This window comes from Microcaecilia unicolor, chromosome 3, assembly GCF_901765095.1.
Source record: "Microcaecilia unicolor chromosome 3, aMicUni1.1, whole genome shotgun sequence".
NCBI lineage: Eukaryota > Metazoa > Chordata > Amphibia > Gymnophiona > Siphonopidae > Microcaecilia > Microcaecilia unicolor.
The window spans coordinates 198,844,620-198,916,708 of record NC_044033.1 but is presented as its reverse complement, the minus strand read 5'-3'; positions in this window follow the sequence as shown (position 1 = coordinate 198,916,708).

Genomic DNA, 72,089 nt, shown 5'->3' with positions numbered 1-72,089 from the left:
CTGGCTGCTGTGTTTTGAGCGGTTTGAAGCTTCTTAATGATTTGTTCTTTGCATCTGGCATAAATTGCATCTGGCATAAATGGCATTGCAGTAGTCTAGGTGACTGAGCACCATTGATTGTACTAGGCTACGGAATACTTCCCTTGGGAAGAAAGGTTTGATTCTTTTGAGTTTCCACATTGAGTAGAACATTTTCTTTGCTGTGTTTTTCGCATTGGTCTTCGAATGTGAGATTTCGGTCAATTGTGACTCCCAGAATTTTCAGGCTATCTGAGATTGGAAGGGTGTAGTCTGGGGTGTTTATGGTATTGGGTTTGTTTGTGTTGCATTGTGAGGACAGGATGAGACATTGTGTTTTTTCTGCGTTTAGCTTTAGTTGGAATGCATTCGCCCATGAGTTCATTATTTGGAGGCTGTGTGTGATTTCATTTGTGATTTCAGCTATGTCTTGTTTGAACGGGATGTATATCGTGACATCGTCTGCGTAGATGTACGGGTTGAGTCCTTGGTTGGATAATGATTTGGCTAGAGGTGTCATCATTAAGTTAAAAAGGGTTAGTGAGAGCGGTGATCCTTGTGGTACTCCGCATTCAGGTTTCCATGGTGTTGACGTTTTTGAGTTAGAAATCACTTGATAAGTTCTTGCTGTTAGGAAGCCTTTAAACCATCTTAGTACGTTTCCTCTGATCCCGAAGTAGTCTAGGATGTTCGAGAGTATTTGGTGGCTGACCATGTCGAACGTGCTGGACATATCGAATTGTAGGAGTAGCACATTGTTTCCAGTTGCAATTAGTTGTTTAAATTTGGATATGAGAGTGGTTAGCACTGTTTCAGTGCTATGGTTGGATCGAAATCCTGACTGTGAATCATGTAGTATTGTGAATTTGTTTAGGTAGTTGGTGAATTGTTTGGTTACCATACTTTCCATTAGTTTTACTATCAGGGGGATGGGTGCTACTGGTTGATAGTTGGTTGTGTCATTTAGTTTTTTCTTTAAGTCCTTGGGTATGGGTGTGAGTAATATATTTCCTTTGTCCTTGGGGAAAAGTCCATGTATATGGATGGGCTGGAGTGTAAATTTTAAGGGGCTTCGACGTTAGCTTCAGAACTTTTAGTACAAGAACAGTGCTGGACAGATACGGTCTGTGCCCTGAAAATGGCAAGGACAGATCAAACTTGGGTATAGAGTATCATATACCATGTAAAATGAGTTTATCTTGTTGGGTAGACTGGATGGATCGCTCAGGTCTTTATCTGTCGTCATTTACTATGTTACTATGTTACTCTTTGGGGTTCTACATGGAATGTTGCTACTAATTGGGATTCCAGAATCTTTAACTCTTTAGGATTACAGAATCTTCAGAACTTTTAGTACAAGAACAGTGCTGGGCAGACTTCTATGGTCTATGACCTGATCATGACTGAATAGATAGGGATGGGCTGGAGTGTAAGTTTTAAGGGGTTTCGATGTTAGCTTCAGAACTTAGTACAAGAACAGTACTGGGCAGACTTCTACGGTCTGTGCCCTGAGAATAGCAAGGACAAATCAAACTCGGGTATAAAGTATCACATACCATGTATAATGAGTTTATCTTTTTGGGCAGACTGGATGGACCTTAAAGGTCTTTATCTGCCGTCATTTACTAATTTACTATGTTACTCTTTGGGGTTCTACATGGAATGTTGCTACTAATTGGGATTCTGGAATCTTGTAACTCTTTAGCATTCCAGAATCTTCAGAACTTTTAGTATAAGAAGAGTGCTGGGCAGACTTCTACGATCTGTGCCCTGAGAATGGCAAAGACAAATCAAACTCGGGTATGAAGTATCACATACCAGGTAAAATGAGTTTATCTTGTTGGGCAGACTGGATGGACCATACAGGTCTTTATGTGCCGTCATTTACTATGTTAGGTCAATGGGGGCCAAACCCCCCAAATTTATAGGTAGGATTATCGATCGTCAGTGACCCAGTAACGCCCTGTCCTTCTACACCTTTCTCAAACTTGGATCATTCTTGTTATGCTATAGAGGATTTGTCACCTGCCAACTCTCTCAATTTCAGATTCAAGACGAGATACAAGACATCAAGAACTATAAAAAAAATTAAAAAAGAAAAAAAAAAAATCAGCCAAATATATCTTACTAAACATGAGCAAACAAAAACAAAGCTTTATGAAAAGAGTAATAACATCTCATTAAATGTAAGTCTACTGAAGATTATTGCTAGAAATAAAAAAGAATGAGAGAACAAAACCTTAAATCTCACATATTTAACTGTAGGGAAAGTCAAGAGCAGCTGATGACAACTCCTAGAATTTGATTCGGATTTTAACATTTTCACCAGTTGCGATAAACCCTCCGGGCAAGGCAGTGGCGTACCAAGGGGGGGGGGGGGGCGGTGGGGGCGGTCCGCCCCGGGTGCACGCCGCTGGGGGGGTGCTGAAGTGCGCGCCTATCTGCTCCCAGTTCGCTACGCTCGCTAAATTCTCTTGTTTGCTGCAGCTCCCTCCCTCTGCCCCGGAACAGGAAGTAACCTGTTCCGGGGCAGAAGGAGGGAGCTGCAGCGAACGAGAGAATTTAGCGAGTGTAGCGAACTGGGAGCAGAGAGGCGCACGCTGTGGCACCCCCCCCAGTGGCGTGCACCCGGGGGGGGGGGTGTCATTTCACGGGGGGGGGGCGCATCGGCGATCCACCCCGGGTGCCGTCGAGGGTAGGAACGCCACTGGGGCAAGGACCTTCTAAAATCTTGAATACTAGGCACAACCCCATAAAGTGGATCCAAGCTTGTAAAGGTAACCAATGTAACTCCTTCAATAAAGAAGATACATTGAGGGGCATAATCGAAAGGGGCGTCCAAGTTTTCCTGAGGATGTCCTCGCAGGACATCCCCACGAAGGGCGGGGAAACCCGTATTATCAAAACAAGATGGGCATCCATCTTTCATTTCGATAATACGGTCTGGGACGCCCAAATCGCGAAATTTAGGTCGACCTTAGAGATGGTCATCCCCGATTTTCGACGATAATGGAAACTGAGGACGCCCATCTCAAAAACGACCAAATCCAAGCCATTTGGTCGTGGGAGGAGCCAGCATTCGTAGTGCACTGGTACCCCTGACGTGCCAGGACACGAACCAGGCACCCTAGGGGGCACAGCAGTGGACTTCAGAAATTGCTCCCAGGTGCATAGCTCCCTTACCTTGGGTGCTGAGCCCCCCAACCCCCCCAAAACCCACTACCCACAACTGTACAACACTACCATAGCCCTAAGGGGTGAAGGGGGGCACTTACATGTGGGTACAGTGGGTTTGTGGTGGGTTTTGAAGGGCTCACATTTACCACCACAAGTGTAACAGGTGGAAAGGGGGTGGGCCTGGGTCTGCCTCCCTGAGCTGGGTATGACATTTCAGGCTGGCATAGAGGCTGGTAAAAAATATTTTAAAGGTTTTTTTTTTAGTGTGGGAGGGGGGTAGTGACCACTGGGGCCGTAAGGGGAGGTCATCCCCGATTCCCTCTGGTGGTCATCTGGTCAGTTTGGGCACCTTTTTGAAGCTTGGTCGTAAGAAAAAAATGGACCAAGTAAAGTCGGCCAAGTGCTCGTCAGGGACACCCATGTGTTAGGCACGCCCCAGTCCCGTCTTCGCTATGCTTCCAACACGCCCCTATGAACTTTGGTCGTCCCCGCGATGGAAAGCAGTTGAGGACGCCCAAAATCGGCTTTCAATTATGCTGATTTGGGCGACCCTGGGAGAAGGACACCCATCTCCTGATTTGTGTCAGAAGATGGGCGCCCTTCTCTTTCAAAAATAAGCCTGAAAATCACCTCAAGACTTACAAAAAATCAATCTAGCAGTTGAATGCTGAATTAGTTGGATTTTATGAATAAAAAAACCAAATTCCATAGGGGCCCTTTCACTAAGCTGGGGTAAAAAGTGGGCTGCACTGGTTGGGATGCGTGAAATTGGTGTGTGTTGGGCCATTTTTTACCGCAATGGGTAAAAACGCCTTTTTAAAAAATGGGGCAGGAAATGGCCGTGCGCTAAAATCATAAGTAGCCTGTGGTTATTTATTGCCTGAGCTCTTAACGCTACCTAGTTACTTGGCAGTAAGGGCTCATGCACTACTCATGCGGTAATCAGTCAGCGTGTGGCAATGCAGCTGTGCTGCTGATTACCGCCAGGAACGCCCCTCACGGTAGAAAGTAGCCCTCATGGTAGAAAGTAGAAAATTATTTTCTACCGTGGGAAACAGCGTGCACCAACTTTCGAATTACTGCTGTGTACCTGCGCTGCCCCAGCGCTAGTGTCGATTTACTGCACGCAACCCGCACATTAATCGTACCACAGCTTAGTAAAACAGTCCTGTAGTCAAGTAAGACTAGAATCAAAAGTTGCACAATAATTCTAAACTGATCGGGCGCACAAAAAAAAAAAGAACGCAACAGACGCAACTTGCTTCAACTTAAAATAAGCTCTCCGAACCAGACTTTCAGAGTTCAACTGAGTAAATGCACTTGATAATTTGTTTTAAAGATATATCTTTTTCAGTTTTATTTATTTATTATTTATTTATTACACTTGTATCCCACATTTTCCCACCTATTTGCAGGCTCAATGTAGCTTACATAGTACCGGAGAGGCGTTTGCAGACTCCGGTGTAAACAAATACATAGTGAAGTTGTGGTAAGATAATGTTCATGTGGTATAGCCACATAAGGGAATCGTAGCTGGAAGGGTTGTGTTATGTCTATTTTTTTTGTTGTTATTGTTGCAGAGATCAGGCATTTATGTTGGATTGGTGGGGTATGCCTTTTTAAACAGGTAAGCTTTTAGTGTTCTCCGGAAGTGTAGATGGTCGTACGTAATTTTCAAGGCTTTTGGTAGTGCGTAGGTTGATTTGTATTTGAGTCCTTTGCAGCTTGGAGCTCAGAGGAAGAAAGCAAACTATAATCTCATCAGTCATGACATAGTTTAACTCTTTCTTTACTTAAGGATTTGGAACTGTTGACTGTGCTGTTACAGTCAAACTAGAAGTATACATTTATCCCCAACTATACACAAGTGAACAGCAGGACTTAATTATATAAAGCAGCTTTAAGTTTCAGCTTCTTACATTTTTATAGTGAGCACTGAGATGCAGGTGCAATGACAGTACAGGCTTCCCACAAATACTGCCCTGTCAATGTGCCTTGGCCCTGTAACATAGGCAACCGAGACCCCTCGGGCCTAAAGGTTATCTGATGTTTACAATAATAACACGACACATGGTATTTTCTTAACATGGCATAACTCGGCCGCAGCTTTATTTTATATACAAAACATCTTAACCCTAGGTAAACCCAAGCCGATCCAGCCTCAGGCTCATTTTCCAACCCAGTCCGCCGTCATAGCAAGACTGACCAATCGTAACCAGAGCTCCCCGCCATACAGCAAGGGGGCTTGACCGTAAGCGTAGCTATCCCAGCTGCCTAGCTTATACCATCAGGCTTGGGTACCCCGCTAATGCTGCGACAAGATATATACGGGTACAATTCACAATAAACTGGGGAGGGGGGGCTGGGTGCATGCTGGTGCCCGGACGCCTGAAGAGGTCGTCCGGGCTCCTCCCAAGGGTTTTTAAACCCCACTTAGCCCTTCCCCCTTTAACAGTGGGGTGCCTTTGGTCGGCGGGAACATGCCCGCCACGCCTCGCCCGCACCCCGCTGGCACTTATGTGCAGGCCCGTCGGGGCACGGCGCCATGTTACTGGCGGCTCCGTGCACCCGTTGGGGCACTGCGCCTTGCTTTTCTGAAGGGTCTCCTCTGAGGATGAGACAGTAACCCAAGTCCTTGCACTGTGGCTTTTCCTGCCCCTATGCTTTGGGCTGTTTTCTAGTTTTCACATGTAGCGATTTCTGATGTACTGGGGGCTAACTCAGTGGCTCAGATGGTAACTACAGCTCACCAGCGTGCAGGGCATTCTCGGGTGGACCCCCCCCCTCCCCAGGCTAGCTGGGGCCAGAGATGCAGCACAGAGGCACAAATGGGCTGGTGTCGGACGCATCTACCCCAGTTTACAGACATGGCTTTTACTTCCGGGCTGTTTTTACGCAAACATTTCATTCCCTGCCCTTCAAAAAAAGAAAAAAAAAAAAAAAACATTTTCCACTAAATAGGGAAAAGCAGGAACTAAAATCCTTGACCGAAAAAAGTCCCACCTCTGTTTGTTTTCCAGAAATGCCCCAGCAGAGTGACTCAAGGCCCCTTGGTGCCTTCCAGCATCAAAATAGAAAAAAACATTCACTCAAGCAATCATTAGAATAAAGAGAGAGGAAGCTTGTCATTAAATGTCACTTATGACATGTTTTTTTTAAGGCTTTTTTCCCCAATAAATCAGGAAATGCCAAGGGAAGTTGAGAAAAACTGTGCTGGACAGGGGCACTGTCTTTTCTCTCTCTAAGCCACAGAAAAAGGCAACATCCTGCTCACCCCAATACCAAAAGACACCAAGAAAAAAACAAACGACATCACCAACTACCACCCAGTAGCATCTATCCCATTAGTAGTCAAACTAATGGAAGGACTGGTGACCAAACAACTCAATGACTACATAAACAAATTCACTATAGTACATGAGTCACAATCAGGATTTTGACCCCTACACAGCACCGAAACAGTACTACTTACTCGTAATATCATTTTGTATTTTAATTTATTTACTTTTTTGTATATCGGATTATATTATCATGGTGTTCTATGACTATCAGCCGAGCATGTAATTATGATAATGGAATGAAATTATTATTTTATTTTAATTTGTTTTTATACTTGTTCTAATTGTTATATGATTGTTTGTTTTGTAGCCCCTGATGCAGCCCAGTGGGGCGAAACACGGCCTGTGTCGGGCTTGCTAATTTTTATTGACTTGTATCCAGTGGTGTGCTGGTAAATTTTTAACAACAAGCTCTCTCCCCGGTCCACCTCGGCACCCCCCACCCCGGTCCACCTCAGCGCCCCCCCCCCAAATTGCAGAGGTGGCTATAGCCGGGGGGGGGGGGGGGCAATGCATTACTCTCTCCAGGAAAAAACTATTAAATGATCCCAGGTTCCAATCTAATTCATGTTTAATGTGGGATAAAATGCCATAAATAAGTAAAAAAATATAAACTTTTAATGTTGAGCACCTGATTCTCAAGGTGAACATATTCCAAACACTATAATGAAAATAAAATGAGTTTTTTTCTACCTTTGTTGTCTGGTGACTGTTTTTCTGCTCATGCTGGCCCAGTATCCGATTCTGCTGCTATCTGTCCTCTTAACTCCTTCCAGGGCTTCCTTTCCATTTATTTCTTTCCTCCTTTCTTCTTCATTTCTGGTCCTCAGCTTCTGCCTATTTTCTCCATCCATTTGCAGTTATTCTCCTCTCTTCCTTTTCCCTCTTCTCATCTCATTTCTCACTCTTCCCTCCCCTCCACCCATATCCAGCAACCCTCCTCTCCCCCCTGCCCTCCATCCACCCATGTCCAGCAACCCTCCGATTCCCTGCCCTCCATCCACCCACCCATGTCCAGCAACCATCCTCTCCCCTCCATCCACCCATGTCCAGCAACCCTCCTCTCCCCTCCATCTACCAATGTCCAGCGACCCTCCTCTCCCCCCTGCCATCCATCCACCCATGTCCAGCAACCCTCCGATTCCCTGCCCTCCATCCACCCACCCATGTCCAGCAACCATCCTCTCCCCTCCATCCACCCATGTCCAGCAACCCTCCTCTCCCCTCCATCTACCAATGCCCAGCGACCCTCCTCTCCCCCCTGCCCTCCATCCACCCATGTCCAGCAACCCTCCGATTCCCTGCCCTCCATCCACCCACCCATGTCCAGCAACCATCCTCTCCCCTCCATCCACCCATGTCCAGCAACCCTCCTCTCCCCTCCATCTACCAATGTCCAGCGACCCTCCTCTCCCCCCTGCCCTCCATCCACCCATGTCCAGCAACCCTCCGATTCCCTGCCCTCCATCCACCCACCCATGTCCAGCAACCATCCTCTCCCCTCCATCCACCCATGTCCAGCAACCCTCCTCTCCCCTCCATCTACCAATGTCCAGCGACCCTCCTCTCCCCCTGCCCTCCATCCACCCATGTCCAGCAACCCTCCAATTCCCTGCCCTCCATCCACCCACCCATGTCCAGCAACCATCCTCTCCCCTCCATCCACCCATGTCGAGCAATCCTCATCTCCCCCCTGCCCTCCTCTCCGCCATCTTCCAGCCCTCTCCGCTCCCCTGGTCGTCCATCTTCCGTCTGTCCTCTGCTCCCTGATAGTAGCCCTGCTGGTTTCCTTTCTGCGCTGCCGCCGCCGCCCTGCCTTTAAAAAATGTATTTTCCCTCAAGGCGGCCAGCGTTGAAGCGAAGGCAGCAGGCTCAGCTCAGATCCTGCTTTTGTTCCGTTCCTTCGCATCATGGCTCCGCCCTCGCCTGATGTATTTCCTGTTTGCGCAAGGGCGGAGCCATGATGCGAAGGAACGGAACAAAAGCAGGATCTGAGCTGAGCCTGCTGCCTTCGCTTCAACGCTGGCCGCCTCGAGGGAAAATACATTTTTTAAAGGCAGGGCGGCGGCGGCAGCGCAGAAAGGAAACCAGCAGGGCTACTATCGGGGAGCAGAGGGCAGACGGAAGATGGATTAGCGGGGCAGGGGAGCGGAGGCGAGCCAGCTCGCACGGGCCAACAACCGGCTCGCAAGATGCCAGAAAATTTAACAAATGGCTCTTGCGAACCGGTGCGAGCCGGCTCCAGCACACCACTGCTTGTATCTATTAAATATTGTTTTCCACATATATATCTGCTTCGTTTGGTTTCCATCTTGGAGTTTGCAGTTCGATTACCCTGTTGTTTTCTTGGACCGTCCTTATCCACCCAAGGCCTTAACCCATTTATCTACGTTGATGACATTACATTATACATCCCCTACAAACATGATCTATCCGCCGCTTTTGACACGGTCAATCATGACTTACTTCTTGCCACACTGTCCTCATTTGGGTTCCAGGGCACTGTCCTCTCCTGGTTCTCCTCCTATCTCTTCCACCGCACCTTCAGAGTTCACTCTCATGGATCTTCCTCCACCCCCATCCCGCTATCTGTTGGCGTTCCCCAGGGATCTGTCCTTGGACCCCTTCTCTTCTCAATCTACACTTCTTTCCTGGGCTCCCTGATCTCATCTCATGGTTTCCAGTATCATCTCTATGCTGATGACACCCAGCTATATCTCTCCACACCAGACATCACCGCTGAGACCCCGGCAAAGGTATCAGCCTGCTTATCCGACATTGCTGCCTGGATGTCCAACCACCACCTGAAACTGAACATGTCCAAGACCGAGCTCATTGTCTTTCCACCAAAACCCACTTCTCCTCTTCCTCCACTTTCTATCTCAGTTGATAACACCCTCTTCCTCCCCGTCTCATCTGCCCGCAACCTCGGAGTCATCTTTGACTCCTCCCTCTCCTTCTCTGCGCATATCCAGCAGATAGCCAAGACCTGTCACTTCTTCCTCTTTAACATCAGCAAAATTCACCCTTTCCTCTCTGAACACACCACCCGAACTCTCGTCCACGCTCTCATTACCTCTTGCCTTGACTACTGCAACTTACTCCTCACCGGCCTCCCACTTAGCCATCTATCCCCCTGTCAATCTGTTCAGAACTCTGCTGCACGTCTTATATTCCGCCAGAACCGATATACTCATATCACCCCTCTCCTCAGGTCACTTCACTGGCTTCCAATCAGAAACCGCATTCAATTCAAGCTTCTCCTTCTTACCTACAAATGCACTCAGTCTGCTGCCCTCACTACCTTTCTACCCTCATCTCCCCTTACGTTCTCACCCGAAACCTCCGTTCACAGGACAAATCCCTCCTCTCAGTACCCTTCTCCACCACCGCCAACTCCAGGCTCCGCTCATTCTGCCTCGCCTCACCCCATGCTTGGAACAACCTTCCTGAGCCCTTACACCAAGCCCCCTCCCTGCCCATCTTCAAGTCTTTGCTTAAAGCCCACCTCTTCAATGCTGCGTTCGGCACCTAACTCTTACCGTTCAGTAATCCAGACTGCCCCAATTTGACTGCCCCTTTCGGACTGACTGTTCACTTGTCTTTTAGATTGTAAGCTCCTTGAGCAGGGACTGTCCCTCTATGTTAAATTGTACAGCGCTGCGTAACCCTAGTAGCGCTTTAGAAATGTTAAGTAGTAGTAGTAGTATCTGGCAGAAATTAGCAATGAAATCAAGCTCAGCTTAAACATCATGAATTCATGGGCAAATGCATTCCAACTAAAACTCAATACAGAAAAAACACACTCATCGCATCCCAATACAATACATACAAACCCATGAACATTAACACCCCAGGTTACACCCTCCCTATCTCAGACACCCTGAAAATTCTCAGAGTAACAATCGACCAAAACCTATCACTAGAGACCCAAGCGAAATCCGTCATAAAGAAAATGTTTTTCTCAATGTGGAAACTCAAACACATGAAACCATTCTTCCCGAGGGAAATATTTCACAACCTGATACAGTCAATGGTACTAAGCCACACAGACTACTGCAATGGAATCTATGCGGGATGCAAAGAACAAATAAAGAAACTTCAGACCGCCCAAAACACAGCAGCTAGGCTCATATTTGGAAAAATGCATTTTGACAGCGCCAAACCACTCCGTGAAAAACTGCACTGGCTTCCAATCAAAGAATGAATCGCTTTCAAAATCTGCATGACAGTTCATAAGATTATTTACGGCGAGGCCCCGGGATACATGACAGACCTCATCGACCTGCCAACCAGAAACACCATAAAATCAACACGATCATACCTAAACCTCCACTACCCAAGCAGCAAAGGACTCAAATACAAATCCACTTATGCATCCAGCTTTTCCTACTTAAGCGCACAACTATGGAACGCACTGCCAAAAGTAGTAAAAACTCTGCTCAACCACTTAAAGTTCCGAAAAGCAGTAAACACAGACCTGTTCAGAAAAGCATACCCCACCGACCCAACATAAAAAACCTGGATACCTGCGACATAACGTAACCAAAGACCGTAATGGACATATCCTAACTCTTCCTCTCCCTCTCTAAGATCCCCCAGTGTATTTACCATACATGTACCTCATTCTACCACTATATAGGGGCTCATTTTCAAAGCACTTAGACTTACAAAGTTCCAAAGACTACTATGCAATTTTATAAGTCTAAGTGCTTTGAAAATATATAATATCACCTTGTATTTGCAAAAAGGTGGGATAATGTGGGATACAAATGTAACAAATAAATAAATAAAAAAATAAATAAACTGAACAGAAAGAGGACTGGAAGTGAGAAATGCTGAAATGCCAGGCACTGGATGCCACCTTCCTCACCTGGCAGCTTGAGCCTGTAACCCAGTGTAAGCTCGGGCATCAGGGTGCCACGTCTACCATGGGGTAGAGAGTCAGATGTCATTGAAAACAGCAGAGCAACTGGCTCCAGAACTGCGATCGAGATGACAAGAAGAAAGGAGAAACTGGTATCAGAGCTAGAACAGAGGAATAATGTATTTACAGAGAAACAGGCTGTGAGTGCTGGGTCAGCTTAACCATTAGGCAGTCACTTAGGGTGGGAGCTTCTTGAGGGGCACTGTGTAATACAACTATAATATCCAATGACATTTCTTTAGAGGATTATTGTGGGGTGCCCAAGGCTGTGGAGAGAGTGGGCTCCCTCTTGGGGGAGGGCTGATGAGTCAGGGGCCTGAAATGAAATTAAAAGGGGGCATAAGGCTCAAGATTCACCTAGGGTGCTCAATATTCTTGCAGCAGCCCTGTGTGAGGGTGGAGGCAGGGGGCGTCCAGTCTCTGCCCTACTTCATTCCTATTGCAATGTCATAGACCCCCCCCCCCCCCCAACTTTCAGAATTAAGGATCTTCTAAGCTCATCTCAGGATTACTTTAAGGGGTTGTCTCCCCCATCTCCACTGAGGCCAGTCCAAGCACCCCCCCCCATTCCATGTGGAAATATTTCCTGATAAGAGTCTGTCATCCCCCCTCTCCCCAGTCAGAGCCTCATCCCCTGATCTCTGGGAAATGCCTCTTGTGTGCTGTTTATATTTCCAGGCCAACAGTGTGTCCGAGTGTTGCCAAAGAAATACAAGAAGCAACGAAAGGAAAAAGCAGAAAAACAGAGAGATAAAATCCCAGAGACAATTCCCAGGTTCTGAAGCTGATCCAAATGATCTCTCATCAGGTCATGTTGGACTTTGATCCTGGGGAACTGAGTTCAATTCCCACTGCAGCTCCTTGTGACTCTGGGCAAGTCACTTAACCCTCCATTGCCCCTGGTACAAAATAAGTGCCTGAATATATGTAAACCGCTTTGAACGTAGTTGAAAAACCTCAGAAAGGTGGTATATCAAGTCCCATTTCCCTTTCCTTTCCCTTTCTGACCCGGAGGGCACAATCTCACAGAGTTTGCTTCTCTGGCTGCTGTTCCTCTTTCCCCATGATTACACACAGTTTTCCTGCTCAGTCTTTCAGTTTTTCTCTCTTTTTGGGGGTTGCACAGCTCAGGAGACAATGCATTTCTGGATTCTCTTTCTCAGCTCTGGCACCGCATTCAGAATCCTTCAGTACATAAGTATTGTCACACTTGGACAGACCAAAGGTTCATCAAGCCCAGCATCCTGTTTCCAACAGTGGCCAATGCAGGTCACAAATACTACTACTACTACTACTACTAACTAGCATTTCTAAAGCGCTACTAGGGTTACGCAGCGCTGTACAATTTAAACATAGAAGGACGGTCCCTGCTCAAAGAGCTTACAATCTAAAAGACAAGAGAACAATCTAAAGACAAGTGAACAATCTAGAGGACGAGTGAGCAGTTAATCTAATAGAGGGGATAGATTGGGGCATTCTGTCTATCTAGAGCGGTTAGGCGCCGAAGGCAGCATAGAAGAGGTGAGTTTTAAGCAGAGATTTGAAGATGGGTAGGGAGGGGGCATGGCGTATGGGTAAAGGAAGATTGTTCCAGGCATAGGGTGAAGCAAGGCAGAATGAGCGGAGCCTGGAGTTGGCAGTGGTGGAGAAGGGTACTGAGAGAAGGGCTTTGTCCTGTGAGCGGAGGTTACGGGCGGGAACATAGGGGGAGATGAGGGTGGAGAGGTAGTGAGGAGCCGCAGACTGAGTGCACTTGTAGGTGAGGAGGAGCTTGAATTGTATGCGATATCTGATTGGAAGCCAATGAAGTGATTTGAGGAGAGGGGTGATATGAGTATATCGGTTTTGGCGGAATATAAGACGTGCAGCAGCGTACTGAACTGATTGAAGGGGGAATAGATGGCTGAGTGGGAGGCCGGTGAGGAGTAAGTTGCAGTAATCAAGGCGAGAGGTAATGAGAGCGTGGACGAGAGTTCTGGTGGTGTGCTCAGAGAGGAAAGGGCGAATTTTGCTGATGTTGAAGAGGAAGAAGCGACAGGTCTTGGCAGTCTGTTGGATATGCGCAGAGAAGGAGAGGGAGGAGTCGAAGATGACTCCGAGGTTGCGGGCAGATGGGACGGGGAGGATGAGGGTGTTATCAACAGGGATAGAGAGTGGAGGAAGAGGAGAAGTGGGTTTGGGAGGAAAGACGAGGAGCTCGGTCTTGGACATGTTCAGCTTCAGGTGGCGGTTGGACATCCATGCCGCGATGTCGGATAAACAGGCCGATACCTTGGCCTGGGTCACCGCGGTGATGTCAGGTGTGGAGAGGTATAGCTGAGTGTCATCGGCATAAAGATGATACTGGAAACCATGAGACGAGATCAGCGAGCCCAGGGAAGAGGTGTAGATTGAGAAGAGAAGGGGTCCAAGGACAGATCCCTGGGGAACTCCAACAGATAGTGGGATGGGAGTGGAGGAAGATCCATGGGAGTGTACCCTGAAGGTGCGGTGGGAGAGATAAGAGGAGAACCAGGAGAGGACAGGGCCTTGGAATCCAAAAGAGGATAGCGTGGCAAGAAGTAAATCATGGTTGACAGTGTCAAACGCGGCGGAAAGATCGAGGAGGATGAGGATGGAGTAATGACCTCTGGATTTGGCCAGGAGCAGGTCATTGCAAACTTTAGAGAGTGCTGTTTCTGTTGAGTGCAGAGGGCGAAAACCGGATTGAAGTGGATCGAGGATGTCATGAGAGGAGAGAAAGTCAAGGCAGCGGCTGTGAACGGCGCGCTCAAGTAATTTGGAAAGGAAGGGTAAAAGAGAGATGGGGCGGTAGTTAGAGGGGCAGGTAGGGTCAAGTGAAGGTTTTTTTAGGAGAGGTGTGACAACAGCGTGTTTGAAGGTGTCAGGGACAGTTGCCGTGGAGAGAGAGAGGTTGAGGATGCGACAGATGGCGGGGGTGACAGTATGGGAGATAGTGTTGAGTAGGTTGGTGGGGATGGGATCAGAGGAACAGGTGGTGCATTTCAAGGAGGAAAGAAGGCGGGAAGTTTCATCCTCGGTGATCTCAGGAAAGGAGGAGAAAGAGACCTGGGTAGGTTGGTTGAGGGAGAGGGTTAAAGGGTGAAGGGGAGGTGGAGGTTTGGTCGTGAACTCAAGGTTGATCTTTTGCACTTTGTCGCGGAAGTAGTTGGCCAGTGATTGAGGAGAGAGAGAAGGGGGAGTAGGAGCGGGGGGCACTTTTAGGAGGGAGTTAAGGGTGGTGAAGAGACGACGAGGGTTGGAGCTGAGAGAATTGGTCAATTGGGTGTAGTAGTCCTGTTTTGCATGGAATAGGGAGGAGTGGAGGGAGGATAGCATGAATTTGTAGTGGAGGAAGTCTGAAAGGGTACGAGATTTCCTCCAGAGGCGCTCAGCGGATCGGGTGCAGGAGCGAAGGTAACGGATGCAAGGAGTCAGCCAGGGCTGGGGATTGGTGCGCTTTGTGGGACGGGAGATGGATGGCGCGAGGGTGTCCAAAGCAGAGGAGAGAGCGGTATTGTAAGCGGAGACCGCTGTGTCGACAGTTACGAGGGACGTGATGGAGGGGAGGAGATTAGAGATAGTAGATGATAGGGTGGAGGGGTCAATAGCCTGGAGGTTCCTGGAGGTGGTGGTTAAAGTTGGACGGGGTGGAGGGGGGGGGGGGGGGGTGAAGAAGTGTGAATGTGATCAGGTGATGGTCGGAGAGAGGAAGAGCTGAGACGTGGAAATTGGAGGGTGAGCCGGAGGAGGAGAGGACGAGGTCAAGACAATGTCCGTCACGGTGAGTAGGGGTGGTGGAGCATAGCTGGAGGTTGAAGGAGGATGTTAGGGTGAGGAACTTAGAAGTATGGGGGTCGGATAGGTCATCAGCATGTACGTTAAAGTCTCCGAGAATGAGGGACGGAGATGAGGGGTCAAGAAAGACAGAGAGCCAAGCATCAAAGTCGGTAAGGAAGGAAGGGAAGGATTTATCTGGGGGGCGGTAAATGACTGCCACTCTGAGTGGTAGCGGGTAGAATAGCCGGATGGAATGGACTTCGAAGGATGGGAAGCAGTGAGATTGCGGTAGGTGGAGGGGTTGGAAACTACAGGAGGGTGATAGTAGTAGCCCAACGCCTCCGCCACGGCCGATTGGGCGGGGCGTGTGGGAGAAGAGATAGCCTCCATGGCAGAGGGCTGCAACTGAGGCAGTGTCTTCCGGGGAGATCCAGGTTTCGGTGAGGGCGAGCAGTTGAAGGGAGCGAGAGATAAAGAGATCGTGGGTGAGAGGCAGTTTGTTGCAGACTGAGTGGGCATTCCACAAGGCGCATGAGAAGGGGAGGGAGGAGGGGGTAAGGAGGGGAATAGAGACGAGATTGGAAACATCCCGGGACCGTTCACAAGGATAGGATGGGGACAGGTGGGGGGGACCCGGATTAGGGTTAATGTCTCCTGCGGATAGCAGGAGGAGGAGCAAGAGAGTGCGGAGGAGGGTGGGGGAGGTTGGGCGACGAAGGCGACGAAGACGGGGTGTACTTAGGAGGAAAGGGGATGGGTTAATGGCAGGAAGGAAGTGCCGAAGGTTGAGAGCCAGGAAGGAGGAGGGGGACAAGAGGGATGGTGAGGTGAGGGATAGAGGTGAATAGGGTATTGTGGTTGCGGGCAGGGTGGGAGGGCAGCGGGTAGTTCTAATGGTAGACAGTGGGAGTGGGGGGGAAAGAAGATTAGGAAGGGACAGGGCAAGGAAGAGAACATGGACAGGGGCCATAGGTAGTGACTGAGGTGTAGCAGGTGACTATATAGTGACTGAGGTGTTGAGCAGTTAACAGTTAACAGTTAATGGGTGAGTATGTAATGACTGAAGTATTAAGCAGATAGATAGGGCTTGAAGCAAGGTTTTGGGTTGGCGATTAGGTAAGTCTATGGCTGAAAAGCTGGCAGGCAGGTAGGTAAGTCAATGGCTGAGCAGGCAGGTTGATTGGCTAGCAGGCAGGCAGGAACAGGTGAGTGGCTAGCAGACAGGTTGATTGGCTAGGGGCTGGATCAGGCGAGTTGAAACATGGTGGAGCAGATGGACTGGAACAAGCAGGCTGGAGCATATGGACTGTAGCGAGCAGGGGGATGCAGGGTCTGGCAGACTGGAACACGTTGGAGCAGCTGGACTGGAACATGCTAGAGCAGCTGGGACAGGCAGGCTGGAACACGCTGGAGCTGATGGACTGGAACAAGTAGGCTGGAGCAGATGGATTGGAGGGAGCAGGGAGAAGCTGGGTCAGGGGGACTGGAACAAGTTGGAGCAGACGGACTGGGAGAGGCTGGGGGAAGCTGGAATAGACGGACTGGAACAAGCTGGAGCCGATGGACTGGAGCAGCCAGGGAGAAGCAGGATCGGGCAGGCTGGAGTAGATGAACAGGCAAGAAGTAGCTGGATCAGATGAACTGGAACAAGCTGGAGCCGATGGAGCAAGCTGGAGCCGAAGGACTGGAGCAGCCAGGGAGAAGCAGGATCAGGCAGGCTGGAGAAGATGAATAAGTAGGAAGAGGCTGGATCAGTTGAACTGGAACAAGCTGTAGCCGATGGGCCAAGCCGGAGCCGATGGACTGGAGCAGTCAGGGAGAAGCAGGATCGGGCAGGCTGGAGTAGATGAGCAGGCAGGAAGTAGCTGGATCAGTTGAACTGGAACAAGCTGGAGCCGATGGGACAAGCTGGAGCCGATGGACTGGCAGCCAGGGAGAAGCAGGATCGGGCAGGCTGGAGTAGATGAACAGGCAGGAAGTAGCTGGATCAGATAAACTGGAATAAGCTGGAGCCGATGGAACGAGCTGGAGCCGATGGACTGGAGCAGCCAGGGAGAAGCAGGATCAGGCAGGCTGGAGAAGATGAATAAGTAGGAAGAGGCTGGATCAGTTGAACTGGAACAAGCTGGAGCCGATGGGACAAGCTGGAGCCGATGGACTGGAGCAGCCAAGGAGAAGCAGGATCTGGCAGGCTGGAGCAAGCTGGACTGGAGCAGCCAGGGAGAAGCAGGATCAGGCAAGCTGGAGCAAGCTGGGGTAGATGGACCGGGGCAAGCAGGAGGATGTTGGATCATGTAAACTGGATCAAGCTGTAGCAGGTGGACTGGAGCAGGCAGGGAGAGGCAGGATCTGGCAGGCTGGAGCAGGCTGGACTGGAGCAGCCAGGGAGAAGCAGGATCAGGCAGGCTGGAGCAAGCTGGGGTAGATGGACCGGGGCAGGCAAGCAGGGAGAAGCTGGGTCGTGCGGATCGGAGCAAGCTGGAGCAGCTGGACTGCTACACTCGCCGCCCTCAGAGCAACAGAGCAGATTGAGTGCTCGTGGAACTCAGCGCCGCAGGGACCGAAGGATTGTCACTCACTGCCAAGCGGATGGGGGCAGGCCGCGACCACGTGGCTGGTCGGGTAGTGTGGGGATCGGGCCACAGGGCCGGTCGCGCCGCGAGGTAGGTGGACGAGCGCTCCCTTGTTATATCCACCTGGGTCGGCTGCACCGGCCTGAGATGGTCCCGGGCAATTCCTGCCGGGGAGCGCGGTGGATGTGGGTGAGCACGCACAGATCCGGCAGACTCGGCGACCGGCGCTGCGAGGCCGCCTCACACCCTGAGCCCCTACACCGCAGCGGGAGCGATGGAGAGCCGATCCTCGGATCCGGGTTCGCAGCGCGGCTCCCGGGGTCAGCGAACACGGCCTTTGAGCGGCGTCAAGCCGAGCCGTATCTCCGGTTCTCTTTGGGGGATCGCACTGCAGTGGGAGCGCTGGAGGATCGAACCACGGACGGGTTCCCAGCGGAGCTCTCCACAGTGCGTCCTACTAGTCGGCCATCTTTCTCGCCCTGGCAAGATCCCGAAAAAGTACAAAACATTTTATGCTGCTTATCCCAGAAACAGTGGATTTTCCCCAAGTTCATTTAATAATGGTCTATGGACTTTTCCTTTAGGAAGCCATCCAAAGGAGTTCTATTAAACTCAGCTAAGCTAACCGCCTTTACCACATTCTCTGGCAACGAATTCCAGAGTTTAATTACACATTGAGTGAAGAAACATTTTCTCCAATTTCCAATTTGTTTAAAATTTTTTTTTTTTTTGCAATACTGTTTTTGTATTGAAGCTGCATTTTTGTGTAAAATACTTTTTTCTCTGTGTTTTTTTTAAATTTAAATATATTTATTGACAACATCAATGGTAAACAACTCAACATGCTCTATTTACCCAACATACAAGCAATAAGATAACATGCTGAAACCATATAACGTGTATATGTCCCTTCCCTCCCCCTACCATCAAACCCAATCCACCTCCCCCCCCACTACTTCTAAACCCAATAACTCAGTATGCCTGGGTTGCTCACATTCTACAAAACTTGGAAATGTATCCAGGGACTAGGCTAAGAGTATAAGCCCGACCCCTCCCTCTCCCTACTCCTCATCCATAAACATGTACTTTTTCCCATCCATACCATCCTTAACATGCATTGATAAGCAAACTTCGTCCCCTTGGGCTAAGAATTTGAATATATGGCATCCATATCCTGAGGAATGTCTTCCTACACTTAGGCGATGATTTCGAATCTCTAGCCTCCCAAGAAACTAAAAGGTGCACCTGATTACGCCAATGCCAGTAGGCGGGCGCCTCCGGAGAGGTCCAATATTGCAGTATACACTTTCGAGCCACCAGACTCAGCTTTCTACATAACAGAGTTGCAGGAGCGCTCAATGAAGCAAAAGCCCTTGGTTAGTCTAGCAAAAACTGTCCCTCTATTCCCTGAACTTTATGCCCTAACCTGATCAGAAACCCTCGAACCCGCTGCCAAAACGCTCGCACCTGTGGGCACTGCCACAATGCATGATAGAAGGTGCCTGGACCCCCCCCCCCCCCCCCCACATTTAGAACAGGTAGAACTAACCTGCCCTAACATATGAGCCCGTTGTGCTGTGGACATGTATCCCCGAAGGACTATCCAATTTGTTTTAAATTTACTACATTGTAGCTTCATCGCATGCCCCCTAGTCCTAGTATTTTTGGAAAGCATGAATAGACGCTTCACATCTACCCGTTCAACTCCACTCATTATTTTATAGACCTCTATCATATCTCCCCTCAGCCGCCTTTTCTCCAAGCTGAAGAGCCCTAGCCGCTTTAGCCTTTCCTCATAGGGAAGTTGTCCCATCTCCGTTATCATTTTCGTCGCCCTTCTCTGCACCTTTTCTAATTCCACTTTTTTGAGATACGGCGACCAGAATTGAATACAATATTCAAGTTGTGGTCGCACAATGGAGCGATACAAAGGCATTATAACATCCTCATTTTTGTTTTCCATTCCTTTCCTAATAATACCTAACATTCTATTTGCTTTCTTAGCCGCAGCAGCACACTGAGCAGAAGGTTTCAACGTATCATCAACGACGACACCTAGATCCCTTTCTTGGTCCGTGACTCCTAACGTGGAACCTTGCATGACGTAGCTATAATTTGGGTTCCTCTTTCCCACATGCATCACTTTGCACTTGCTCACATTAAACGTCATCAGCCATTTAGACGCCTAGTCTCCCAGTCTCTTAAGGTCCTCTTGCAGTGGCGTACCAAGGGGGGGTGGGGGCAATACGCCCCTGGTGCACGCCGCTCGGGGGTGCCGCGCACCTGTTGGCCAAGTCCGTTCGTTCCCTCCCTGCTGCTCCCTCTGCGTGGAACAGGTTACTTCCTGTTCTGGGGCAGAGGGAGCAGCAGGGAACGAGCGGACTCTGAGCCGACAGGCGCGCGGCACCCCCCCCCCAGCAGGTAAAAATGCACCCGGGGGGGATAATTTCACCGGGGGGGGGGGGGCCATGCTGCCCCCGGGGGGGGGGGGCATCGGCGATCTGCCCCGGGTGTCAACCAGCCTAGGAACGCCACTGTCCTCTTGTAATTTTTCACAATCCTCCCACGATTTAACGACTTTGAATAACTTTGTGTCATCAGCAAATTTAATTACCTCACTAGTTACTCCCATCTCTAGGTCATTTATAAATATGTTAGAAAGCAGCAGTCCCAGCACAGAGCCCTTGGGAACCCCACTAACTACCCTTCTCCATTGAGAATATTGACCATTTAACCCTACTCTCTGTTTTCTATCTTTTAACCAGGAAGTATTTTTTCACGGAGAGGGTAGTGGCTATGTGGATTGCCCTTTTGTGGGAGGTGGTGGAGATGAAAATGGTAATGGAATTCAAACATGCGTGGGATAAACACAAAGGAATCCTGTTTAGAAGGAATGGATCTATGGAATCTTAGCGGACATGGGTGGCAACACCGGCATTTGGAGAATAAAACGCGGACTTCTACAATCTGTGCCCTGAGAAAGGCAGGGACAAATCAAACTCGGATATACATATAAAGTATTACATACCATGTAAAATGAGTTATCTTGCTGGGCAGACAGGATGGACCGTTTATCTTTATCTGCCGTCATTTACTATGTTACTATTTTACTATTCAGCTTATAATCAAAACTTTTTGCCGGCGATCTTCCGACACAAATCGGGAGAGCGCTGGCGATTTTGCAAAAGCGGCTAAAAGCGCATAATCGAAAGCTGGCTTTTTAACAGCATCGCCGCTTTCCCGTTGCCTCGCCGGCGAAAGTTCAAGAGGGCGTGTCACTGGCAAAGTGAAAGCGGGGCATGGGCGTGGCTACCAGATGGCTGGCTTTCGGCGATAATGGAAAAAAAAAAAAGCGGCATTAAGCGGTATTTGGCTGGGTTTACTTGGTCCTTTTATTTTCACAACTAAGTCTCAAAAAGGTGTCCCAACTGACCAGATGACCATTGGACGGAATGGGGATGACCTCCCCTTACTCCCCCAGTGGTCACCAACCCCCTCCCATACTACAAAAGTTAAAATGAAAACCTTTTTTGCCAGCCTGTATGCCAGCCTCAAATCCCGTACCCACCTCCATGACAGCAGAATGTGTTGTATCGTCTGACAGCCTTTCCGTGGTTGCGATGTGGCTCTCGGGTGAGTATGACACCTTTTCTGTTAGGTGCCCTGCAGAGTCACATCAGCAATGCATTGTGGTGGGTGTAGGGTATTGGGCTATACTCCCATGGTGCTTTTCCCCCCTGCTAACTGGGTCAGAGTGTGCCCTGTTTTTTTCCGGTAGTCTATGAGGTAGTGGCCATTTTTGTAAGCCAGTTTTAGATCCCTTTCATGTGTTACCCACGTTAGAAAACGTTCTTACCTTGAATGTTGCTGAAAGAGGGCATTGTACAGCATTCTGCCAGCTCGGACCTACTGCTAATCTCAGTATCAGGGAGACTCTTTGCCAGTGGGGCACAACCTCTGATCTGCAGTTAACTGTGAGTAAAGGTGCTTATTCAAATAAACCACTTTTTAAAAGACTTTAGTCTTCAGGTGTCAACTGCTGTGCCAAGGTTATACAGCAGCAACAAGTCCTAGAGGCCTGAGTGTGTGCAGGTCCCTGGAGCACTTTTAGTGGGTGCACATTTGTGGGTAGGGGGTTTGGGGGGGGGCTCAGCACCCACAGTAAGGGAGCTATGCATGTGGGAGCTGTTTCTGAAGTCCACCACACTGACCCCTAGGGTGCCCAGTTGGTGTCCTGGCATGTAAGTGCACTACAAATGCTGGCTCCTCCCACGACCAAATGCCTTGGATGTTGCCGGGTTGGAGATGGCCGACATTTTTTTCCATTATCGCTGAAAAACAAAACCGGCCATCTCAAACCCAGCGACATCCAAGGCATTTGGCCTGTCTAAACCGTATTATCGAAAAAAAAGATGGCCGGCCATCTTTTTGATAAAACGGTTCCGGCCAGCTGTTGCGCCACCGCCAAAATAGATCGCCGGCGATCTATTTCACCGGCGATGTTCGATTATGCCCCTCCACATTACTAATAACTGGGGTTAACAGTAACATAACACGTGTTAACCATAGTCCACGTTGATAACTTCCTCTCTTAATTAAAGAAAAAAGAAATGTCTGTAGAAAGTGAAATTACTTCTCTATGTAATAAAAGTGAGCCAAGTATAGGACAAAGTCATTGTGACATCACCGATGAGGTTGGCTCTTATTGGTGGAATGAGGCATTATGAGTATGACATCACAGTATTAACTCTGGTTTGAAGAGACTGAAATTCTTCACACAGAGGGGGGAACATTATCAACATGGACTACCATTAAGATGTGTTATTTTATCATTAACTTGTGCTATTTTAGCACAGGTCTCATTTTATGCAGTGAGACTAGTTACTAATAACTGGTTACTAGTAAAATAACACGTCTTAACTGGATCCCACATTGATAATGTTGCCCCTTAATTAAAGAAAAAAGAAAAGCCTCTAGAAATCAGAATCACTGTTATATGTAATAAAAGTGAACCAAGTATAGAGCAATCAAGCCGTTGTGACATCACTTATGAGGTTGGCTCTTATTGGTGGAATTATGACATCACAATATCAGCTCTGTTTACTAGAGACTGAAACTCTTCACTCTAAGGGAGGAAGTTATCAACCTGGGCTACCGTTGGGTTAGTTTACTACTAACTGGTGCTATTTTAACAAAGGTTCCATTTTAATACAATGACACCTAGTTACTAATAACTAGGGTTAACAGTAAAATTACCCATCTTACAATCAAGCCATTGTGACATCACTGATGTGGTTGGCTCTTAGGCATTGGTGGAATGAGGCATTATGACATCACAATATCAGAAGTGAGCCAAGTATAGAGAAATCAAGTCATTGTGACATCACTGATGAGGTTGGCTCTTATTGGTGGAGTGAGGCACTATGACTTCACAATATCAGCTCTGGTTACCAGAGACAGAAACTCTTCACACTAAGGGGGGAAGTTATCAATATGGGCTCCCGTTAAGATGGGTTATTTTACCACTAACTCATGTTATTTTAGCACAGGTCCCATTTTATAAAATGAGACCCAGTTACTAATAATTGGGGTTAACACTAAAATAACACGTCTCAACAGTAGCAGAGCAGCAGGCTGCTAACTATATACTATACTATCAGAGTTTTGTATACTGCTAGTTTTCCAAAAGGATTCACAGCAGTTTACAGTACATAACAAAAGCTCCAATAATAAGAAGGAATTTATGATCTAAAACCAATAGAACAATACTTATAAAAAACAAAAATTCAATTTAAAAACAAAAATTCTTAAAAGTAGATCAGAGTTGTTGCTCGAACAAATACGATTTTAGCATTTTCCTAGAAGAAAGATAAGAAGGTGTGAACTTCAAATTAAGAGGCAATTTATTCCATACTCATAAAAAGGATAGGAAACCTCAAATATAGATTTAAACCGGATAATTTTTAGAGAAGAAAAGCCTAGTTTCAACGTTCTTAAGAATCCTAATTGGGACTTGTGCGCTTAGAACATTTGTTGTGTGATAATGGGGAGGTGTTGCCTTTTGAAGCTATTCAGAATAGGGTGGGAGTGGCCTGGGGTAATAGGTTTGCTTATGCGCAAGTTAAACATTATATTAAGTCCTTATATCAGGCTTCTTTGAGGGGACGCTGGGGAGACCGAATCCGAGGTTTTTTCAAAGAGCTGGTGGCAGAACGGCATTCGGTCTCTGATTTGAATGGGGCTTTGGTGCGGTGTATACACCAGAGACGGTATGATGGACTCAAACAAAAATGGGAACAAGATTTGGGATATGCATTAACATTGTGGAATGTGGAGGCCACTTTAAGAGGCCTTCGGCAGCTAGTAACAGATGAGCGGTTAAGAGAGTGTGGGTACAGAATAGTCCTTCGGGGATACATGTCCACGGCACAACGGGCTCATATGTTAGGGCAGGTTAGTTATATCTGTTCTAAATGTGTGTGTGTGTGTGTGTGTGTGTGTGGGGGGGGGGGGGGGGGGGGGGTCCAGGCACCTTCTTTCATGCATTGTGGCAGTGCCCACAGGTGCGAGTGTTTTGGCAGCGGGTTCGAGGGTTTCTGATCAGGTTAGGGCATAAAGTTCAGGGAACAGAGGGACAGTTTTTGCTAGACTAACCAAGGGCTTTTGCTTCGTTGAGCGCTCCTGCAACTCTGTTATGTAGAAAGCTGAGTCTGGTGGCTCGAAAGTGTATACTGCAATATTGGACCTCTCTGGAGGCGCCCGCCTACTGGCATTGGCGTAATCAGGTGCACCTTTTAGCTTCTTGGGAGGCTAGAGATTCGAAATCATCACCTAAGCGTAGGAAGACATTCCTCGGGATATGGATGCCATATATTCAAATTCTTAGCCCAAGGGGACGAAGTTTGCTTATCAATGCATGTTAAGGATGGTATGGATGGGAAAAAGTACATGTTTATGGATGAGGAGTAGGGAGAGGGAGGGGTCGGGCTTGTACTCTTAGTCTAGTCCCTGGATACATTTCCAAGTTTTGTAGAATGTGAGCAACCCAGGCATACTGAGTTATTGGGTTTAGAAGTAGTGGGGGGGGAGGTGGATTGGGTTGGATGGTAGGGGGAGGAAAGGGACATATACACGTTATATGGTTTCAGCATGTTATCTTATTGCTTGTATGTTGGATAAATAGAGCATGTTGAGTTGTTTTCCATTGATGTTGTCAATAAATATATTTAAATAAAAAAAAAAAAGTACAAAAGAATCCTAATTTTTTTGTCCATAGATGGAAACACCAGCAAATCACTCAAACCCTCGGAACTTAAACCAAATATTGATTTGAATATTAAGCAAAGGATTTTAAATTCAATACATTTACATATCGTCAACCAATGAAAATCTCGAAAAATAGGAGATACACTATCAAAACATCCAATACCACTTATGAGCCTAATAGCAGTATCCTGCATCAGCTGTAAATAATCTAACAACTTAATTGAAATCTGAAAATAAGGTGAATTGCAGTAATCTAATTGTGTTAACAAAACCGCTTGTGTTATAGTTTCTAAAATCTTCTTTCACTAACGGAGATCTTATTGCCCGTAACTGTTGGATCTTGAAGAAGAATTTTTTACTAAGGGTGTTAATCTGTTTGTCGAATGATATTGTGGAGTCTAGAATTAGTCCTAGCACTCTGGAATGGTCTTCAGTTTTTAAATCTTCCCCTGAAGACAGTGTAACTGCTGTACTCAGGATTTTAACTACAAGTATATTGCCAAACCAGAGCATTTTTGTTTTCTGGTTATTCAATTTTAAAAAATGGTTTGTAGCCCGATTATCTATTGAAGAGATGTAGTACTTAGTAGAGTTTAAAGTACTGTCAAAACTCTGTAAACTAGACCCAAAAGATCCAGGGTTCAGATGCAAGTTCTGCTACTAACACACCTCATGACTTCACACAAGTCAACCAACCCTCCAATGTCTTGGTTCAGATTTAGAATATAAATCCTGTTAGGTAGGGAAATACCTCCTGTACCTGAAGAAAATTCACCTTGAGCCTGGGATAGGAAAGAAGAAGATTGCAAACTAAAATCCAGTCCAATCACTGCAAGAGCCTACTCTGTTTTGGAAGCCCCTGGGTCCAGCCTCCAGAATTAGCCCCAGGTGAAGGTCTCACCTCCACATGCACATCCATGAAATTTGTTCTGCCTCTTTGCACCAGCCTCTCTATGTGTCAGGCATGTTGGGATTCATGAGTTGCAGACACAGTGATATTCCGAGACCACCAATTCTTCCTCAGCTTTCATCAGTCCCTTTCTATAATCTCTCTCCCCTCTCTCCTTTATTTCCTTTAGTGATCATTGCCTATCTTTTGGGGAGAGTTGAAATTCTTTCCTAGAGTGATCTCAAAGTTGCAGACCTTCACAGCTTTATTTCAGGTTCATCGTGTTCTATGGGGGGGGGGGGGGGGAGGAGAAATTTAGTAGTTAAAACACGAGACAGTGATTCAGGACATATGACAGAGCATGAGTTCAATACCACCATCTATCAGTGAGCCTCTGTGTGACCTCAGGGTGAGTCACTATCTCTCTCTGACTCAGTTCTAATCCCTGGCTCTGTCACTGACTCTTTGTATGTGTGCCATCAGGGTCAGTCACTTTATCTCCCTGTTTCAAGCCAGTGCTTTCACTGACTCTGTGTGTGTCTGATCTCAAGGTGAGTCATTGTATCTCCATGTGCCTCAATGCCAGTCTCCAACTCTGCCCTTGACTATATGTGTCTGACCTTGGGGAGGGGGAGCTCCCCTCCTCTCTGGTTCCTTCTCCTCTCTGGCTGTTGGGGCAGGGGGAGGTGGGGTATGTAGTTTCCCTCCTTTTTGACTGCTCTTTCCTCCTTCATTGGGTGCTGGGGTAGGTGGCTCCTCCCCTCTCTGTCTCCTTTCTGAGGTGGGTGCAAATGGATCCCTTTTTTCTGCCTCCACTCTCCTTCTTGAGTGGGGCAGGGATCGATTCCCACTGCAGCTCCTTGTGACTCTGGGCAAGCCACTTCACCCTCCATTGCCCCAGGTACAAATAAGCACCTGTATATACTATGTAAACCGCTTTGAATGTAGTTGCAAAAGCAGAGAAAGTGTATCAAGTCCCATTAACAAGATTCTAGGCACAATGTCAAAGAGTAGCAACATTCCATATAGAATCCCAAAGAATAGCAAGATTCCGGAATCCCAAAGAGGAAGGAGTGGAGGAGTAGCCTAGGGGTTAGTGTAGCAGACTTTGATCCTGGGAACTGCGTTCAATTCCCACTGCAGCTCCTTGTGACTCTGGGCAAATCCCTTAACCCTCCATTGCCCCAGGTACAAATAAGGACCTGTATATACTATGTAAAGCGCTTTGAATGTAGTTGCAAAAACCACAGAAAGGCGGTATATCAAGCCCCATTCCCTTTCCCTTCTCTTCCTCCTGAAATCTCCCATTTTTAGAACCGTGTTCTCTTTAGACAAGTGGGAAGCTTTAAGCGCACAGTGACGCCCAACCATTCTGGTTTTGGTTGTCTTTTCACTCATTTCCTTCTCCAGTTCTTTCTGATTTACTTAGTGCCTGGCTGTTGTCCCATGATTGTGCATCTGCCTCAAGAGTGTGGCAAGACCTCCCTTTCCAGGGAGCCTGGTGATTTCCTGTATGTGCCCTCCCCATCCCCCAGGCTTGCACCACCATGTGAAGATGGCTGACTAGCAGAGCCTGGCAGTGGGTCAATAACAGGAAACACAAATGACTATGATGTTAACATACTGCTTCTGCAGCATGGCAAAGACATCACAATTCTCTCTCCAGGTGACTACTGTGCCACAAAGTCCAGTCGCTGCATTGGTCCTATTGGTTTCTGCAGATGCATTAAAGAAATATACTTCAGTATCACACATTTGATATAGATCTTTGTGGGGAGGGAGAGTGGGGGCAGGAAATTGAAAGCACCTTTTCTTAGATGCTCTGCTGCTGTAAATTTAAGGGTAAGTCTTTTGGGGGGGAGGAACATGCAGCTCCCTGGCTCCTCCCTGCTTTGGAGAGGTTAAGCAGGGGGTTCCTTCTCTCCAGCTGTTGGGGAGAGTGCTGTTTCTGCTGCTCTGTTTGTCATCAGAAGCATTTGCCAGCACTATCCTGACCCTGAGGAACTATGGAGGCCATACACAAAGCTATAGAGAAACCATGCAAAATGAAATATATGAAGCTCCAAATTCCTTTTACAATGAAAGGCAATTTATTTGTAACATAGAAACACATAGAAACACCTGATGAAACAGAAGGGTTTTTAGTGGCCTCTCAGTGTCTTCAGCCCTTCCTGTCTCCTCCAGCTGAAGGTATCAGAAGTAAGCAAGCCCTGAGTGATTTCCAAGAAAAACACATTTATCAGGAGCCATCAGCCAAATCACTTCCCTTCCTTTCTCCTCCTCTTCCCCTTCACCAGTTCATAGTTGCGGATCCTGTTCAGGAAATCCCCTTTCACTTCTGCTGGAGATTCCGATAAATGAGATTCTCCTCTTAGGAACTGGCAGGAAACAATCAGGGACTGGGGTGGATGATTTCCAGGAACAAAAAGGGAGCCACCTTATACCCGAACACCCCTGCTGTTTGCCATAGGGCACTCAATTGTGCCCAGGTGCTGAGTAGAGGGTGATTCAGTCCTGCATTGGCAGAGGGATTTGTTATAAATGTTTTCACTGAGGAGAAGCTGCCAGAATTTCTGTTGCAATTGTTTGCTGAACTTAAGATTTCTTCCTCATGAATCATATTCAACGACACTTACAGTAAGAATCCTTCATAAAAGACTCACTATTACATTTGTATTAGAACTAATCAACATTGAACTCCTAATTTGGTTACTTTAATCATACTGTCATTATTTAACGCTATACTTTACCCTACATTTTGCATATCTGATATGTATTAATTATTTACTTCTAATTTTCTTGATATCTAATGTACCTTAATTGTAACAATACTCTGTTCGTCTCATACTATTAATGACGATTGTCATTGCGGCATATTGTAAGCCACATTGAGCCTGCAAAGAGGTGGGAAAATGTGGGATACAAATGCAGCAAATAAATAAAATACATAAATATCATTAATATGTTTTGATCCCTACTTATGATATTTTGTATTGCTGTTCTAACTTGTGGTGTTTTATATTTTTATATTTTTTATCAAGTTAACTTGCATTTTTTAATATTACAATACCACTTTGTACCTTCTTTGTTTAATGATTATAACTCCTTAGTTTAAGATAGTTAGTTTCCAAATTTGCATTAAGAACTTACATTCCACCAAGGAGAGCCTTCCATATGGGCATATCTCCAGATGGAGCATGCCCAAAGTGCGGGACGCAGGGCGCGACACTAGGGCACATGTTCTGGACTTGCTCGAAAATACAAAGATTTTGGACCAGAGTAATACAAATGACATCCAGTATGTGGGGCGCCACATGGAAGAAAGGGCCGCTGTTGCTGTTCGGAAGGCCAAGGATAGTTCAACCAACTACAGCAGGCTTCAAGGGATTTACTTGTAGAGCTGTACTGGCAGCGAAAAAACTTATTCTCACAGAGTGGATTACAAACAAAGAACCGACTCTGCAGAAGTGGCGTGAGTTGTTAATGGATTACATGAAATTCGAAAAGAGATTAGCAGATTATAGAGGAGAACGGAGATTCACAGACAAAGACTTTTATAGACTATGGACCCCATTTTGGCAATCAATACCCCCAGGGGGTAGAGGACATATTTTAAATATGTGAGAAATGGTCAATGTTACAATCAAGCAGAATAGTCTTTATTTAAAAGGGACGAGGGTGGGAGATGGGAGGAGGGGAGGGGGGATGGAGATGGGGATAGAGAGGGTGGAAGGGGGGGGGTAAGATTTAAAGAGTTAAATTTAAAGTTTGTGACAACACAGAATATTGTACTAAGGCTGGGAAGGGGTAAATTTCCCTAACCAGACCTGTGTATAACTTAGAGAATAGATTTGCATTGGAGAGAGAGAAGATTTTTGTTAAATGTTTTATTGTAACCATATGCAAAATAATAAACAAATTTTGAAATAAGATAGTTAGTTTCTCTGGATTATTATGGGATAAAGCAGGTTATAAGAAACTATATTTCATGAAATATGCAAAGCTATCTCATGCATGTTCATTGTGGTAATCCAGAACTGAAGACATCCACCCACCCACCCACCCACCCACGTGTCCCTTCAACCAACCCACCCCACCTCTTCAAAACCACCCAAACACAGAGGCCCAGATGTACTGAAGGGTTTTCCCCATCTTGTGTCTGTGTGTTTTATATTCTGTACACTTTTGTCAGGGAAGCACTATATTAACATTTTTAAAAATAAATAAATAAATATGGGGAAAATGTTCTGTACTTTGGATCCAAAGAATATAATCTAATTTAATGTAATCTAGTGCTTATTGACCGCCAATTCCTAAAAGGTCCAAGGCAGTGTACAAGATTGAAAAATACAAAATAATATGTGATACAGTTAACAAAATAAAATAATATCCATTAAACAGAATCTACGAGTAGATATTCATTCATTAAATAAAAAAAAGCCTTAAGATGTTTACAAAATAATAACTATGAATTTTCAGTTCTTAATTCCATCAGTAAAGAATTCCAGTAAGAAGCAGCCTGAAAGGAATATGATCGTTCATAATTTCTCTTTAAAACAACATTGAGCTGAAGGATAATGAAGAACGTTATTATTCTTGAATCTAAATGTTAACTTAGAGAGAGAATGAAAAAGTAAATCATATAGGTAATCAGAAGTCTGACCATGAAGTGATTCTAGCTTTCAACAGTAGCCAGTGAAAATCAATTAACAAAGGAGTGACTCTGTAATATTTGTTATTTCGAAAGATCATTTTAGCAGCAGCGTTCTGTAATAATTGAAGTCTATCAAATTGTTTCTGAGGAAGCCCAACATAGACCGAATTACAGTAATCCAACTGTGAAAGTATAAAAGATTGAACCAAAAGAACAAAATGTTTATTATGAAAATAAGAACAGATCAGCCTCAGTTGCCTCAATTTAAAAAATATAAGCTGTTAATTTGGGTTTAAATGAAAGGGTAGAATTTATCAAATTTATATCCCACCTATCCAAAACATCAAGGCAGGTTACAATTTATACTCATAAAGGTTAGGACAAACTCAAAACTAAAACATACAATATAATAAAATTAAATATAAAACCTACAGCAAAACTCAAAATAATCAAAATTCGGCATAAAATTAACATAGTTAATCAATAGAATGCATCACGAAACAAAAGAGTTTTTAACTGTTGGGGTTGGGATGGAGGGGATGGGAAGGGGAGGGGTGGGATGGGGGGGGGGGGGAAAGGGCGGTTTACAAGCTGTATGGTTCATGCATAGTATCTTATTGTTTGTAAGTTGGCAATATTGAGTATGTTGTGTGTTGTGTTGCTTAACTTTGAGTTATCAATAAAATTACTTTAAACTTAAAAAAAAATATTCTAAACATTAATAATGAAGTAATCTGACACATTTCCACATTCCACATAGTTGGTCCCATTACAAAGAACATACGAGCATGATCTTTGTCAAGGCGAACTAAAAGGCAATGACTCTGTGGTCTCACATCCCTCGTGTGGCGATAAACTTTCAAACTTTGACCAATGGTTATTGAAGCTTCACTATGTAAGGCTTTATAAAACAACATCAAGATTTTAAACTTTAAACAAAAAATAGGCAACCAATTAAGCTTTGCAAGTTGAGGAGTCACATGATCAACCTTGCTCATATCTCCAATAAAAAATTTCGAGCTACTTGCAATGCTGTCAGAGATTTTTGTGGAAGACCACAAAGGAGAGCATTGCAATAGTCCAAAGGATGTAGAACATAACTCTGCATAATAGATCAAAATTTTTCTACAACCCTTGAGTCTTGTGACTAATCGTATTTTAAAGAATACAGTTTTAATAATGGAAGATATGTGTTGTCGAAATGACAAGGAAGAATCCAGAGTAACTCCTAAACTTTCCATTGAGCTTAATATAGGAAGAGATACAGTCTTGAACTGAAAGTTCGATAGCGGGCATTTCTCTCCTAAACAAAGATTTGAGTTTTTCTAACATTCAAAGAAAGATGATTCGCATTCATCCAAGCTCATACAGCTCTAAGATAAAGTTTAATCAGTTTAATCCCTTCTTCAATTTTAGATGAAACAGGAAAATAAAATCGAAAATAATAACCAAAACTCGAGATGTTTGTGCTACAGGAAGAGAATTAGATTGCTTAAGTGGAACCAAAGAAGAAATAGAGTGTTAAGAGTTACTAAACCATAAAGGTTTTATTTTGTCAGCAGTAAGCTTCAGGATAGGTTTGGTAGCCCAAGATTTTATATTATTAATGCAAAAAGAAATAGCAGAATAGGTCAAGTCTAAACTGTCAGATACAGGAAGCCAAATGAAAATATCATCAGCATATGAAGTCAAATGGGCTCATGGTGCCAATATTATAGTACTTAAAGTACTCTTAATAATCTATATATATAAAAGGCACCTCCAACGTTCCATTGAAGCCTCAAGCCGAAAACTTGAGGCGTCCGAGATATCCGGTTTGGCCTGCAGGCTGCAGTCACTGTAGCTCCGCCCTCGCGTCTAAACGCGATGACTTAGAGGGCGGGGGCAGGCCTCCAGTCAGTGTACCTCTGTCCTCGCCTCAACACACGATGACGCAGAGAGTGCGCCGGGGAACACACAATGCACGACTTCCACAGTGACAGCTGCTGGGAGAGCGCTCCGAACTTTACTCACACAAACTCGCAACCGCCTCACTGACGGACGGAGGGAGGGAGAGGACAGATCTGGAACTCGGAAGGGAGCCACGGAGGGGGGGTCTGGAACTCGGCAGGGAGGGACGGAGGGAGGATGATGGGGGGGGGGGGGAAGTACCCTGCTAGCGCCCGTTTCATTTTTCCCCGAAACGGGCATTTCTTACTAGTATTAAATAAGGCAGGAGACGGAGGGATCCTTGTGGTACTCCATAAACATGGGTCCAAGACTTACTTTCCACCATGTTTCAATGCAAAGTAATTACAATTACTTAGAAAATCCTTAAACTACATATAAACTGTACATGAAATACCAAGATCTATAAGATTGATAAGTAAAATAGAATAATCTTCAAGGATACGTCACACCAAACCATGCACCCCTGAGCAACTGTAGGCTCCCCCACCCCCATTTTCATTTAAAAGCTGCTCTATTTCCTTTTTAAATTTTATTGCCAGCAGCCTGGTTCCATCCCGCTTAAGGTGGAGTCCATCCTTTTGGAATAGGCTCCCCCTTTCCCAGAATGTTATCTAGTTCCTAACAAATCTAAAACACTCATCCCTGCATCATCATCATCTTGCCTCTTGGGTCCTGCATGTGGAATGGGGAGCATTCAGAGACCTCCTTCCTCTAAGGCAGCACAGATGCTGCCAGACTGGAGGTGGGGCTTCTCTACAATATCCCTGTAGGTCTCATCTATGTACCTCTCTGTCTCCCTCAGCTCCTCCAAGTCTGCTACTCTAGCCTCAAGAGAATGGACTCATTTTCTGAGAGCTATGAGCTCTTTGCATTGAGCACACACATATAACCTCTTGTCAACTGGGGGATAATGATTCATGTGACACTCAGTACAAAAGACTGGACAGCACTCCTCTCGATGCTGGACTGCTGTCTGCATCTTAGTGTTATTAAGTTGTTTAATTAAAACTTGTTAATGTACTAGGGATATTAGTTTAATATAAATAACCTTAAGATTATATGGTATATTGTGTGATTTATTTACTGTTTGCTTCTCAGTGTAATGAAATGTAATTCAAACTCTCTAATAAAAACTCCTCTCTTGTTATCCTAATTAGAATAATTGACTATAAATAAAGAGATGTGCTAGCCCTGCTGTGCCTTCTAGAGGCTATCTGTTAATGCTGTAGGCTGTGGCAGAAAGTTCAAGTTTAAAACTACAGGGAATAGGGATTTACATTATGGAAACTAGTTTTTTTTTTTAATTCAAACTGTCTTTATCAATAAACCTACAATTCCTCTTTTATCTCTAATCGTTAAATCACCAAAGCACAGAGCAAAATAATGTTCACTCACCCAGAGAAATGTCCTCTTCTCTCAGAACGTCTCAGAATGGTTACCTGGGGTCTTTTCTCTCTATATAGTTTTGATTCAATAAAGGGTGTGTGCTCTTTGCAAAATGCTATCTTAGTGCGGATCTTCCCAGCATCTAATTTTGGATGCCATTTATAAATTTCCCCCTTGGCTTCTTCGATGTACCATCTGCAACAAATATCAAACCAATGACAAATGCTACAGTTTTCCCCCCCAAGATCTCCTGTCCCTGCTACCTCCACCCGCCTATGCCCCTTAAAGATCTGTGCCCCTGCCCCACCCATGTGCCTTCCGGATCCATGCCTCTGACTTGCCCATGTACCCCATAGGTCCACGCCCCTGACCAGCTCTTGCCCCTCATAGGTCCATGCCCCCTTGCATGTTCAATTTGCAGCATCTCAACTAAGGGCAGTTATATGCATAGCTACAAATTTATGCCAATTAACAACAATTAACTTCAATTATATGTCAATTATTGCCTAATTATTAAATTTAATGACACTATTCTATAACTGTGCCTAACAAGTTTATAGAATTAGGGGGACTGTGTCCACCCATCTGCCTCTCCTGCCCAGGTGCCTAGTTATAAACTCAGCAAATAAGGAGGGTAATTTTCACTGTGAAAATGATCAGAAAAAACACCTAAATCATGCAGATGTTGTTTTCAGACTAAAAATGTGCACATGCCTTTGTAATTTGCCCAGATGGTGCAGTATATCAAATGAGAAATAATCGTGGAAATTAATTGCACAGAGGGTGGATGAGATTTTCAAAATAGTTCTATATATAAACATTTTGCCTGCTTACAGGGCAGGTGAGCTTTTGAAAATAGCACTATGCATGAATGTGTTACTTGCACGGAGGGCGGGTGAGATTTTCAAAATAGCACTATGCATGAACAGGCTACTCGCATGGAGGATGGGCAAGATTTTCAAAACAGCACTATGCATGAATGTTTTACCTGCACAGAGAGCAGATGAGATTTTCAAAATAGCACCATGCATGAATGTGTTACTTGCATGGAGGGCAGGTGAGATTTTCAAAACAGCACAATGCATGAACGTTTTACTTGTATGAAGGACAGGCGAGATTATAAAAGCTCTTTTCTGTGGGTGCAGCATAATCACAGACCGCCCAAAGGAGCACACCAACCTATAGGTTAGACTGGATTAGCTCTACACACATTTAAAAATGGAATAAGGGAAAAAAAATTCCTTTGTTACCTAAATTTCACTCACTCGTCCCTACTATGAAGCAATTGACTTCCGTTTCTCTCTGGAATCCAGAGCTGAGCTGGGAAATTCCAGCGTGGTAGGGGGAAATGTTAGAAAGATTTCTTTAGTTCTTTGGCATGCTGTTGAAGGATTTTTGCAATGTTTAAACTAGACTAGGGACTTAGTGTACCCTACTGTGATCCTTAGGCAGCTCTCACTTTATGGGAAACTAGCAGACAAGGACAGCAGCTAAAGATCCCCCTCTTCCCCTTCCCATCCCATCTTTACCATTCCCCCATGCTGACCTCACCCCATCTCCAGCTTTATGCCTCGCTTTCTTGTGAATAAGGATCCTCTAGCCTTTTTCTGAAACTGTTGTCACCCCCTACTACGTTCCTTGCAATTCCTGCATCCACCACTCTCTCTGCCAAAAGCTATTTCTAACCTGATTTCTGAATCCCATCCCACCTCCCTTTCACAGAGCTGCCAAGTTATCCAGCCTCATCCCGATGCATTATGGGACCTAGCACAATCCTGCCAGTAGTCAAAGCAATTTAGCCGGCTGCTGACCAGTTAAATCGCTTGGTCAGAGCTAGCCACTAATTTTCAGGGTCATTTAACTGGCTTAGTGCCGCTGAAATTCATAGTTAGCGCCTAACTCAAAGCCAGCTATGTTGGGGGTGTTCCAGGGGTGGGACCTTATAGAAGTCTGTCCTATTTTTATCCGCTAGCCCATGGCCACTTAAGTGCTGAATTGCGATTTAAGCAGCTGTGTGTTAGCCGGCTCAAAAAATAACAATGTCCGGAAATAACTCCGTCAGTGGTGAGCAAAACACTAACCGCTACTGTCAACAGGCAGCATCAGGCACTACAAATCCCACACTGCTTTGGGATATAAGTTCAAAACCAGGACTGGCCAAAATGTCTCCCTCCTGGAGCAGGGAAACTTGGCAGCTCTGCCTTTCCTTAGGTAAAGTCTTCATGAATTTACCTGTCACCAAGGTCACACTAACGCTTCCTGCCCATAACCACTTGTATGAAGAAAGAGGTCGGTTTGTCTCCAGTTCTGCGGTACCAAAGCACATCTCCAAAGATTAATTTAATAAATCAGTCGCTGGACCGGCCAGAACCTCTCTGCACTTCCTTAATATCTGGAAAGGTATTGTTCAGTCTGAAAGTCTTGTCCATGTTCAGGTCTGGTAGTCCCATGAGAACCTCTGCTTTAAACAGGGAGGGGATGTCCTCCTGCCCTCTATTGCTGATCTTCTGCAAACTCTTTTTCAGGAAGGTTTCTTGAGTATTTCTCCTTGTCTTAATCACTCTTCACACATTACTGCCTTTCTTCTCTCAGTGAAAGAAGGAAGGGGAATGAGGTGGAAACACTGAAAGTCTTCTGGTAACCTGCACAGAGAGGCTCTGGTTATAACCCAGTAACAGTACTACAGGCTCATTGTTTTTTTTTTTTTTTTTTTGGGGGGGGGAAGGCTGGGGTAACCTGTGCTTATCCCAGGCTTTATCCCTGCATGAAGGGGCCTTGCTATAACCCTAACATTAATGATTGTGCATAGGGCAGATTTTGATGGCAGTGGTGGGAACAAGGGCAAGAGACTGGGGAAAAGATGAAAGAATGGGGAACTGGTGCTGGTGTAAGTTTGAGAATTTAGGAGGTTGGTGGTGGTGGGGGGATATCAGTGTGGGCTCCCATAAAGATGTATTGTATTACTGTTAACCCCAGTTATTAGTAACTAGGTCTCATGACATAAAATGGGATCTGTGCTAAAATAGCACCACTTAGGAGTAAAACAACCCATCTTAATGGCAGCCCACGTTAATAACTTCCCCCCCCCCCCCCTTAGTGTGAAGAGTTTCAGTCTTTTGTACCAAGAGACTTTCAGTCTCTGGTAACCAGAGCTGATATTGTGATGTCATAATGCCTCATTTCACCAATAAGAGCCAACCTCATCAGTGATGTCACAATGGCTTGATTGTCCTATACTTGGCTCATTTTTATTACATAGAGCAATGATTTCACTTTCTAGAGACATTTCTTCTTTCTTTAATTAAGGGGAGAAGTTATCAATGTGGGTTACCATTAAAATGCGTTATTTTACTGTTACTCCCAGTTAGTAGTAACTAGGACTCATTGCAATAAATGGGACCGGTGCTAAAATAGCATAAGTTAGTGATAAAATAACTCATCTTAATGGTAGCCCACGTTGATAATTACACTCCTTATCTAGCAAAGCAGTAGGGCACCAGAGAGGGGGAGACAGGTGGGAAGACTGGATATTCCAAGTAATTGTTACTCATTATGTGAAATATGTTGTTTAGCTTCCTGATCTGCAAAACCAGACAGCTCTATACTAAAGAATGTTTTCAAGTTTTGTTTTCTATCGTTGCCTGTACCAACCCTATGTGTAAAGGAAAACCGAATGACGTGCTCTCTTCCTGTCTCTAGTGATCACGGTGTGCTCCCACCTAGTTGAGACTGAGTAAACAATTCTTTCATAACCAGTGTGTAACTGGTTCTTAAGCCTGCTATAGATCGGAGCTGTGCTCCAACCGTCGCCTGCGCCATCCTCTCCTCCTCTTCCTTCTGGCTGTGTAGGGATTTGGGGAGCTCATGCCCCTCAATGCAATTAGAGAGAAGTGAGCTCAAAGTTTGACAAGGGCTTCAAGACGTGACATTGGTAATGTCTTTTTCTATTTAAAAATCAAAAAAATATACATGAAAAAAACCTCAATTATGTCTGAACATCTGTTAAATGGGAGTTTCAGGCTCTCTCTCAAACCCTTTACACTCCCTTCACAGACCTGATTTCACCAAAAATTCTGGCTGATTACCCTGACGAAAACTCAGTTCCTTGCACACTGTGTCATTCTCTTGTGTCTTCTGCCATCTGCTGCACACCCAGGATATCGCTACAGCAGCAACTGTGAGCCTGGATCTCTGAATCTGACCGACTACCCAGCCACCCCTTCTCCCCATCCACTGCAATATCACAGACCCTACTGGATGACTCCTCTGTGCTTATCCCAGGCTTCAACCCTCTCTCCTTCACAGCTAAAGACCCTATGTGCTTATCCCAGGTTTTACCCCTCACTCCATCACTGCTGAGTCCTTTTCACCACTTCTGAATTTCAATACTGATTTTGTCCTGCTATTCCACCCCCTTCCTGTAGGGTAGCTGTTGCAAACTGACTGTTGCAGCAGTGTCCTGTCTGGTTTGCACCTGGCCACAGACCTTATTTTAATAGTTATTTATTTATTGGGATTTCTTAACCACCTTTATGAAGAGATTCACCCAAGGCGGTGTACAGCAGGTACGGTTTTAACACAAAACTTACAATTTTGTTAACAGCATAACAATAATAAAATAACCAAGAATAAACATAAATACAAATCAATGAGATAAACATGAAAACAGTAAATTGAAACCTAATAATAGAACTTTCGTGAAACAGTATCAAAAAATACACATTCAACAGCAGTGGGATTCAAATACTAGAGATATAACACAATGTTAGCATAATACTAATGATACATCTAATAAGCAGCATTAGAACATCCAATTAACATAGATATGATGCTAATGATTTTCTACAATACAGCTTACCATATAGCTGAGGGACCAAGGGCAGATATATGATGGGAACAAGACTGTATCCATCTTGGCAGGAAGATCCCACCCTGAGGTTCTCAAACAAAACATCTCAACAGATCTGACTGAAAAAAATATTGTGTGAGTGAACCCAAACTTGCTTCTCATGCTTTTCTAGTGGCAAATGTTGCGCTCTGCATCCTCACAAAAGGGATGACTTTTAAATTTGAGGTCACTTTTTCTTTAGGACTTTGAGTGTGCCATGTGTTTTAAGGGTATATATAAGTGATATATCATCTTGGATAGTTTTGGGGTGTGGTGGGGTGGGGTCTGGTTTACATATGTAAGTATTGCCATACTGGAATAGACCAAAGGTCAATCAAGCCCAGCATCCTGTTTCCAACAGTGGTCAATTCAGGTCACAAATACCTGGCAAGATCCCAGAAAAGCTCAGACCGGGGCTCTGATTATCTTCAGGGGAGAGGAAGGGGGTATTGGAGGGGCTTCAGGGGTGGGAGCTGAGGCCGGGGTTCTGATTATCTTCAGGGGAGAGGAAGGGGGTATCAGAGGGGCTTCGGGGGTGGGAGCTGAGGCTGGGGTTCTGATTATCTTTGGGGGAGAGGAAGGGGGTATTGGAGGGGCTTCGGAGGGTGGGAACTGAGGCCGGGGCTCTGATTGTCTTCAGGAGAGAGGAAGGGAGGGTATCGGAGGGGCTTCGCGGGTGGGAGCTGAGTCCGGGGTTTTGACTGTCCAGGGGAGAGGAAGGTATTGGAGGGGCTTCGGAGGGTGGGAGCTTATCCCAGAAATAAGCAGGGGACTTTCCCAAGACCATTTAATAATGGTCTATGGACTTTTCCTTTAGGAAGCCGTCCAGATCCTTTTAAAATCCCGCTAAGCTAACTGCCTTTAACATATTCTCTGGCAACAAATTCCAGCGTTTAATTACACGTTGAGTGAAGAAAAATTTTCTCCGATTCGTATTAAATTCGTATCTTACTAGGCACTTCAACACTCCTTTCTCTTGTGGGCATAGGGAACAGATTTGGCCAGCAGAGGGCAGAAAGAATCTCAAAGTCAAGGGTCATAAGAAAAAATTACTTGGACTTTTATGGGGAGGGGGTACATGGTTACATGGCTATACAGAAAGTATATTTTTACCGTATTTTTGTATGAATTGGAGGGGAAAGGAGAAAATATGTTCTCTCCATTCCCCTTTCTTCCTTAGGGGCGTCTTTTACTAAGGCATGCTCACGTTTTTAGTGGGCTAGATCTGTTTTAAAAATGACTAAGTCACAAAAAAGTTCCCCATATGGCCACTGGATGGATTAAGACATGACTTTCTCTTACTCCCCCAGTGATCACTGATCCCCTACCACCCCTCTTCCCAAAGATGTGAAAGAAACAGTACATACCAGAGTCTATGACACCTTCAGATGTTATGGGCAGTCCTATTAGAGCAGCAAGCAGGTGCCTGGAGTAAGTGGTCAGTGCAGTGCACTGTAGAGAAGGGGACCCAAGCCCAAATCTCACTCTAACTGGTACACTTGTGGTGAAATGTGTGAGCGCTCCAAAACCCACCAAAAACCTACTGAATCCACATATAGGTGATACCTGTAGGTATAAGGGTTTTGGCATGGGCGTAGATTAGGGGGGGCGAGGGGGGGCATTGCCCCCCCAAACGAGTCGCACCGGCGAACTGGCGGGGCTTAATTGTGTCTTCCCCGCCGGCGCTGCCTTGGTCTCTGACTCCCTGCAGCATTTTTGTCCATCGCCGTCAGCGCTGCCATTCATTCTCACAGGCAGCCTTGTTCCCGCTCCCCTTTGCCGCGTCCTCCGGCTCTCTCTGATGCACTTCCTGTTTAACAGGAAGTGCATCAGAGAGAGCCGGTCGGAGGAGTGGACGCGGCAAAGGGGAGCGGGAACGAGGCTGCCTGTGAGAATGAATGGCAGCGCTGACGGCGACGGGTACAGGACGGGTGAAGACAAAAATGCTGCAGGGAGTCAGGGACTGAGGCAGCGCCGGCGGGGAAGAGTGAGGCAGCATGCTGGCTGGTGGCAGGGAGACAGGGAGAGACAGTCACAGGAGCACTGTTGAGGTGATGGGGTAATGCTAGGTAGAGGTGAGCGAGAGAGGTGGGGAATGTTGGTGGGGGGAGATGCATGGGGGAGAGAGAGGGAGAAATAATACTGGATGTGGAGGAGGAGGGAGGGACAGCAAGAGAAAAGGGGAAATGTTGGAACATGGAAGTGGGAGGGAGGGAGACAGAGAGAGATGCTGTATGGGGATGGGAGAGATGCTAAAAGGGGAAGGAAGAGAACGAAAGAGATAGATGTTGGGCCCAGGGTGCAAGGAAGGGAGATACTGAGAGTGATGTGGGCAGTGAGAGAGAAGACAGAGGGAAGAGAGGTTGTACATGGGGATGGATGAGAGGGAGGGATAGATATACACTAGAGGGGAAAGAGAAAAAGAGGGAGATTGTGGATCCAGGGACAGAAGGGAGTGAGGGAGAAATGCTGGACAATTGGAGGGAGGGAAGAGAGAGAGGAAGAAATGCTGGACCACAGGGAAGTGGGGGCTGGAAGATGCTGGGGTGTGGGTGTGTGTGTGGAAGGGACAGGGAGATATTAGGCTACAATGGGAGAAAGGGAGCAGGCGTGCTGGGCTAGAAGGTTGGAGGGAGGAAGATGCTGCAAATGGTGGAACTATTTGAGAGAGGCCAAAGGGGAGGTGGGAAGGAAACAAATGAGAGGATGATAGTGATGGGGGGGGGGGGGGGCAGAAATGTGGTAAGGGAGAGTTGATTAAAGATGAAAGGAAATGAAAGGTTGGAGGAAGGACTGAGAAGAGGAATGGGGCAGCTAGTGGGTGAGAGAAAGAAATGGAATTTGATAGCTGAAAACTAAGGAGGATGAGGACGAGGGTGAAATTTAAGTGATCAGAGAGGAAAGAGCTAAAAAAGAAATAATGTGTCAAAGGTAGGTGTAGTGAAGGAATGGAATAAGACAGGAGAGAAGAGAAAAGACAAATGGACAGCAAGCAGTTGAAGGAGAATTAGCAGAAAGACAGGAAAAGAGGAAACTGGAACCAGCATGATTGAACAGTAAAATGTCCAGACAACAAAGGTACAAAAAAGTATTTTATTTTGAATCTATTAAATGGAATATCAAATGGAAAGAAGACACTGCATAAAACAGAAGACACTGGGACCAAAGCGAATAGAAAAACTAAATGATCAGACAACAAAGGTAGAAAAAAGTATTTTATTCAGAATTTATTAATTGGAATATGTCAGCTTTCTGTGAAATTTTGCATGTAAGTTTCAATTTTTCTGGTATTGCTGCATGCTGAGTCTGACTTCTTGAGTTAACTTTCCAGTTCAGTATTTTGCCTTCATATTTTTTGCTTTCTAGTTCCTTGTGTCATGTCTGTTGTGTCATGTGTTTTTCACGAGGTAATGTATTGGTGTTTTAGAGCCTGGTGTAATTACAGTTCTGCCTTTTCACGCATAAGGTTGCAGCTCGTCCTGTCCTTGGAATTAGTGCTGTTATGGTTTAGTAAGGTTATGAGTGTGTTTTTGCACAAGTTTGTGTATAGTGTGTTGCAGTGGAGAGATTGTGTGTTGGCTTTACTGAGGTGGCACCAAAACATCAGAAAGGGTGTAGAGCCTAAATCATGACACACTACCTCTTGAAGGATCTACATATAGAGCTTATGCATTTCTAAGGTCAACACTGGCATAGTATGGGAAAAGGGGTGGGGAAATACTACTGGAGTGGAAGAAGGAAAGAAGGAAGGGAGAAAGAGCTGGCTTGATATCTCATACATATTCATTATAGTTATTCCCAAAAAAAGCCAGCTTTTTTTCCCTTCCTTCCTTCCTCCATATTAGCATATTCATTTGCATATGTATATATGCAAATGAATATGCTAATATGCTCCGCCCCATCCTTTGTCCCCCCAAATGAAACAGCCAAACTACGCCTATGGGTTTTGGTAGTGGTGTACAGTTGGATACAGTAGGTTTTTAGTGGGTTTTGGAGGGCTCCCCATACAATATAAAGGGGGTAACAGTGAGATGTAAACCTGGGACCTTTTATGTGAAGTCCACTGCAGCACCCCCTAGGGTGCCCCACTGCTTTGTTGGGATGTCTGTGTGGCCATTGTACTAAGAATACTAACCCCACAAACAAACCTATGACTTGTTTTTCTGTGTTTTCCCCTTGGACTTTTTTTTTTCAAAAACGGTCCCAAAAGAAAAACGCACTGGGCACAAAAAGTCTAGGAAATGGCCATTTTCAAAATAAAGAGATCTTTTTCTGGTTCAAAAATCGCTACGTTTGCCACTTGATTTTTGGATGTTTCCAGCAAAATGTCCAAAATTGGATTTAGACGTCATATTGATAATGCTACTTTTGCTCTATTCTCAAAGTCCCTTCTTTAGAAAGAAAATGTAATTGGCTGTAAATTTCAGGCTTAACAATTTGACTCCCTGAACAGATAGATTTGGGACAATATTGACAAATTCTCAACAGAATGAACATCATCCTTTTCCAGGCAGCAACTCTCATGTCAAAAGGTTACAGACAAACAATCTTTGATGCCCCTGAGAAATCAATGGAGTCCAGAACAACACCCAAATTTTCCAAGACAAACCAATCCAGTCCTGGTTTATCACCTCACCTGACTGCATGCTGGGAACTGTAGTTCGTTTTCCTTTGCCTTTGAACTGGTAAGGACATATGCAAGACACTGCATGCAATGAGGGGGTAAAACCAGGTGAATCAGTCTGTCCTGAATACAAACTGTAGCCCCACTGGCAACCCTAGGGCTCTGGAAAGGGTCCACAGACAGTAGCAGAGCTGCCAAGTTTCCCAGTTCCAGGAGGGAGACAATTTTGGCCAGTCCTGGGTTTGAACTTACATTTCAATGCAGTGTGAGATTTATAGTCCCTGATTCTACCTATTGAAAGCAGTACTGCAGGTCCCATAATGCAACATGATAGGCTTGTCAGAAATCCAGGACAGGCCTAAAATCTCTCTCTTGGGACTGGGTACTTTGGCGGCTCTGCAGTAGCATTAGTAGTTCACAAGCGATAACCACTGGCTGTTTATTTTCACATTAAGCAGGACTGTGTCTATTGCTGCAGTTATGTCCTGCATATGCGGATATAAAGGAAGTTCAATTTTCTGCATGGTGGCTGATTCTAATCGCATCGGAGGGCATTCAGCCATCCTGTTAGGGAATGTAAATTTATAACTGCTGCAAACCTGTCGCCCAAGCCAGAACAAGATTGACTGTACAAGAAGAGCGGGCAGAAGGTCTAGTTTCCAATTCAGCGGTTGGTTGGAGCTGGGTTCATTCAGCTGAATCAGAGCTTATTCGATTCCATGCATTCATTTGATACACCGCCCGGTGCATAATGAGAAACTGATGTGCAAATGCAATTTAAAATTAAATAAAAATCATGCAACAGCAACACTGCAGGGTAAAACAGAATTAAAACCTGAAAAGTCCATTGCACACACTGGGGAAAAATTCTATAAATAACACTCAAAACTGGTCAAAAAAGCACCTTTCATAGAATAGGGGCTTAGCGCCAATTTCCACGTCTAACTTACGCCTGCTGAAACCTGGTGTACATGCTGGCACCCAACTCCTCACGCAACTTTTCAGGATATCGCTGACACGCCCATGGCCATGCCCCTGTTTGAGAAACAACACACAGCCGCCAGATGGTTGTTAGCACTCAAATATTGGTAGTGAAGGGGCTTGTTACTCACCTTGGGTGCGCAAATCCAGGGGATTACGAATATTCCTAATACCCTTGTTCTTCTAGAATCTACTGTCCAAACTACTGAGTGAATAACTCCACAATCTTTCTCAGATCCTGGGGCAATACAGACATAAGTACATAAGTACATAAGTACATAAGTAGTGCCATACTGGGAAAGACCAAAGGTCCATCTAGCCCAGCATCCTGTCACCGACAGTGGCCAATCCAGGTCAAGGGCACCTGGCACGCTCCCCAAACGTAAAAACATTCCAGACAAGTTATACCTAAAAATGCGGAATTTTTCCAAGTCCATTTAATAGCGGTCTATGGACTTGTCCTTTAGGAATCTATCTAACCCCTTTTTAAACTCCGTCAAGCTAACCGCCCGTACCACGTTCTCCGGCAACGAATTCCAGAGTCTAATTACACGTTGGGTGAAGAAAAATTTTCTCCGATTCGTTTTAAATTTACTACACTGTAGCTTCAACTCATGCCCTCTAGTCCTAGTATTTTTGGATAGCGTGAACAGTCGCTTCACATCCACCCGATCCAGAGGGCAATACAGTATACAATCAGATAAACCAAAAGAAAAAAGCAACACTGGGCCTTCAGAACTAGGACAACAGGAGTACTTTATTAATCAATGACCCGACACGGGCTGTGTTTCGGTGCCAACAAAGGCGCCTGCCTCAGGGGTCGATGTACTGATGCAATGACGTGCAGATGACAAAACACGATTAATAAAGTACTCCTGTTGTCCTAGTTCTGAAGGCCCAGTGTTGCTTTTTTCTTTTGGTTTGTCAGATCCTGGGGCAAAATAGTCCACCAGGAAGGACCAGAATAAGTGAAATCAGCACAAGGCATTAATGTGAACCTCATTTCTGATATGGGAGATAAGCTAAGCAGTCCTTTTTTTTTTAGTTACATTTGTACCCCACGCTTTCCCACTCATGGCAGGCTCAATGTGGCTTACATGGGGCAATGGAGGGTTAAGTGACTTGCCCAGAGTCACAAGGAGCTGCCTGTGCCGGGAATCAAACTCAGCTCCTCAGGACCAAAGTCCACCACCCTAACCACTAGGCCACTCCTCCAAGGTGACCCTAAGGGGTGACTTGGAACATGTCCTAGACAACACTGGCCCAATACAGTGTCTCTTGGGTCTCAGAATCTTTTCAACAGGATTTCAACCACGGGTCTAACTCCTACAAGCAGCCAGTGCAAATCTTAGAGAGCTGATGTGATATGGTCATGCGGTTGTATTTTGAATGACTCCGATAAGCTCTGAAATAGAGGGTCAGGGTGATCTAGTCTGCTGGTGATTGATAAGGGTCTGAACTGCTGATTCTAAAGTTGACTGAATGAGATAAAAGTGGAAAAGCAGGAACCCACCTCTTCCCATACGTAAGTGACTGTCAAGGACCCGTCTCAAGCTGGTCACGGTATCTTGGGTCTGCAATGGAACAGCTGCCAATAACAAGTTCACGTCAACTGCTGACTGGCTTTGGAGCAGGAGTTCTGAATCGGGACACACCCAGCCACTCAGCATTCAGGATACTCACAATGAATATGCATGAGATAGATTTAATACAATGGAGGTAGTGCATGCAAATTTTTCTCATGCATATTCATTGTGGATATCCTGAAAACTTGACTTGCTGATGTGTCCCGGACTGGGCTGAGAAACCTTGCTCTAGAGCAACACTCTTCACTCCCAGTCCTGAAGGGTGGAATCCCACCAGCTTTTCTGGATATTCCTAATGAATATGCATGAGACAGAGTTGCATACAGTTGAAGTGGTATGTTTGCATTCTCTCTCATGCATATTCCTTAGGGATATCCTGAAAACCTGGCCCATTTGTAGCCCTTAAAGACTGGAAGTGAGCACCACTGCTGGAGTCCAGATAGTCACTAATGCAAATGACTTTTTAAAGTTTGAAGTTAAGTGATGGCAAAACCACTGATCAGCAGTGGCCTCGGGATAATTATTTAAGTTCATCACCACTGGCAAAACTATAAAACTCAGTATTAAAGGTACCAGCAAACAGCTCAAGCAATTGCTCAACATATCTGCCAAGTTACCCATTCCAGGAGGGAGACTTTTTGGCCAATCCTGATTGTAAACTTGCATCCCAAAGCAGTATAGCATTTCTAGTCCATTATTCTATCCATTGAAATCAGTGCTGCAGATCCCATAATGCACCAGGATGAAGTTGGCAGAAATCCAGGACCGGTCAAAAAGTCTCCCTCCTGGAAAGGGTAACTTGGCAGCTCTGGCTCAACAAACAGGAAGTAAACCAGGACAGAAGCCGACCTTTGAAAACCAGTCTCTTTAACTGAGAGGCTGTGGACAGTGTCGAACATGACAGATATATCTAACAACAGCATCTAGGAGTGTGAACCTTGCACATTGTCAGACTTGTGAGTTCTTGTACCAAGTAGAGCGCTGCTGAGCCTGGTACTCAAGCCAGGTTCTGCTTGGCGACTGGACAACCCCGGGTTTCACCTGAGCTGACCGCCGTTCCCCAGAGGTTGAGCCCCTAGGTGCGGGTGGCCTGCAGGACTTACGGCACAGAGCTGGAAGCAGGGTGATGAATGTATTGGCCAGGCAGGCAGCAGGTCCAGGTACAAGAGACAGTCAGTAGGCAGGTGGCAGGCAAGAGAGTAATCCAGGTACAGGCAAGTCAGTAGGCAGGCGGCGGGCAAGAGAGTAATCCAGATGCAGGCGAAAGCCAGTAGGCAGGTGACAGGCAAGAGAGTAATCCAGATGGAGGCGAAAGTCAGTAGGCAGGCGGCAGGCAGAAGGGTAAACCAGGTACAGGCAAAAGTCAGTAGGCAAGCGGCAGGCAAGAGAGTAATCCAGATGCAGGCAAAAGTCAGTAGGCAGGTGGCAGGCAAGAGAATAATCCAGATGCAGGCGAAAGTCAGTAGGAAGGCAACAGGCAGAAGGGTAATCCAGGTACAGGGAAAGTCAGCAATGAGGGACCAGTAGATAAGAAGCAGACTACAGAGTTAGAAACACCTACCAAAGTAGAAGCCGAAGCATGGAGTCCAGGGAGAGCTCAGATGATAAAGTGCTGTCATCTGGCATCAGCAGGGAGAAGGGGCACAGCCATAGGACAAGAGCAGGGGAAGGAGGAACCAGAAGACCAATAGGAGAGAAGCAAGGGAAGCCAGGCAGAGGAAGAGCAGACCCAGGTGGGTGGAAGCAAAGCAATCAAGGAGCCTGAAAGCCAGGCAGAGAGAGAGAGCAGAAACAGATGGAAGCAAAGCAATTAAGGAGCCTTCAACTATCCCTCTCTGAACAAACCCAGAGAGGACTACACACACATGGCTCAGGGCAGTGCCAGTCAAGTGTGCGTGTCGACAGGACCCTGCGCAGCCCGAGGATGCCGCTTGCGTTGAGGTAGGGGGACATGACACACATCAAACCTATAAATGGCAAGTGACCGACTCACCTGCAAATGCGCAGTAGAGACTTCCCTCTCTGTCCCGCCCCCGCGTCAAGACGTGATGATGACGGGGAAGGGGGGCGGGACAGAGAGGGAAACTGCGCTGAAGGGGAGGGAGGGAACCGCTGACGTCGCTACTGCTCCCCCCCCCCAAGGTAGCCGCTGCCGCCCCCCCACCCCCGGAGTCGCCACCACCCCCCCTTCACCCGGCCCGGGCCCTCTCTTCGTTATTGAACTTACAGCAGCGCCGAAACAGCAGCAAGCAGCTCAGCTTCAGCTCCCGTCGGCCTTCCTTCCCTGCCTGTGCCCCGCCCTCGCCGACATGACGTCACACGAGGGCGAGGCACAGGCAGTGAAGGAAGGCCAACGGGAGCTACTGCTTGCTGCTGTTTCGGCGCTGCTGTAAGTTGAATAACGAAGAGAGGGCCCGGGCCGGGTGAAGGGGGGGGGTGGTAGCGGCTACCTTGGGGGGGGGAGGGGACATGGGACGTCTCAGAAGGAGGGGGGCCTTGGAGCTGGGAGGGAGGGAGGGAAGGAAGGGGGCCTGGGGAGCTGGGGGGGCCTGGGGCCTTGGAACTGGGAGGGAGGGAAGGGGGCCTTGGGAGCTGGGGGGGCCTTGGGAGCTGGGGGGGCCTGGGGCCTTGGAACTGGGTGGGAGGGAGGGCGGGGGGACTTGCAGCTGGGAAGGGGGGAGGACTGGAGCCTTGGAGCTGGGAGGGAGGGCAGGGGGGCCCTTACAATTGTGAGGGAGAGCAGGGGGCCTTGGAACTGGGAGGGAGGGAGCTGGGGGGGCCTTGGGAGCTGGGGGGGGCCTGGGGCCTTGGAACTGGGAGGGAGGGAGGGCGGGGGGCCTTGCAGCTGGGAAGGGGGGAGGACTGGAGCCTTGGAGCTGGAGGGCAGGGGGGCTGTTACAGTTGTGAGGGAGAGCAGGGGGCCTTGGAACTGGGAGGGCAGGAGGGAAGGGGGCCTTGGGAGCTGGGGGGGAGGGCCTGGGGCCTTGGAACTGGGAGGGAGGGAGGGCAGGGGGCCTTGGGAGCTGGGGGGAGGGCCTGGGGCCTTGGAACTGGGAGGGAGGGCGGGCAGGCAGGGGGCCTTGCAGCTGGGAAGGGGGGAGGACTGGAGCCTTGGAGCTGGGAGGGAGGGCAGGGGGGCCCTTACAGTTGTGAGGGAATGGGGCCCCTTACAGTTGTGAGGGAGAGCAGGGGGCCTTGGAACTGGGAGGGAGGGAAGGGGGCCTTGGGAGCTGGGGGGGAGGGCCTTGGAACTGGGAGGGAGGGAGGGCAGGGGGCCTTGCAGCTGGGAAGGGGGGAGGACTGGAGCCTTGGAGCTGGGAGGGAGGGACAGAGGGGGCCTTGGAGCTGGCAGGGAAGGAGGATGGCAGGGGCTTTGCAGCTGCAACGGGAGGGGGGCCTTGGGGAAAAAAACATTCCAATACCCGCCCGTTTTTACGGGCTTAACGGCTAGTCTTCTATAAATACAGAAGCATCACCATACTGGGTCATACTGAAGGTCCATCAATCCCTGTGTCCTGGAAACTTCAGTTAGAGTTGGAAATACCACAGGAGACTCCAGCCAGCTAAATGCAGAGGATAAAAATATGTAAAAACATAAGAGCATAAGAGTAGCCATAGTGGGTCAGAACAGTGGTCCATCTAGCCCAGTATCCTGTTTTCCAAACAGTAGCCAAGCCAGGTCACAAATTCCTGGCAGAAAACCAAATCATGGCAACATTCCAGAACCCCAAAGAATAACAAGATTCCAGAATCATAATGAGTAGCAAGATTCTGGAACCCTAAAGAGTAGCAACATTCCATGCTACCAATCCCAGGGCAAGCAGTTGCTTCCCATGTTTGTCTCAATAGCAGACTATGGGCTTTTCCTCCAGGAATTTGTCCAAACCTTTTTTAAACCCAGATACACTAACCGCTGTTACCACCTCCTCCGGCAAAGAGTTCCAGAGCTTAACTATTCGTTGAGTGAAAACATGATTTACTTCTACTCGTTCCACACCACTCAGGATTTTGTAGACCTCAATCATATCTCCCCTCATCTGTCCCTTTTCCAAGCTGAAGAGCCCTAACCTCTTTAACCTCTGGCAAAATGCAGAGAGAGCAGGGGGTGAAAATATCAGGAAAGACTCAGGTAAAATCTGGAGTGAGGGATTGAAAATACCAGAGGAGACTCCAGCAAAACGCGGAGAGTGCATGGACTGAAAATACAGTGGATTCCAGTTAATTGTGACACATCCAGACTATAGTACATTGCCCCAATTAAGCAGTTGCCCCGATAAAACAAAGTTGATATGTTGCTGTTAAAAAAAGAGTCAGTACAAGTGACAGATAAAAGTCAAAACAATTATTTATTGTCCAAACACAAAAGTGGAAGAAAACAAAAACAGTACAATTCAGTTTAATTTGAAATTTTACATTTGTTCAGTAACACCTGCCCCTAGTTCCAACCCCAGCCCGTCTCCCACCCAATCCCCTTTTCAGCCCCCAGTTCTAGCCCCACTATCCTACCAGTCCCCAGTTTCAGCCCCAGCCCTTTTCTCCCATCTGTCCTGAGCTTCAGCCCCAGTCACTTCTCCCTGACCCCTTTTTAGCCCCCAGTCCCCACAGTTTCAGCCCCCAGTTCCAGTACTAGCCCCCTTATCCCACCTACCCTCCTTTTCAGCCCCCAGTTCCAGTCCCCTTCATTCACCTGCCTTGCATTAGGGACCCCCTTTTCAGTTCCAGCCCCGTTCTCTCACCTACCTTACTTTTCAGCCCCAGGCCCATTCTGCCCTGCCCCAGGCATGGCCCTATTCTCAGACCCCAGCTCCAGCAGCCCCCTTCTCCCATCTGAGCACCCCTGACCCAGTCCCCTTCTCCCATCTGAGCCCCCCGACCCAGTCCCCACCTGCCTGCCCTCCCTCGACAGCCCCCTTCTAACCCTAACCCTAACCCTAACCCCTAACCCCTAACCCTGAACCCCTGCATTTTAGGGATCTCTCAATCGGCAGCACGGCACCTCACATCTACCTGTAAAAGTGGAGTGGAGAGGAGGAGTGGCCTAGTGGTTAGAGCACTGGTCTTGCAATCCAGAGGTGGCTGGTTCAAATCCCACTACTGCTCCTTGTGATCTTGGGTAAGTCACTTAACCCTACATTGCCTCAGGTACAAACTTAATTGTGAGCCCTCCTGGGACATAGAAATATCCAGAGTACCTGAATGTAACTCCCCTTGAGCTGCTACTACTACTGAAAAAGGTGTGAGCAAAATCTAAATAAATAAATAATAATAAAATAACACAAAAGTTGAAATAAAAGAAAAGAAAGTATTTAAAGTTGCATAAATTAAAAGAAACATTTCTCATTCAAAACAGCATTAACATTTGGAGGTATTGATCAAGCATACCTTGATCAGCTCTCTTCATTGACTGCAGCAGGACAAAATCAGCATAGGTCTCTAGAGAAGTAACCAGACTTCAAACTTTTTCCTATAACCAGAAGCTTACATTTATTGTTTCCCCGACATGTTGGATCAGCAGAGCACTGTGAATTTTGGCACTCATGTAATCTCTGCCAGTTGTCACTGGCTGATGTTTACATAAGTATTACCACACTGGGACAGACCAAAGATCCATCACGCCCAGCATCCTGTTTCCAAAAGTGGCCAATCCAGGTCACAAATATCTGGCAAGATCCCCAAAAAGCGCAATACCTTTTATGCTGCTTATCCCAGAAATAAGCAGTGGATTTCCCCCGTCAATTTAATAATGGTCTATGGACTTTCCTTTAGGAAGCTGTCCAAACCTTATTTAAGCCCTGCTAAACTAATCGCCTTTACCACATTCTATGGCAACAAATTCTGGAGTTTAATTACAGGTTGAGTGAAGAAATTTTTTCTCTGATTTGTTTTAAATTTACTACTTTGTAGCTTCATTTCATGCCCCCAAGTCCTAATATTTTTGGAAAGAGTAAACAAACGATTCACATCTACCCATTTCACTCCACTCATTATTTTATAGACCTCTATCATATCTCCCTTCAGTCGTCTTTTCTCCAAGCTAAAGAGCCCTAGACGCTTCAGCCTTTCCTCATAGGGAAGTTGTCCCATCCCCTTTATCATTTTTGTCGTCCTTCTCTGTACCTTTTCTAATTCCACTATATCTTTTTTGAGATGCGGTGACCAGAATTGAACACAATATTCGAGGTGCGGTTGCACCATGGAGCAATAGATACAAAGGCATTATAATGTCCTCATTTTTGTTTTCCATTCCTTTCCTAATCCTATATAATAATTCTCACCTTCAACATTCTAAAGTAGCTGCCTGTGTCCATGGCTCCTGGAGTTGCAGAGCTAGGCTCCGTAGCCAGGCTGACGTCACTCACAGCTGATTCCCAGGCAGGGGGAGGAGTAGGGAAACACGTGGAGCAACTTGCTCTGTGTGTTTCCCTACTCCTCCCCCGCCTGGGAATCAGCTGTGAGTGTGCCGCTCAACCCCCCCCTCGCGCATCACCCAAGCCCCCCCTCCGGCACATCAAACACCCCCCTCGAAGCACATCAGCTCCTCAACAATTTATAACAGACCTCACGAATCACGTGAACCATATGTTACAAACTGGACTCTTCCCCAAGGAGAAAGGAAACATTCTACTCACCCCTATACCCAAAGATGTAAAGAAGAGTGCTTGCGAACTATCCAACTACAGACCAGTAGCTTCCATTCCCTTAATAACCAAACTAAGAGAAGGGATGGTAACCAAACAACTCACAAACTATTTAGACAAATTCTCAATACTACATGAATCCCAGTCAGGATTCCGATCTAACCATAGTATGGAAACGGTACTAGTCACCCTCATGAATAAATTTAAACAAATGATTGCAAATGGCAAGAACATATTACTTCTACAATTTGATATGTCCAGCGCCTTTGACATGGTTGATCATGGGATACTACTACATATCCTTGAATACTTCGGAATTGGAGGCAACATTCTCAATTGGTTCAAGGGGTTCCTAACCACACGGTCATACCAAGTGACATCCAACTTGAATACATCAGATACATGGAAACCTGAATGTGGAGTACCACAGGGATCCCCTCTCTCACCGACATTATTCAACTTAATGATGATACCATTGGCCAAACTTCTATCAAACCATAACCTCAACCCATATATATACGCTGACGACGTAACGATCTACATCCCATTTAAACAAGACTTAAATGAAATTTCCAACGACATCAACCAAAGCCTACACATCATGCACACATGGGCGGATGCATTTCAACTGAAACTCAATGCAGAAAAAACCCAATGCCTAGTACTCACCTCGCAATATAACACGAACAAATTCACTACCATGAACACACCAAAACTGACTCTTCCAATTTCGAATACCCTAAAAATTCTTGGAGTCACTATTGATTGACACCTAACATGTGAGAGTCATGTGAAAAACACAACCAAGAAGATGTTCCACTCAATGTGGAAATTAAAAAGAGTAAGACCTTTTTTCCCAAGGACCGTTTTCCGCAACCTGGTACTAAGTCACCTAGACTACTGTAACGCACTGTACGCTGGTTGCAAAGAGCATATAATCAAGAAACTCCAAACAGCTCAAAACACTGCAGCCAGACTAATATTCGGAAAAACAAAATATGAAAGTGCTAAACCCTTACGAGAAAAGTTACACTGGCTCCCACTTAAAGAACGCATCATGTTCAAAATATGCACCCTAGTTCATAAAATCATTCACGGAAATGCCCCAGCCTACATGTCAGACCTGATAGACCTACCACCCAAGAATGCTAAAAAGTCATCCCGCATATTCCTTAATCTACACTTCCCCAACTGCAAAGGTCTAAAATACAAAACAATGTATGCATCAACCTTTTCCTACTTGAGCACACAATTCTGGAACACGCTACCACGTAACTTAAAAACGACATATGAACTAACTAATTTCTGCAAACTTCTGAAGACCCATCTCTTCAACAAGATATACCACAAAGAACAACAAATATGAACTCCTATACATACACCCAGAACTGTCCTTAATATCTGATTGTGAATCTACTATTATGTTCTGCTATTATCATGTTACCCAAGATCTTTCTGTAATACCAAATGTATATTTTCTGATGTATTTCCACTATTCATGATATATTGTAAGCCACATTGAGCCTGCAAAGAGGTGGGAAAATGTGGGATACAAATGCAATAAATAAATAAATAAACCCCCCTCGCCACCCGCAGCTGCCACTGGTAACGCTTTCCGGCCGCTGCTGCTTCTCCTGTTGAGCAGCAGTGGCCGCTACAAAAAAGAAAAAAAGCCATAAATGTTTTTAAACATCAAGCACGGCACCGCAGACAGCCATCAGGCATTGGCTGTTGGCTCTGCAGCTGCTCCTCCTCTCACCTCCACGTCACTGCCCCTGGAGTAAGACCACAGAGGAGCTCAGCGACGTTAGAGGCGAGAGGAGGAGCGGCTACAGAGCCGACAGCCAATGCCTGATGGCTGTCTGTGGTGCCACTCTTGATATTTAAAAACATTTATTCCTTTTTTTCTTTTTGTAGCGGCCGCTGCTACTCAACAGAAGAAGCAGCAGTGGCCGGACAGCATTACTAGTGGCAGCTGTGGGTGGCGAGGGGGGTTTGATGCGCCGGGGGGGGGGGGGGGGGGGGGAGGGTTGCTGGACATGGGTGGCTGGAGGGGCGAGGAGCAGGGGAGGGTCGCTGGACATGGGTTGCTGGAGGGGTGGCTGGAGGGGGGCAGGGGGGAGGAGCAGGGGAAGGTCGCTGGACATGGGTGGCTGCAGGGGGGCAGGGGGAGAGAAGGGTCGCTGGACATGTGGCTGGAGGGGGGGCAGGGGAGAGGGAGGTGGGGAGGGGGTCCTGAGACCAGAGAGGTGGGGGTAGGGAGGGGGGCCCTGCGAGAGGAGGGGTGGGGGCACACACTCACTCACTGTCTCTCACATACACTCTGCGACACACTCTGTCTATCACACTCTATCTCTTTGTCACACACACACACTCTGTCTCTCACACACTCTGTGTCACACACACTCTGTCTGTCTCTCATTCTCTCTCTGACACACACACTCCATCTCTCACACACACTCTCTGTCAAACATACATACTCTGAGGAAAACCTTGCTAGCGCCCATTTCATTTGTGTCAGAAACGGGCCTTTTTTTACTAGTAATACCTAACATTCTATTTGCTTTCTTAGCACACTGAGCAGAGGGTTTCAATGTATCATCAATGACGACTCCTAGATCCCTTTCTTTGTCGGTGACTCCTAACTTGGAACCTTGCATGACTTGTAGTGTTAAGACGGGGCTTTTCCTCCCGCTCTCGAGCAGGCCTCACTGGCCTGTGGCTCCGGAGCAGGACTCAGGCCGGTTTCTTTCCACCACCCTGAACACACCAACCTTCAGGATCCTAGCTCCCTTGTTCACTCAGGGTGACCTTGTTCCTTCTGCCCTCAACTGCTGCCGGTCCTTCTGGGGTGCACCCTCTGATCCTGGGTCACTCCTCAGACCTTCCTGTGCTGTCCTCTGCACTCCTCAGGAACTATAACCTGGTTTCTTGTATTAATATGCAAATTAGATATAGATTAGACAGTTCTCAACAACAGCATATTCATCAGGCAGCTCTTTATTCCAGCCCCCTGGCTGCTAGTTCCTTGTTTTTAATAAATAGCTCTATCTACACACAGTCCACCAAAAGTCCACAGAGTTCAGCCAGTACCTTCAAGGGGATCTTCTTCCTCCAGCTGCCAGGTCTCCAGCTCCTCTCTCCTCTACTACTACTACTACTACTTAACATTTCTAAAGCGCTACTAGGGTTATGCAGCGCTGTACAATTTAACATGGAAGGACAGTCCCTGCTCGAAGAGTTTACAATCTAAAAGACAAATGTACAGATAATCTGAAAGGTCAGACAGATTGGGGCAACCTATATGTTCGAAAGGTTAGGTTCCGAATGCAGCATTGAAGAGGTGAGCTTTAAGCAAGGATTTGAAGATGGGTAGGGAGGGGGCTTGGCGTAGGGATTCAGGAAGATTGTTCCAAGCATAGGGTGAGGCAAGGCAAAATGAGCGAAGCCTGGAGTTGGCAATGGTGGAGAAGGGTACTGAGAGGAGGGATTTGTCGTGTGAGCGGAGGTTATGGGCAGGAATGTAGGGGGAGATGAGGGTAGAGAGGTAGTGAGGAGCAGCAGACCGGGTGCACTTGTAAGTAAGGAGGAGAAGCATGAATTGGATGCGGTATCTGATCAGAAGCCAGTGAAGTGACTTGAGGAGAGGGGTGATATGAGTACATCGGTTCTGGCGGAATATAAGACGTGCGGCAGAGTTCTGAATGGATTGAAGGGGGGATAGATGGCTGAGTGGGAGGCCAGTGAGGAACAAGTTGCAGTAGTCGAGGCGTGAGGTAATGAGAGCGTGGACGAGAGTTCGGGTGGTGTGCTCAGTGAGGAAAGGGTGAATTTTGTTGATGTTGAAAAGGAAGAAGCGACAGGTTTTGGCAGTCTGTTGGATATGCGCAGAGAAGGAGAGGGAGGAGTCGAAGATGACCCCGAGGTTGCGGGCAGATGAGACGGGGAGGATGAGGGTGCCATCAACTGAGATAGAGAGTGGGGGAAGAGGAGAAATGGGCTTAGGTGGAAAGATGAGGAGTTCGGTCTTGGACATGTTCAGCTTCAGGTGGCGGTTGGACATCCAGGCAGCAATGTCGGACAGGCAGGCCGATACCTTGGCCTGGGTCTCTGAGGTGATGTCTGGTGTGGAGAGATAGAGCTGGGTGTTATCAGCGTAGAGATGATACTGGAAGCCATGAGATGAGATCAGTGAGCCTAGGGAAGAGGTGTAGATAGAGAAGAGAAGGGGTCCGAGGACAGATCCCTGGGGAACACCAACAGATAGCGGGATGGGAGTGGAGGAAGATTCATGAGAGTGCACCCTGAATGTGCGGTGGGAGAGATAGGAGGAGAACCAGGAGAGGACAGAGCCCTGGAACCCAAATGAGGCCAGAGTGGCGAGAAGTAGATCGTGATTGACAGTGTCAAAAGCGGCAGAGAGATTGAGGAGGATGAGGATGGAGTAGTGGCCTCTAGATTTGGCCAGGAGCAAGTCATTGCAGACTTTAGAGAGTGCTGTTTCTGTCGAGTGGAGAGGGCGGAAGCCGGATTGGAGTGGGTCGAGGATGGCATGAGAGGAGAGAAAATCAAGACAGCGGCTATGAACGGCGCGTTCAAGTATTTTGGAGAGGAAGGGTAGGAGAGAGATGGGGCGATAGTTGGAGGGGCAGGTAGGGTCAAGTGATGGTTTTTTGAGGAGAGGTGTGACTAGGGCGTGCTTGAAGGTATCAGGGACAGTTGCAGTGGAGAGAGAGAGGTTAAGGATGTGACAGATGGAGGGGTTGACAGTAAGGGCGATGGTGTTAAGTAGGTTGGTGGGGATGGGATCAGAGGAGCAGGTGGTGCATTTCGAGGAGGAAAGAAGGCGGGAGGTTTCATCCTCAGTGATCTCTGGAAAGGAGGAGAAGGAGGCCTGGGTTGGTTGGTTGAGGGAGAGGGTTAATGGGTAAAGAGGGGGGGGGGGGGGGTGGGGGGTGATGGCTTGGTAGTGAACTCAAGGTTGATCTTTTGCACTTTATCGTGGAAGTAATCAGCCAGTGATTGAGGAGAGAGTGAGGGGGGAGTGGGAGCAGGGGGCACCTTGAGGAGAGAGTTAAGGGTGGCAAAGAGACGACGGGGGTTGGAGCTGAGGGAATTGGTCAATTGGGTGTAATAGTCCTGTTTTGCAAGGAATAGGGAGGAGTGGAAGGAGGATAGCATGAATTTATAGTGAAGGAAGTCTGGATGAGTACGAGATTTCCTCCAGAGGCATTCAGCAGATCGTGCGCAGGAGCGAAGGTAGCGGATGCAAGGGGTCAGCCAAGGCTGGGGATTAGTACGCTTTGTGGGATGGGTGGTGGAAGGTGCAAGGGTGTCAAGGGCAGAGGAGAGAGCAGCATTGTAAGTGGAGACCGCTTTGTCGACAGTCTCGGAGGACATGACGGATGGGAGGAGATTAGAGATACTAGCAGATAAGGTGAGGGGGTCAATGGCCTGGAGATTCCTGGATGTGGTGGTTAAGGTTGGGCGGGGTGGAGGGGGGGTGGAGAAGTATGAATGTGATCAGGTGGTGGTCGGAGAGAGGAAGAACTGAAGCTTGGAAATTGGAGAGTGAGCCGGATGAGGAGAGGACGAGGTCGAGACAATGGCTGTCACGGTGAGTAGGGGTGGTAGAGCACAGCTGGAGGTTGAAGGAGGATGTTAGGGTGAGGAATTTAGAAGCGTGAGGGTCGGATGGGTCATCAGCATGTATATTGAGGTCTCCGAGAATGAGAGACGGAGATGAGGGTTCAAGAAAACCAGAGAGCCAAGCATCGAAGTCGGTAAGGAAGGAAGAGAAGGATTTATTAGGGGGGTGGTAGATGACTGCCACTCTGAGTGGTAGCGGGTAGAATAGCTGGATGGAGTGGGCTTCAAAGGATGAGAAACAGTGAGACTGCGGTAGGAGGAGGGTTTGGAAACTACAGGAGGGCGAGAGTAGTAACCCAACACCTCCACCGCGGCCAGCTGGGCGGGGAGTGTGAGAGAAGAGGTAACCACCATGGCAAAGGGCTGCGGCTGAGGTAGAGTCATCCGAGGAGATCCAGGATTAGGTTAGGGCGAGCAGTTGAAGGGAGTGGGAGATGAAGAGATCGTGGGTGAAGGGCAGTTTGTTGCAAACTGAGTGGGCATTCCACAAGGCGCAAGAGAAGGGGAGGAAAGAAGGGGGGAGTAGGGGAATAGAGACGAGATTGGAGATGTCTCGGGATCATCCGTGTGGATAGGACGGGGACAGATGAGGGGGGCCTGGATTAGGGTTAATGTCTCCCGCGGATAGCAGGAGGAGGAGCAAGAGAGAGCGGAGGAGGGAGGGGAGGACGGGCGACGAAGGCGACGAAGACGGGGTGCACTTAGGAGGAATGGGGATGGGTTAATAGCAGGAAGGAAGTGTTGAAGGTTGAGAGCTAGGATGGAGGAGGGGGACAAGAGGGATGGTGAGGTGGTGAGGGATGGGGGTGAGAAGGGTATTGCCGTGGCGGGCCAGGCGGGAAAGCAACGAGTTCCAATGGTGGACAGTGGGGGTGGGGAGGAGAAGAGATGAGGAAGGGACAGGGCAAGGAAGAGAATGTGGATAGGAGGCATACGTAGTGACTGAGGTGTAGCAGGTGACTCAGGTAGGAATAAGGTGGTTGATTAGCTTATTCACCCCTTTAGGCTCTTCCCCCTAATTCCAGGCAGGACCCAGCCCATAACAACTTCCACCTGTTTCCACCCCAGGACTCTCCGTGGTCCTAACCACCTCCACCTGTCCCTTCCTTATCTTCAGGGCACCCCTGGTGGACTCCTCAGTAATGACATGACCTGGACATTCCCCTACTGGCTCCCTCTAGTGACTTACTCCGGGCATTTCCCCATTTCTATGGAAGCAGCGCCCTCTAGTGGCCTACCCAGGACAGGACAGCCCCTTAATCTTCACAGTAGGTATAATTCGGGTTCCTCTTTCCCAAATGCATCACTTTGCACTTGCTCACGTTAAATGTCATCTGCCATTTAGACGCCCAGTCTCGTAAGGTCCTCTTGTAATTTTTCACAATCCTCCCGCGATTTAATGACTTTGAATAACTTTGTGTCATCATCAAATTTAATTACCTCACTAGTTACTCCCATCTCTAGATCATTTATAAATATGTTAAAAATTATTGTTGCCCAGTTTGTTATCCTACCTAATTTCCGATAACATTTCTACATCCGACTGTTTGACAGTTGTTTTTTCAATTCTTCTAACAAGGTGATTTTGTCTTTGAATGTTAGATCTTTCCTTGGCATTTTTTCAGCGCATGCCAGAGATGGAACATGATGCACCTCACAACAGCATGTGTACGCAAACGCGGCAGCCCATATAAACTTCAGGGGTGATGTATCGATGACATTTTACATAAATGGTACACTCTCCCAAATAAGTGGAACTGTTGCACCTTAACAACTGCGCTTTGTTTCCATTCTCCAGGTTTGGGGTCAAATAGATAGTGCCACGATTAAGCAGTGTCCCAATGAACTGGAATCTACTGTACCAGAGAAGACTCCGGCAAAATGTAGAGTGTACAAGGGCTGAAAATACCAGAGGAGACTCCAGCAGATTGTAGAATGTGTAAGGGCTAAAAGTATCATAGCTAAAGTCCAGCAAATGCAGAACGCAGGGACTGAAGTAGTGGAGACTCGAAAGATATGACTCATTTGTCTCTGCCGATTCAGTTGTAGGAGAGGGGGATGCCCTGAGGAATCAGACCCTTGTAAACAGCTCTGAAAATTTCCAGATGACAGGATCAAGTGGTCCCTGAGTGACATCTTGATTAATCCAGCCTGCACATTTCAGATCACGCTGTCCGCTAACGCCGCATCTGGCTCTCTGGTCTCGGACAGTGTCTGGTCTCTTTCATGGCATTAGGAATACTAATTAGAGAAGCATTAGTATTCTGTATGCAGGGTTACTTCTCCACTAATTAATTCTCCCAACCACACTGGGTCTCTGAGCTGCCTGATCCGTGGGTCCGTTTGATTGTAAAAATGCAATATTTTTGTCTGTCTACTCAGAGTGTGGGTGATGCGCTAGGGATGGGGGAGAGAGGTTTTATTAATTTCACTATCCTCTTTCTACAGTCCTGTGCTGATTCCTGTTTTCTTCAGATCAGAACCCCCTGGTGAAGGCTCCCGCTCCCGTCTCTGTGTAGGGAGACTGATGTTGCTAATGAGGGCAGGACTGGGTGACTGGGAATTAATCCTGGGTCTCTGGGGTTCCAGGGCTTCTCTCTCCTATCAAGATGATCATCACACTGCCACATTCATTAGTGTGTGGGGGGGGGGGGGGGGGGAGGGGACAAAATCTTTAATTTTCCTAAGCAGATACCCTGCAATATGAAATGACCTGCTGGTGAAAACAAAAAAACAAAACCTTCCCCGCCTCTGTGAATGAATTTGGATACTGGTTTCAAAGTGTTTTTCACATTACACCAAGTTGAAATGTTTTCTTACACTTTGGGGTCCTTATATTAAAGCGTGTTAACCTGTTAACATGTGATTCAGCACACGCTAAACAGCCTATGTGCTTCTGGTTCCTAATACCTACTGAGATTCCTTCCTTTTAACCTATCCGACTTGAACCTAGTAGAACATCCATGTTACATAGTAACATAGTAAATGACTGCAGATAAAGACCTTATGGTCCATCCAGTCTGTCCAACAAGATAAACTCATTTTACATGGTCTACAATACTTTATACCCGAGTTTGATTTGTCCTTGCCATTCTCAGGGCACAGACCGTACTAAGTTCTGAAGCTAGCATCGAAGCCCCTTACAATTTACACTCCAGCCCATCCCTATCTATTCAGTCACGATCAGGGCATAGACCTTAGAAGTCTACCCAGCACCGGTTTCACTTCCCAATTACCAACGTTGCCACCCAATCTCCGCTACGATTCCTTTGTGATTATCCCACTATGTTTGAATTCCGTTACCGTTTTCACCACCTTCCGCAGGAGGGCATCCCATGTTCAGAATTATGGGACCTAAAGTATGAAATTTATGTATCACATTTGTACCCCGCGCTTTCCCACACGTGGCAGGCTCAATGCGGCTTACGTAGTAACAATATAAAGAATTACAAAGTTGTAAGAAGAATATACAGGTCTACAAAATCCTGAGTGGTGTAGAATGAGAGGAGGTAAATCAATCTTTTATTCATTCCAAAAGCAGAAAGACCAGGGGACACTCGAGGAAGTTACACAGAAATTGCTCTATCCTTTCGTAGTATTACTTCTTTGGTTCAGTTCAAGAAAGAACTTAAAACACAGCTATTTCAAGAGGCATTTCTTATGGAGATTCATTAGTTAGTGTATCTATCCTGATTAGTACGTGATTTTAAAATACTGGGGTTTTTATTTGCTTGTATGCGATATATCTGTTAACTATTATGTACATTTTTTTGTAACCCGCCCAGAACTGTGGATGGAGGATATAAATTTGTTAAATAAAGATTTACAGATAGTGCTCAGAAGTCACATGTGAAGGGAAGGGAGTAGGACTGGGCAGGGCATGGGTGGGGAATAGGGGTGGAAAGAGTTGGACACTGATGCGCTGGATTTACTGTACATTAATTGGCTAATGCGCAATTAGCGCAGGACCACTAACCACCTCTAAACAAGAGGTACTAAGGGCCATTCCATAAATCACAGTCGGAAACAGGTGCTGGAAAAGATCGGCTCTAAGCGCAATTTATAAAGGATCACACGTAGCGCTGATTCCGACGCCCAAACATTAAGCATCAGACTTACGCCTGCGGAAACCTGCTGCAAATGCTGATGCTGAAGTTAGACGCACTGAGGCCGTATTCTATAACAATGCGTATAACCTTTTGGGACGCCCCCGACACACCCATGGCCATGCCCCCCTTTGAGTTACATGCTGTGGGAGTAAGGTTAATGCCTTATAGGATAACGTGCAGCCAGATGCAGATGCAAATTCTTATGGGTGCCAGTTAACTTCACGAATTGGTTGCTGGCACCCAATCATTGATGGTTATGAGCTTGATATTCAATTTGCATGTGCATCTCGAAAGCACGCCTAAGTTTGAGTGCGCAAATCTGGGAAGCATATATAGATTTGGGGGTATGCTTCTGGCTCACTGCGAGCTGAGAAAGTGCTAATGGCATTTTCACATGTAATGCAGGTTACATGCTGGGCACACTGTCCACTAGGTACCACTCTTGGCATGCATTAATTTCCTGCATTAAAACACATTAAGTACAAAATCTGGAATAAGCATCCTTAGCTGTGTGTGTGGGGGGAGGAAGTGAGGGATGAAACCTGAGATAAGCATAGAGCATCCTTACCTGTGAGGGGGGGGGGGGGGGTGAGGGGTAAAGCACAGAGGATCCTTAGCTGTGGGGTAGGGGGAGTGAGGGGTAAAGCCTGGAATAAGCACAGAGGGTCCTTAGCTGTGGGGGGAGGGGTAAAGTATGGGATAAGCACAGCTGTGGGTAGAATGTGGAGTAAAGTCTTGGATAAGCACAGAGGGTCCTTAGCTGTGGGGGGAGTGAGGGGTAAAGCCTGGGATATGCACAGAAAATCCTTAGCTGTGGGGGGAGTGAGGGGTAAAGCCTGGAATAAACACAGAGGATCTAGCTGTGTGTGTGGGGGGGGGGGGGGGGAGAGTGAGGGGTAAAGCCTAGGATAAGCACAGAAGATCCTTAGCTGTGTGTATGTGTGTGTGTGTGTGGGGGGGGGGGGGGGGAGAGTGAGGGGTAAAGCCTGGGATAAGCACAGAGGACCCTTAGCTGTGGGGGGAGTGAGGGGTAAAGCCTGGGATAAGCACGGGCGACCCTTAGCTGTGGGGAGTGGAGATCTGGGAGGAGTTATCAAATAACTTCAGTGGTGGCAGTGGTTTGGGGAAGGGGTCCATTCATTAGGGGCCATTATAAATTAAATAAAAATGGCAGCCAAAGCAAAACACACTGAAATAGAAAATATTTTTGACCTTTCTTATTTTGATTCAAATGCTATCACATCTCTAAAAACTCATACCTTCTGCTGGTGAGATCTTCCCATTGAAGGCATGAGGAGAAAGTCAAAAGTAAATAATTTTATTTATTTATTTAAACAGATTTATTTATTTATTTTTATTTATGTTACATTTGTACCCCACATTTTCCCACCTATTTGCAGGCTCAATGTGGCTTACATAATACCATAATGGCGTTCGCCATGTCGTTTGATAACAAATACAAGGTTATATTGTGGTCTGATGAGGTAGGTATGTGTCAGGCACCATGAGGATCGAAGGGAATGTAAATTGCTTACTGTTCCGTACGATCATTGGTTATGCTGTGTTGCTGGGTATGGTGTTATAATTCATCTATCCAATCATCTAGTCGGAGTACCATAAAAACATGCATAAAATCATTATCACAAACAATACAACACATCCCCCCAGTAACCAACTGATATCCCAATCAACTCCTAATTCTTCAAGAAAAAAAGTCTTACAGAACAAGGTCTTCAATTGGGTTTTAAACATAGACAGTGATGGTGCTTGCCACAAGGCAAGAGGAACAGCATTCCACAGACTAGGTCCCGCAACAAGGAACACACACAAATGAATTTCCTCAAGCCGAACCTGATGAAATGAAGGACCAACCAGCAGACCCTGTCCCTGGGGTCTCAAAACATGCCCAGGACAACATGCCTGTAAACCCTGTGCCAAGTCCAAGGAAGCATCAGCATGCAATGCCTTAAAAACCAACACAAGGATCTTGAACTCATTGTGTCACATGACGGACAACCAATGCAAACCCTGCAACTGAGGCGTAATGATGCCCCTGTATAGGACTCTGGTGAGACCTCATTTAGAATATTGTGTACAATTCTGGAGACCAAACCTTCAAAAAGATATAAACAGGATGGAGTCGGTCTAGAAGGCGGCTATTGGTCAGTGGTCTTCATCGTAAAGCGCATGGGGACAGACTTAAAGATCTCAATGTCTATACTTTGGAAAAAAAGCAGGAGAGGAAAGAAATGATAGAGACATTTAAATACATATATGGTATAAATGCACAGGAGGTGAGTCTCTTTCAACTCAAAGGAAGCTCTGGAATGTTGGTTATAGGATGAAGGTGAAAGGAAATACTCGGAAGTAACCTGAGGAAATACTTCTTCATGAAAAGAATGGTGAATTGGTGGAGACAAATACTGAATCTGAATTTAAGAAAGCTTGGAACAAGTCCATAGGATCTCTAAGGGACAGGAATTTCAAATATTTTTTTATTGTTATTAGAAACATAACAAAGAAATGAACAGTACAGCAGAATGTTGATATAGGAATCGAATAGCCTTGTAAGTCACATACACAAGTCAAGCAATAACATTGCAATGTAAAAGCAACATTATCATTTTCTCTGTTTCTGTGTCAATAAAATGACTCATTTCAAGGTCAGACACATTAGGTCAGTGACAGAGCAGAGGATTATACCTGTGGCTCACATTTAGGCACCTTTTAAACTCTTGGCATGGTCACCAGCACAGGGGGATCTGGAAGAGGTTACATATTCCTTTCCACCCTTGAGACATTGTACAGTGATGGTCTAATATGAATAATGAATATTATTCTTAATGTTAATAAATATCTGTAAAACTGTAATGTTGTGTGTGTGCGTGCGTGTGTGTGTGTGTGTGTGTGGGGGGGGGGGGGGGGGGTCACAGTGGACTGGGACTTGCCAAGGAAAGAAAAGAGAAAAGATGGAAGGCATGCAATGGGGAAATAAGTCACCTCTGGATCAGATTTAAATCAAAATCCTTATCTGAGAAACCTGGACCACTTCAGTGGGGGAAAGAGGGGCATGAAAGGAGAGGTGGAAGAGATGCCAAAATCATGAAAATTGTGGAGAAAGGAAAGAAGGGAGTGTGTGTGTGTGTGTGGGGGGGCACTGATGAATCAATATATCTTAAAAGACATGGGGGGGGGGGGGGTTGCTTGAGGATGGTACTGAGGGCAAGCTTACACATAGCCAAAGGAAGTCTTAGCTCAGCTCTGGAAGGGATGGGGGGGGGGGGGGGGGGTGAGTGCCAGGGAGGACACTGTGAAAGAAAATAGGGTAGCCTGGGTCAGAAAAGGGTTTATACAAATTTATGGAAGGGGACCAGACAAGCTTTGTACCTGAAAAGTCGGGGGGGGGGGGGTGTCACCCAGAGGCTCAGCGCACCTCAACGCCAGAGGATGGCAGGGTCTGAGCAGGGATGTGGACAGCTGCTGGAGACAGGAAGTGGGGTGAGAAGGACTTTGACCTCCCCCAGTCTGGGGGTAGTTTTAAAGGCACTCTAAGATGGGGAGTGGGGGGGGGGCACACAGACAGCTAAAGAGTGGAGTCGGGGAAGGAAAGTCTGAATACACCTGAAATTCACTTATTTGAACCTGAGAAATAAAATGTAGCAGGATTGAAAGAAAACCTAGGAATAAGATCAGAGAGTGAAAAGGAACTAGATAAAAGACCCCCCTCCCCTCCTTCGCCAGTCAGAAGCAGTGTTAGAGGCGGCTTTCTATACTACCTGTTAGCCAGCACAGCCCTCCCGCCCCCTCCTCATTCCCTTGTGCAACTCCTCTACGGTACCTACGTCCATTCATACAATTCATTCACATACTGGAGGGGAGTCCAGTTCCTCCTCTCTCCCCCCCCCCCCCAAGTACTATTTGCCGGCAGGGATCGGAAAGGGAGCAGCCGTGCCCTCCACCCCCTCCACACACCACTAAACAAAGGCTTTCCCCGTGAATGAGGAGAGGGAGCACACACTGTCCCTCCATCTCTCTCACGCACTCCCTCACGGACTCCCTCACACACCCGCTGCCAGCCCCACTCGGGAAGCGGCTTTTCCACGTAACTCTGCAGCGACCTGCCAAGTGCACCATGCGGGAGACGCCTGCCAGGGGTAAGTGAGCCCAGGGGCTCTTACTACCTTCTTACTGCCCCTATCCCCCCCTGTTCTGGGGGAGGGGGATGAGATGGGATGGAGGGGGTGGGGGATTTGGTTTATTAGTAGCAGAAGGAGCTGCTCCGATCCACTGCAGGCTCTGGGGATGCCAGGAGCTTCCCGTCCCCGTTACAGTGTAAAGTGGGGGGGGGGGGGGGGGGGGGCGTCGATGTATGCTTCCCCCTTCCTCGCTCTGTGTATCAGCAGATCGGGACCCCGGCGATTTCCTCCGATTATTTACTATTTTCGCTATCTGCCAGGGATCTTGCTGCATTACAATTGAAGTCGCTGCGACAAAGGCGGTGGACAGACCCGTTTCTCTGACCGTGGAGTCGCTGGTGGGGCAATTCATAAAGGGGGTTTGCAAGAGGTGGGGGGCACTGATTGTCCTCCTTGGCCTGTTCCCGGGCTACCCCCTCCCCTCCCCCGTCCGGCATCTCACGGCCTCCCTTAGCTACAGACTTCGGGGGGAGGGGGATCAGAAAAGGAACTCCTGGCCTGTATTGTCCATGGAGGTGGGGGAGGGGAAGGCAGCGGGGGAGCCCCCAAAAGCCCCCCTGGGGAAACACATCGATTGCTCTCCGGCGGACGGTGCTGAACACTGCAAATGCCTGTTTGCAATAGAAGAACTTGGTCACCTTTGCTTGAAGCTGTCGCTTGTGTGCATAGACGCCTGTATGCAACCCTTCAGCCTTCAGGCAAGTTTTCTGTTTTGATTTTGGGTTGGTGGGGTCGGATCTGATAAGGGACAGACTGCTCCCCGGTTTCTGCTCAAGGAAGGCGGGAAGAGGGAAGGAATTGTCTGGCAGGGCCTGCTCTGTCTGCAATGAATGGCGGTCAGTAAACCCATCCCACTGGCCCCAGCAGCCTGCAGTCACTCCTGTGACCTTTCTCACCTGCAGACCCCCGGGGTGGTTGCCACTTTCACTGCATTGCCTGTTCCCAGAGGGCTTGGGACAGACTAAAATCGTTTGAAGTTGAGTTTATTTAAGCCAAGGCTTGGTCCCGGGGGGGGGGGGGGGAGGTCTTGCTGAGTCCGGGTCAGAGGGCCTGTCGGGGGACTTCTGACCGCCTTAAGAACAGCATTCGTGTATCACCTTTCTGGAGGGTCTGCGGGAGTGATCTAGAACCGGGAAGTAAGTCCTGATACAGACACCCCTTAATCATTCTCGGGGGGGCCTGAGCTTTAAAGAGCGCTAAACTGGGCTCACATATGAAATCTGGTCTGGAGTGGCTGGTGCCCTGAGGTTGGAGTGAGGTAGATGGGGAACTGAGCTGGTGGTTTGCATATACTTGGAACAGTTTAGGTAATCTTGTCTCAGAGCTGCCCCCTTGAATTTCTTTGGAGGGGACTGATCGAGAGTCTCCTATGCTATTTCTGCGGTGGACACTTCAGCACCCTGGTCAGCTCCTGGGGCAAAACCGGGAGCCCTGCTCAGTGTTGGCACATTTGAAATCTGTAGCTTACTTCTATAGGGAGGGACATTTTTTTTGGGGGGGGGGGGAGGGGGGCTGTGTAAAACTGTTCTTATAAGGGGGGGGGGGGTGTCCTTATAAAAGGGACTACTTTGAAGGAAAGATGTGTAGATGTGTCACCCATTCTGGGGGTAATATTCAATCTCCTGGTTAATGTGAAGGTCTGCAGGCAGGTTCCACCCCAGCTTCCAGTTAATGTTGAAAAGGAAACCTCTGGGGTATTTTGCAAATTAGACCTGTGAGGTCAGGGAGCACAGAAGTTCCCTTGGACTCTACCTGTGTTTTGTGCTGGATGGGTCCACATGGAATGGGTCTGGTAATTGGGAAACAAATCGGGAGCAGGGCAGCATTCTACGCCCTGATCGTGACTGAATAGATAGGGATGGACTGGAGTGTAAATTTTAAGGGGCTTCAATGTTAGCTTCAGAACTTAGTACAAGAACAGTACTGGGCAGACTTCTATGGTCTGTGCCCTGAGAATGGCAAGGACAAATCAAACTCGGGTATAAAGTATCACATACCATGTAAACTGAGTTTATCTAGTTGGGCAGACTGGATGAACCGTACAGGTCTTTATCTGCCGTCATTTTCTGTGTTACTATGTTACATGGGAAAGTAGTGACAGAGATCTGAAAATTAAATCCATGGGCATGTTTCCCCCTCCCCTGGAACTGCTTCTTTTTCCATGGCTAAAACTAGCCACTCTGTGAAACTTAGATTTAACCACTGAGAAGGAGGAGAGGACAGAGACTTACAGACCTCTCCAGGCATTACAGAAAATCATTTATGCTGTTGTACAGTGGGTAAAGCACTAGATTGGCTGGTTTCAGGACCCACTGGGTCAGTGTTCCATCATTAAAAGCCACCAGTACAGCTGACTGCAGATGTGTTTCATAAGCATAAGTACATAAGCATCGCCATGCTGGGACAGACCAAGGGTCCATCGAGGCCAGCACCCTGTCACTGACAGCGACCAAAAGAACAAGCAATTTGTCCCGCCCATCCTCGAAATAGTGTATTATTCCCTCGTCCATTCAATAACATTCTATGGCTTTTTCCTCCAGGAAGCCGTCCAACCTTTTTTTGAAGTCCGCTAAGTTAACCGCCTTAACCACTTTTTCCGGCAGCAAATTCCTGAGTTTAACTATGCATTGAGTGAAGAAAAATTTCCTCCGATTTGTTTTAAATTTACCACACTGCAGCTTCATCGCATGCCCCCTTGTCCTAGTATTTTTGGAAAGCGTAAACAGACGCTCCACATCGACCCGTTCCATTCCACTCATTATCTTATAGACCTCTATCATATCTCCCCTCAGCCGCCTCTTCTCCAAGCCTCTTCTTCAGCCTTTCCTCATATTCATGAGGTACTTCTAGAGCAGTATTTGGGTAGATTAGTTTTGTTTGTGAAGTTTGTACTCATGCTGCACCTGTCCTGGCTGTGTGTGTGTTGTTGTTTTTTAGCTGCACTGCCGTTGCCTGTGTTGTCCAGTGGTGAGACTGTGTGTGTGTGTGTGTGTGTGTGTGTGTGGGGCTTACAATGCTGCTGTATCTTTCTCTAGATAGAGTATTTTTCCATCATCCCCACCATCACTAAATAATCCTGAGAAAATATAAATGATAAAGTTATGATCTGATGATTCAGCATCCTCAGAGACCCTCCCTCTCTTCCCAGAAAATGTTCCTCCCATTCCCCAACCCTCAGTGGAGCTTCTGATTCACCTCTGCCTTGTATTATTCACCCCTCCCCCTCCTGCTTCAGTGACAGAAATTTGGCTGCATGAATCACACACCTATGATAAATAAAATAGCACATGAACCTGGACACAGACCTGCAGGTGAATCACTCATGTGGCTTCAAGCCTTTCTCTTCCCTTGCCTTGTTGTTTTCTCCCTTTCTCTCTGTCTGTCCTGCCATCTTAATGCACACTGAAAACTTTTGTGTTCTCTATAAGAACAGATAACACCAGAGCAGTTACTTGGTTTGTCTTTGCTGGTTCACATACACTGCTGAGTACAGGTGCTCTGAAACTGGTTATGAACAGATAGGGCTTGCTTCAGGGAGGGCAATCAGAGCTTGCAATAAAGAACACTACTGGAAGCCCCAAGCATATGTGAACTAGGAGTGTCAGACAGGCCACCCACTGCTCCAACCCACCCCAAACACACATGAATCGGATGTGACAGACAGGTTGCTCCAACCCACCCCAAGCACACATGAAACAGGCATGGCTACCCACTGCTCTGACCCACCCTAAGCGCACATGAATCAGGCATGTCAGACAGGCTGCCCACTGCTCCAACCCACCCCAAGCCACGGGCGTAGACAGACACCCAATTTTGGGTGGGCCTGGGCCCAAGATGGGTGGGCAGAAGAACTCCACCTTGTTCCACAAGTGATTTGGTCTCTCTCTCTCTCACCTGCATCCCATATGGTTCTCAAACATACCCCCTCCCCTGCATACTTTTTAAATAGAAGACCTGCTATTTAAAAAGTATGCAGGATGGACAGTTGTTGGGAGTTTTTGGCTGGTGGGGCTTGGGGATCCTTGCCAGCCACATCAGAGGTGTGCTGCTACTGGGTGGGCCTGAGCCCAAAGTGGGTGGGCCTGGGCCCACCTGGGCCCACCCTTGGCTACGCCACTGCCCCAAGCACACATGAAGCAGGCATGGCTACCCACTACTCCAACCTACCCTAAGTGCACATGAATCAGGCATGTCAGACAAGCTACCCACTGCTCCAACCCACCCTAAGCACACATGAATTAGGCATGCCAATCTGCCCACTGCTCCAACCCACCCCAAGTGCCCCAATCACACATGAATCAGGAGTGCCAGACAGGGCACCCACTGCTCCAATTCACCCCATTCCACAAGCACATGTGAAACAGAAGCACTGTACAGCCTTCTGCTGATCTAACCTGTGCAAGCAAACCACAAGGGCCATGCAATGACAGAGACTCCACAAACATGACCCACCATCAAGCTCTGTAGATTGCCATTGACCCCAGCCTCTGGACATCATCCACCCCAAAGGCACCACTATGACCAGATTTCCTATGTGACCCTGATCTGTGGCAGGGGTAAAAAAGAGATTCACATTTTGCAGAGCAGTAAACCACCATAAGAATCTCTCTATCCATCTGGTGGATTTTCCTCTTCACATCTCCAAGATCACAACCATCCTCCGCCTGGTCAGCGAGGATTCTGCTGTCTGAGTCACAGGCCTTGATATTCCAGTAAATTATATCAATTTGGGGCTTTATGGAGGGGATGGGATAGGAAGATCTTCCTCTGGATCTTTTCCCCTTTGCCTGTATTTCCATAACCTTTCTTCTGACGTAATTTTCATCCTGTCTTTCCATGCATCCAGACCATACTGCTTCTCTTTCCCTCATCTTTCCTGTGCTCTCAGCCACCTCCAGCTTCAGGCTGCTCGCAGATTTCCTCTCTTTCTTTCTCTCCTACCCTCCAGAACCGGATTAACCAATATGTCATTAGAGTTTCTGAAGAGCTGGTTCTACCACTAGGAGAACTGGGCATTCACCCAGGGGTCCAGTATTTAGAGGTAGCAAAGAAAGAGCTGGGTGGAGCAGCATGGTTGGCGGTGATTCCTAGGCCATGCCAGTTGATGACAGAAGAGTCAGCTGGCCCTCATCCCTTTGGGATTTGCACAGTTAAACTGTTTCAGGGAGTGTCCAGTGCCCTGCAAATGTAATCTCTTTCCCTTCCCTTCAGCTTCAATCCATCTGTCTTTCTGTCTTTTATTTTATACTTGCTCTATACTCTCAGTCCTCAAGGGCCACTAATCAGTCAGGTTCTTAGGATATCTTTTATGAATATGCATGAGATAGATTTCCATGCCTACTACTTTCCTTATGCAAATATCTCTCATGCATATTCATGAGGGAAATCCTGAAAACCTGATCCATTGGAGCTCTGTTCTATGGTTTAGTTCTCTGACTGATGTTAGGGGTGGGTGGGTGC